Here is a 72,089-nt window from a genome sequence, read left to right on the forward strand (position 1 = left end):
AAATATATAAAATTATCTCTCCGGTGTTCGTATCTAAAATAAACATTAATTTTTCTAAATAATAATTAAAAATAATACCAAACGTGAAAAATGTTGTCAAAAACGCTAAACACGTATTAACTTAATTTTTTCTCAAATCGTAGAAACATTGAGAGAATTAGATATTTCGAAAACACATTCGTTTTGTTTTTGGAATTTTGTAAAAAAAACTGTAATTTCACTTTTATCTCGTTCATATAATAAAAATAAGAAATAGTTTTTTTTAAATCTTTTCTTTTCTAAATCCATCAAAAACATTTTCCCTCCAACAATACTCAGATCCATATATTTTGCACTGTGTCAATCCATTGCCACATATGGAATACTAGCTTGGGAAGTGCTACAAGAATGACAATTGACCCAATTCAAAAAATTCAAAAGGCGATAGTTAAAATAATCCTAAAAGTACCTTTCGACACAGAATCAAGCGAAATTTACAAAACATTAGAAGTCTTGTCAATAAGACAACTTTATGCCAAATCTGCATTACTACACCTCCTCCAACACAAACTCCATATTCCAATTCAACCAAAAACCTCGAGAAACCAGATCCTTAACAAATAAAACACTAAACATACCGATAACACACACCACACACGGACAAAGACACTTTCAATACTGCGCTACTAAACTGTTTAATTGTATGCCCAGTACTATGAAGCAACTACTAACTGCAAATACATCCGCAAACGTTTACAAAAAACATATCACAGCCTGGATCAAAAATCGAGATATTTTATTTTTTCAAAACATAATAACTCCAAACTAAACATAACTAAACCATAAAAAGTATATAATAAATAAACAGGTTTTTCGAGATTTTACCAACTATACTCACACTTACAATACAAATATATGCACTTACATGTATGTTAATATATATATTAATATATTTTTTTTACAAATTTATTATGAATATTCAATTTACATAAACCATTAAAATTTTATAAATATTCAACTATCAAAAACAACAAAAAAAACATACAAATTAAAATTAAAACTTATAAAAAATAAAAACTTTCTTCTACAACACATAAATACTTGTCACACCTATACATAACCACGTAAACACCTCAGCACAGGTTCTCCTAGTGAGGTGTTCACGAAACATACAATATTACTCACATACAGTTTTACCTTTTCAAACCTACCTTACACACAACATATCATAGTTATAAGTTTGAAATATATCATGTACAAATATAAATAATTATGTGAACACTGTAAATATTGTATAGAAATAAAAAAAATTAAACTGATCATTTATTTTGGCTGTTTTCAAGATTTTACTAATGGCATCCAGCATAAATATTTGAGGCAAACTAAAAAAAATTATTAATTCTTTCTCTAACGTCAAAAAATTGCGTATTTCCACATGATAGAAAAAAGATAAAAATACTTTTATAAAATATAGACGCCAGGACATATATGACCTTGTGGAGACAAGAATTATTCAAAGAACAAACATAAAATATTTGTTATTAATACAGCAGTAATTGATTATGTACAGGTGCTTCAGGTAGCAGCTCGTAGCAGCTTAAATTGTCAATTAAAAATTTAAGATAAACTATGTATTTTTATAACCTTCAAAGCTGGGTTTTTATTTACCACTGAAATAGGGTTTTTCATTTTTGGAATATCACAACACTGCGCTCAGCTGTCAGATATTTTCGCGATTTGTTCACTAATTTTCTGTTTCTTACGTTTGTTGTGTGTCGTGAATTAGCTTCTGAATTAAAACTAATGAAATTATGTAGTTTTAATTCAAACGATGTAATACTTGTATAGTTATTAGGTGTTCAAATAATGCCGTCAGTTCAAATTGTATTAATTTTGTGATTAATATATTCAATTATCGTTTTGCCGCAGAATTTTTTCAATATAGGTTTGTACCATTTTCATTTTGCTGCATTATCATGAGATTTGTATGAAATGTTGTTGTTGTTGTTTTTTTTAATGAAATGGATGAATGTTTAAAACGTGTTGTTGATTTTAACCGTTTTAAACTGGAGTTTTATGTTATTGATTGACCAAAATAGAACCTAGATTGTTATCTAAGATGCAATACGCATTTGGTAATTTTTCGGGATCGCTGGCCACTTTTTAAAAAATAAATCCTTTTGTTTTACCTTAATTACAATATAAGGAAATTGATTGCATTTGAAACATTTTTAATTTTAGCATTTTAATTTTTAATTGCTTAAAATGAAAATTAGCTTTCGTTGTATGGGATGACAGCCAAAATAATTTCAAAATAATTAGGTAGGTACTATTTTGGCTAAACTCAAAGGTATTTAGGCATGTTTTATAAATAAAGACATATTTTTAAAGAAATGTTAGGTTAGGTTAGGTCAGTATAGGTAAGGTTAGGTTAGGATAGGTTAGGATATGTTTGGATAGGTTAGGCTAGGATAGGTTAGGCTAGGATAGGTTAGGCTAGGATAGGTTAGGCTAGGATAGGTTAGGCTAGGATAGGTTAGGCTAGGATAGGTTAGGTTAAGATATATTTTTTCTTTTTTTTTTAAGAAAGACAAACATTCCTGGGTTACGAATAACCTGACAATATTAGAAAATCTCCTACTACCACCACAGTAAGCTGAAAATATTGCTTGTGTTGTGATGGAGGACTTAGCCAGCCGAGGAATTGAACACACTACGCCTGGGTGAGACCCAAACGCGATGTCAACTCGGCCACCGACCGGTCAAAATATTTGGATAGGTAAGGTTAGGTTAGGATAGGTTAGGATATGATTGGATAGGTTAGGCTAGGATAGGTTAGGTTAAGATAGGTTAGGTTAGGTTAAGATAGCTTAGGAGAGGATAGGTTAGATCAGGTAAGGAGAGGTTAGGTTTCTTTACACACAAAAATATTTAAAAAAACTTGAATACCCTGATTATATTGATTTGTTTTTGGGGTATTATGCCATGTTGCGCTACCTCCTTCTTTAACCAACGTTTCGGACAGCATTGCAGTATCCATCATCGGGGCAGATGTGTAATCAGATTACACATCTGCCCCGATGATGCCCATAATACCCCAAAAACAAATCACTATAACTTTGTGATTGCGTTTTTATTTTCGTTACTAGGCATTCGTCGTTAGAATGTTAAAAAAGAAGGCAAATACCAAATGTTGCTTCTCTAGTTCCCCGGGCAGTGGTACCAACAACCACCTTCCAAATTGAAATTGATTTAATCCCATGTGATTCCAGGACATAATGGCGGTGCAGAGCAGACTACTGTATGCCTTTAGAGGCTGGCTGGCGTTCCTTGCATTTATGGATCTTGGCACCGCGGGCAGGTCCTACATCGAGAGGCGCTCCTTCCTAGAAGATCATTCTCACGGTAAGAAAAGCTTTGATTCTCATTATTTTTCTTCTTCTTTATTAATTTCTTACACAATAACAAATTAGGGTTTAACCTCTCAGACAAAGACATTTATATACTATGTGTTCCTTTGAGAACTGTCAAAATGTGATAATTTTTGTGTTATTTACGAGTTTTGCTAAAAGCTTCATAACTCACGTTTTGGGAAACGTAGCCTCATTCTAAAAAATGTTTTGGAAAGATTATGAAATCCACTATCGCATTGTGTTGTTATACGTAAATATTTGCGTTTCTAAATATACATTTTATGAAAACGTCAAAAATATGTAAAAATCGCTTACCATTATTTCAAAGCCGTGAAAAATGTACTTTTTTCTGAGTATCATAAAGAAATAACACTTTATATATTGAAGAAATATAATTAAAAACTATTAGTCACCTCAAAATATTAACCGTCCAAACTAAAATATTTTTAATAAATTATTTAGAAACGCAATAAATTATAAACGAACAAGATGACAGATTCAATCGGCTTAGATAATGCACCTCTACGTTCCATAGATATTCTTGAATACAGACGCGTAGCGTTATTCATTATCGATACTCTTTTTTAAATCATGGCAATCCGTATACTAGTGATGGAAATAAATCGATTTTTGTAAAATCTCGCGCGCTTACGTGAAAAGACGTTCCAATGTCTTGACCGCTATTATCATATTTACGTCTTTTGACGTTCTAATGTTCTGAGTGGTTAATACATATAAGAAATTAGGTTATATAAATTTTTTACAAAAGATTGTTTTCAAGTATTTATACTTGAAAGAAATTTCAAGAAATGTGGAATTTCCAAAAAAATTCCAGGCAGTGGTGAAAGATCTCGTCAATGTGGAGAGACTCTTTCAAGAATCAGAAGAATTTCCCTTCTGAATCTCTCCTCACTGACGCCAAATATATCAATCTCGGAGGAGATTTGGTTCAGGAGCAATATACTCCTAGAACCATTGGCAGGTTAGTTCCGCAATCCTGTCTGATTACGTCTAAAAGGGATCCAAATGATAATCTAGTCTCTTCAACGGAAGTAATCTTCCGAACAGGCGTTCCATTGATATGCTAGGTGTAACTGTAAGTGACCAGCTCAGGTACGGGGGCTCCATCGAAGCCAGAGTAAAGTTGGCCTCTCAGAAGCTGGGCGTACTGTACAGGGCCCGCAGATACTTTAATAGTACACAACTGTCATCTCTGGTCCGGAGCCCCTAAATACCTGAAAAAAACCCTTGACTCTGTGCAAAAACGGGCGGTTCGTTTGATAGATTCCCCAATCTTAACAAACGGACTGCAATCTTTAGAGCACAGGCGTCAGGTAGGTATGCTGAGTTCTCAATATAGCCTCGCAGCAGTCTGAATAAGTGGGTAGCGGCATACCCCTCCCTTCTGAGCTGCAGGGAGTGAAGTCCCAGCATGCCCAGAAGAAAGTTCGTCGGGTAGAGCCATGGATAGTGGCCGTACTCCCTCATGTAGAGAAATCTTACTCTCCAACATGAGGGAGCACCCCACCTCATGAGGATTCCCGATAAGCGAACCACTCTCCAGCCTACTGCGGACCAGGGAGAAGTATAAAATCTTCAGAGCACGGGTATCCCGAAAAACTCTGACGGTTCGGAGAACAAACCCTAACATTTTTAAGGCCGACTGGCACACCCCTTCGATATGAGAACGAAATGTCAACTTATTCTCATCAGAGATGTGTTTTATTTCAAATAAATCCATTTCAAATGGAAATGCAAAATGCAAAATGGGTATTTTCCATTTTGCATTTTAAATGCTTTTCTAAAAACCATTTTGAATTTTGCATTTTAAATGCTTTTCTCAATGCATTTTCCATTTTGAATGCTTTTTTGCAACATTGTTCCTACTATCTCCACTCATCTTTTTTTCATATGCCCCAAATATCAGTCGGTCCTCAACCTCGCTATGAGAGATAATTTATATTTGTCAAGTTGCTCCCTGGTAGAAGCCCTGGCAATTGAGTGATACCATTACAAAAAATACTGATTGAAATACTGAACATGGAGCCATGACGCTGTAATATTAAATGTTGACCGTTATGGACCGACTGATATTTGGGGCTTATGAAAAAAATATGAGTGGAGATAGTAGGAAGAATGTTGCAAAAAGCATTTAAAATGGAAAATGCATTGAGAAAAGCATAATGCAAAATGCAAAATGGTTTTTAGAAAAGCATTTAAAATGCAAAATAGAAAATACCCATTTTGCATTTTGCATTTCCATTTGAAATGGATTTATTTGAAATAAAGCACATCTCTGCAATCTAGTGAGTGATTTATTTATGTACCATCGTTTCTGATCTGTTTGAAAAACAATTCTAAATGTCGTAACGATTTAAAATTTCATTTTCGATTTCACGCCTAAACGACATAATCGTTTTTATACGTGATGTCACTTCGGGCGATATTAGTGACAGCCGTCTTACCAGCCACTGGCGGTTTCTATGTCATAATAACGTTGTAGCCAGTTGGAACCGTGTCGGAATATGAGGTTTTAGATCTTTTTTGAAATCAATAATTATGAGAGAAAATTTTTTATATGACGATCAAAAAATCTTCCACACATTTTTACCAATATTCATAGTTTGTGAAAGTAGTCCATTGGCCAAGGGCATTGGCGCCAATGTTGGCCCAACGCATTGGGCCAACGTGTACTAGGGGCAATAAATTTGGTAGGACAATACGTTAAGTTAGTTGTTACAAAGTGATTTGTAACGTGAAATCAATTAAAAACCGCAATACAATGATTCAAATTTGCGTTGCGTACATAGGACAAGTGTGCACGTCGGCCTAGGGACATAGTATTGTATAAATTACGTGCATGGGCCCAGTGTGTCCTCAACTTAAATCGTGCAACCTATAATATTATGTACATAATGTTTCCAGATGACTTCACGGTGTCCAGGATGCTGGGAATGTACTCGCTCCTTAAGGCGCTAGCCCTTATCCACTGTACACTATACATTCACTATCCTCCGTGAGTACTTCTATATATACATTGGGTGTCCAAATTATTAGCTAAACGTGTAAAAAATTACATCATCATCAGTTTGAAGCTGTATAACATTTTTAAATAGAGGAAATTTATATTTTTATTGGTTTTTTTATGTTAAATTAGATATTTTTTATGTTAAATTAGGTATTTTTTATGTTAAATTAGGTATTTTTAATGTTAATTTAGGTATTTTTTATGTTAAATTAGGTATTTTTTTTATTTAAATTAGGTATTTTTAATGTTAATTTAGGTATTTTTTTATGTTAAATTAGGTATTTCTTATACAATCTTCTCTAAATAGTATAAAACAAAGTAGCTTTTCCCGTCTGTCTGTTTGTGCGCTTAGTTCTTCTGAACTACGCAATGGATTTTCATAGGGTTTTCACTATCATTTAGAGAATTTCTTCCAGAAGGTTTATATATAAATAACATGTATTCACAGACATATGAATATATAGACTAGAAATTAAAGGTGAGGGGTAAAATCAACTGTTGAAGAACGAAGGGGGTAAAGCTGACTGTGATTCGTCAATAAATCAATCTGACAGTATATAGGCATCTCGCATTATAATATCACCATTTAGTTCTTAAAAGTAAAATCTGCTTTTGAATGAATAGACATTTTTACATGGGAGCGCAAATTACTCGCCACGTTATGAACAAATTTGCGAAGTCCAAATTCGGCAAAAAAAATTTCTTCTATTTTCAGAGTGGAATATTTTGTTTACGTATTTAGTTAAGACACTTTTATAAGTGTTCATAATTTACTTCCCAGTAACAACGATGCGCACACTTGAGAATCGCTACATTCAACCAATGTTGGCTCGATGTGATAGTATATGTTTCTACAACTGATTCATATTATACGACGTGAATAAGCTTAAAATGATGCTTATATATGGAATGTAATACGACAATTGGGTTTATTCTCTTTTTCACATCTATTTTTACAAGTTTTCATAGTACAAGTCAACATTTTGCCGTGTTATTTCATAAAATGCCTCGACCATAGCTCGACGCTAGTTCGAACAAGAATGATGACGTCACATTCTCAAGATTCACGGTAAGCCATACGCGAGCCCAGCCAGCTCCAATGGAACCGGTATGGGGAATAATACGCTTTGAATCACTTAGGGCAGGTCTACTAATATTCATATGTCTATGCATGTATTTTATATTTATAGAAAGTAGAGCAACGCTGGGAACACGTCAGCTAGTAAAATATAAAAATTCAGCTTGCGTATGTTTGTGCTCGCAAAACTCGAAAAGTAGTCGAACGTTATTGCCGAAAATTTCAAAGTTTGTTCTTATTAGTGGCAGGAGTGCTTAGAGAGTGGTTTGAATGGTGGAATAAGTCATCAAAACAGTATCATTGTGGTATAAAGTAGTGAGTGGTGGAAAAAGCCTGAGTAAGATATTAGCAATAGCAAAGCATTGTGGGATCCACTAGTCAAGGCGATGCACTACGTAGTAATGCAAAATCATGTGTTTTTGGTTTGAAAATTTGGTCGCCTAGAAATGTTTCAGATGCTTTAACCCATTGGCATCCGAATTGTTTGGCTAAAAAATTGTCCTTCACATCCGAATTAATTTTGTACCAAAAGTTTTAAGTGCAGTGGTGTACTAAATCTTACATAACTTTTAAACTAAACATGCAAACGAAACAATCTTTTTTAATTTACTTGTGCATTGAATCAAGGTATGTAAAAAATATATGCATTGTTTAGAAAAAAATAACAATATGATTAAAAGAGGATATGAAAATTTTTTTTTTTCAAAAACCAATTTTTTTTTCTTCATTTTTTATAATTGGATTAAGAAAAGTTGTACATTAATCATACTTATTACCATAATATATATTTTTTACCATTTGGGCTCTTGTTAGCCGCCCACCATGCGTTTTACAAACAAGCTGGTCAATTCCCGAACCACACGCCATTTTGAAATAATTCAATGAAGCAAAATATAACTATAACAAAATTTCAATCGTAAATATCAGGAAAAAAATGTACCAACGGAGTCCTGCCAATTACTACGAAATAAATGCTTAATTATCTACAGAGCGATTGGCATTTAAAATTTTAAACACAGATGTCAATAATGTATCCCTTTTTCGTTTTTAAGCCGACAGACATCAGACCCGCCGGGACGGCGTCGTTTGATTTTAAGACACAACGCCGTACACACGCCGGGACGGCGTCGTTTGAGGCCAATGGGTTAATTAAATACCGCGAGTATAATACATCTTGGCCTTTGAAATAATCGAGTATTTTTTACATAAGTCTTTTTATAAGCCCAGAAAAAAAAAAATTTATAAGGCCTATGAAAACTGCTTTAAAGTTCAAAATTTACTAATTACGAACCCATTTTCGGCTATGGTTTTATTGTATAGTGTGGCAAATTAAGTTATTTATAAAACGATCGGAAAACATTTAAATATTTATGCGTGAACATCCACAAAAAATAAAAGGCACTTTTTGGCCATGTTTTTTTCTTGCATCAATCAAAACAGCTGGATGGTGTTAAGCGGGAATTTAAGCCTTATCGCCATCTACGTAAGGAGTGTTATTGATTCAAAATTCGGCGGCTCGATTCAAAATATTACACGATGTAATGCATCGCCTTAAAATTTTTTATTTATTTTTAATAATATTTTTAACATAATGTATGTGAAAAGTTTTTTGTATTCGTCACAGTTATACACGGTGTCCGGAAACTCGTAGTACAAGCGGGAAACTGGAGAATCTACACCACATGGGGAACCCAAAAAAACATAAAGTTTTTTGATTTGAGCATTTTCAAAAAAAAAAAAAAAAACCAAAAAAAAATATTTTTCGGCTATTTTAGGGTTAAAGTTTTTTCTGGTGTTTAGGGTTGAATAACAGATGTTTTAACCCTTCAGAGCAGAAATATTTTATGATTACACCGGGTTAAATGAAGGGTGATTTCAAAATAATGCTTCAAATCCGAGTTTCTTCATTTGTTTTACTTTCAAATAGTTTTAATTAGTTGGGTACTTTGATCTTCAGTAATAATTTATAAGAATTTGATTAAAAAAAAAAAAAAATCAACTTCAAACTCGATTTACTCGATAACGAAAGCTCAAATAAAAAAAAAAATACTACAAAATCGACTCCAAATGTGATGTAGATTCACCAGTTTCCCGCTTGTACTACGAGTTTCCGGACACCCTGTATATAGTGAAAGTAAAATTATGTTAATAAGGCAGTTGTAGATAATACAGGCTATCTATAAAAGATCACAACAAATGCGCAACACTAGATTGGGTTTTTCTTTAACCTCTCAGACAAAGACTTTTATTTACTGTGTGTTCCTTTGAGAACTGTCAAAACGTGATAATTTTTGTGTTATTTACGAGTTTTGCTAAAGGCTTCATAACTCACGTTTTGGGAAACGTAGCCTCATTCTAAAAAATGTTTTGGAAAGATTATGAAATCCACTATCGCATTGTGTTGTAATACGTAAATATTTGCGTTTCTAAATATACATTTTATGAAAACGTCAAAAATATGTAAAAATCGCTGACCATTATTTCAAAGCCGTGAAAAATGTACTTTTTTCTGTGTATCATAAAGAAATAACACTTTATATATTGAAGAAATATAATTAAAAACTATTAGTCACCTCAAAATATTAACCGTCCAAACTAAAATATTTTTAATAAATTATTTAGAAACGCAATAAATTATGAACGAACAAGATGACAGATCCAATCGGCTTAGATAATGCACCTCCACGTTCCATAGATATTCTTGAATACAGACAGGAAATAAATCGATTTTTGTAAAATCTTGCGCGCTTACGTGAAAAGACGTTTTAGTGTGTCTTGACCGCTATTATCATATTTACGTCTTTTGACGTTCTAATGTTCTGAGTGGTTAATGTATCAGCCGGTGAATACCAGAACATCCTTTGGACAAAGGAGTTTTACTTATAAAGCTCCGTTGCTCGGTGAAAATATAAAAAAAAACTATAGGTTCGTTGAATCTATTCAAGAAGATGGTAAAAAATTCCATACTAGCTGAGAGTGGTGATTTTGGATTGCCCGTGTAGTGGCTTCTGTTAATAATCACCGTAGAAACCCCATATTCGATATAATCCATTTATGTATGTATTATGTACTTTACTTATTTGATTAAATATAATTGTAAATTTCTCATCTCGACGCCGTAATTCCCTAGTGAGATGAGTTGTGAAGGATTATATTGTAATGTATCATTTTATGAATGAACTAGCTAACAAATAATAGTAATAATAATATTTGGTTTCGTGTTAAATCACCTCAAGGGCGCTGTACAAATATATTTCTTAAATAGTTAATACTAGAACTACTGACTTAAAACTAGTGACTTACGTCTAAGACTTATATCTAGAGACTTACGGCTAAGGCCTATAACTACTATCTTAATGACAGTATATATTTACATATGTAGAAACTTATCATCATCACTTTTGGCTCTACAACCCCTGGTGGGTCTTGCTTGGCCTCCTCAAGAGTCTTCCTCCACTCATCTCGGTCCCGCGCCAGCTCTCTCCAGTTTCGAAGCTCCAAGGCAGACAAATCTTTGAGGACGTTGTCGCTCCATCTTAACCTTGGCCTTCCCAGGCTCCTTCTCCCTATCGGTCTTGAGCTCGGCAGGGACTTTGGTTCTTGATGCTCGGTCATTCTCTCCACATGACCTAGCCACCGAAGTCTTCCCAGTGACATGAACTTTGTGACGTTTAGCTCCTTAAACAGAGTATAGAGCTCATTGTTATAACGTCTGCGCCAAAATCCATTTTCTAGAACCGGTCCGAAGATGCGCCTCAAAATTTTCCTTTCAAAAACGTCCAGTGCTCGCTCATTCTTCTTAGTTAGAACCCACGTCTCGGCTGCGTACGTAAGCACTGGTTTAGAATGTAGAAACTTATAACTAAAATTAACATTAACAATCTAATTTTACAAGCGCCAGAAGAAGGAGGAAGTTCTATTATATTAGGGTGTTTATAAAATTAGTTTTTATTATTAGCTGGAAAAACATCTTAAATGGATGAATGAAATTAATCGTCGATCTTAAACGCATTTTAATGATTCATCTGCCAACAATTAAACCGATTGACGTGTTATGTTCCCGCTGATATTGTCCATTGTCCATTGGTACGCTAGTCAATAGCATTTTGACTTTATCATAAGTAGTTGAACGCAATCGCTAGAGAATGTATGTGTTTGAATCATCAATAAGGAAGTTGAGTCCATTTTTTTTATTTTTTTTTATCAATGTTCGCATTCAAACTTAAATACTGGTATTTTTTTTTTTTTTTTTAAAGTTTGTTTTCATAGTTAAATTAATTCTCAAAGTTTAAATTTTATTAAGCCCGCCAAAACGAGCGGAATCCGAGCGGTAACAGGCGGGGTGTAGTGTGACGTCATTAGAACTGTGAAAACCACGTCGCTTAAGCATTATGTATGGAAAAAATTTTAATTCTTCAACAAGGAATTCCAGTAATTTTTTTACCAATGTTAACCGTCTATTATAATTGATGTTATTAAAAAAAAAAAGAAAATTGATTAAGATTTCATAGTTAAATTAATATTTTAAGTTAGAATATTTGCTTTTCACGCCCGGTACGGTATTGCCGTCGCTACTTGTTGACGTTCCCCGCGCGAATTCAGGACCACCGCGCAGAAAAGTAGAGACCAAAAGTAAAATAACGGTTTACAGCCCAGTTCACTGTGAGACTTTTCTGAGCGGCCGGCGGCCTGAAGTGTATCACATGCTATGTGACATGTATAATAATAAAAACATCTAAGTTATGCAATAAACAACATATTATTATAAAGCACTATACGAATATGTATCTTTAGAAATCCATTTCATATAATAATAATAACAAATACGTACATATATTTGACAAACCCAAATAAACCTTTGGCCTATACACCTCTCTCATCTAAACCGACCATCTCTCATGTAATAGAAAGAGATGCACCATAGGTGTTCCGTTGTACGTACAAGTCACGACACATGTGACGACAGAATTCTTTCGACCAATCGTGGAGCGTATACAGTCTATTGCTATTGAATGCTTTTTCAAGAACGTTTAACTAATTCTAAGAATAATAATATAGAAATATATTTATATATTTAGAATCGATATTTTTTGATCTACATGAACATATTTTTTATAAGTCAAAATATTTTTCACTCAACTTCCTTATTACGATATAAAAAAAGAAAAAAATGTAATATTTGGATATAATGACGGATTTACCCGGCGTTGCTGGATGTTATCCTTAGGAAATAGACATATACAATCGCCGACATTTCTGTAGTTATATAAGCGACATCTATATAATATAGGTATATAAAAACATGCACATATTCGAATGCAACGTTGTATAAAAATTTCAAAGGAATTGATGAAGAACTTTAGGACATTTGAGATTTTGAACAAACAAACATTATTATTTAACCACTCGGAACATTAGAATGTCAAAAGACGTAAATATGATAATAGCGGTCAAGACATTAGAGCGTCTTTTCACGTAAACGCGCGAGATTTTACAACAATCGATTTATTTCCATCACTAGTATACGGATTGCCATGATTTAAAAAACAGAGTATCGATAATGAATAACGCTACGCGTCAGTATTCAAGAATATCTATAGAATGTAGAGGTGCATTATCTAAGTCGATTGAATCTGTCATCTTGTTCGTTCATAATTTATTTCGTTTCTAAATAATTTATTAAAAATATTTTAGTTTGGACGGTTAATATTTTGAGGTGACTAAAAGTTTTTAATTATATTTCTTCAATATATAAAGTGTTATTTCTTTATGATACTCAGAAAAAAGTACATTTTTCACAGCTTTGAAATAATGGTCAGCGATTTTTACATATTTTTGACGTTTTCAGAAAATGTATATTTAGACACGCAAATATTTACGTGTAACAAAACAATACGATAGTGAATTTCATAATCTTTCCAAAACATTTTTTAGAATGAGGCCACGTTTCCCAAAACGTGAGTTATGAAGCTTTTAACAAAACTCGTGAATAACACAAAAATTTTCGCGTTTTGACAGTTCGCAAAGGAACACAAAGTAAATAAAAGTCCTTTTCTGAGAGGTTAAATAGATAGATGACATGCAATTGTTTTATATTTGCAGTGTGGTTTCTTTGGGCTACTGTGCCTTGACAATGACCATCTTCATGTACTGCAGCGAGGCGCTTTACTTCCATTCCTGCACCCTCAACTTCTATGTCATCTTCCCCTGCATCCTCAATGGTGAGATGTCTCTTTCTTCTTTCTAACCAAACAAAACATTAACTTTATTTTACTAACCTTTGCGTACCTGAAGGTAAATAACTTTTACGATTCAAGGGGGTCACTAGGGTCCCCCATATCGCATAGCGATCGAATCTCTTAATATTCCGTTTGCCTTTTCCAGTAACACTCAGATATTAAATTTTTATTGTTCCGATGTTATGTCCAGGTTAAATTTTCCCAACAGGAAAGACTAAACCCTTCCACACACTTTTCCACAAATGATCATCTAGTCATTATGTAAGTGCATTATATAAGCATAATAAATACAAAACAATACGTCAACTCACCAGAGATCAAATGGGAAAATAATTCACCAGACTCCAGATATTTTCATATCAGAGGGTTCGGCTCGAAATATTTATATGTTTAGAATTAACGGCAATAAAATAATAAACAATATTAAAATAAATAAAAATAAAACACCTGTTACGCAGTGATCTCATTAATATATGCACTTCTAAAATATTTAATCAATACAGATGTGTATTTCGATATAGGTATATTAAAAACATTAGTGGTTTGTAATCTATTTGTAACAGAATTGTAGCCTGAAACCGTAGTATGATTATTACAATAATACATACTGTGTATAGGGAACTGTGATTTAATGGTAGGAACATAAAAATCATTGTTCTGTCACTTAACTTCAACAATTTCGATTATCAAAAAATCATTATCTATTGACTATTGATTGAATTCTATGTCTAAAATCAATACACCTCAAAAATTGGCATTGGACTCTTTCAATGATATTAAAATGATTATTATAAACAAGTGAACAAATTGTAGAGTTATGTTCTAGAATACTTCTGTAAAATTTAATTATTGAAGACAATATTAGCGATTTCTAAACGAGGTTTTACTCAAGTTATTCCAAAAAATAAATATTCATCCTAGACTTGCAGAAAAGTCAATAGATGTCGCACATCAAATAAAAATAAGATATGTTTATCTAAAGACAATGTCTAGATTGCATTTAGATCGGGTTGAATCTTGCGATCGTACATAAAGATAGTTGCCAGTAAAAATGTGCGGTGAGAAAAATGAAGACAATGTGGGAAGTTCTTATTCGAAGTATGATACAGTTAAATATGACCGAAGGAGATAGGGTCCCATTAGCTCAGTTGGTAGAGCAGTGCCCCGGCAAGTCAAGGGTCCTGGGTTCGAGTCCTAGATGTGACCGTATGTTTCTCTGATTTTTTCATTTCAGATTTTCATTTAGGAATCGCTAATATTGTCTTCAATAATTGACTAATTATATATTTTTGGATGTTTAATTCTATAGAACCTCATAACTTTCTAGCATTTGTTAATATTTAGCTCAAGTTTTTTTTACCAGAACCCCATTTGAGGAAGTTATTAGGGATCTCTTGCAAAATAAGGCAATCGTCCACATCATTAATGAGCTTAAACAGCTTCATATCGTCAGCAAAGAGTAAAACTTCAATACTGTAGAAAATTAAAAACAGAATTCATCAAATGAATAAACGAATCTTAAAAGTTACTTTTCAAGTACTGTGAAAATTCTGTTATGGTTTCAGTTTTGTGAACTAATTCGCCAATAATGATGTAATAACAGAAATTGAATAGAACCATCGCAGAATTTTAAAATTTGAAGAATTGTTCAAATTCTGTGAAACATTCCTTCCTAAGTAATGCTAAACGGTATAAGAGATTGTGCTAAGTCGAGCGTAACTCAAATATATTTAGCAATTAAATACAGTAGCCTTTTCCAGTAAAATGTACATTTTACGACCACACTCGCGGCTTCTTTGTAACGAGAATTTTTTCTTCAAAATTATGAAGATCTGGGGTGGGGGTATTGTAGAGTAGGTTTTGTAAAAAATAACTTCGATATCTCACAAAACTCTCTCATGGGGGATGTATATACCCCCCTCCGGTGCGGGAGGGTTAAACAGCCAGTCTTTGAAAGACTTCTTTTTATTGATATTAATTTTCTTCAATAAAAATAAGCTGGAATCTGCCGAATTGGCAAGTTGTGTGTGTACTTATTGGAACAGTTATTTAACAATTACGTTTTATCTTATATCTTATTGCTTTTTTCTGATCATCTTGCAGCGCTAACACTGGGCGGTCTCGTCTACCTTCCCGGAGCCATCAATCTTTGGGCCCAGCCTCAACCAATCGGCTCCTCACACGTCATCAGCTCCGATGCTGGAGACGAGAACACGGTGCTGTTCCGACAGATGGTCAAGACTCGGCGGCCCAGGAACAAGCAGTAAAGTCAACATGGACTCTTTCTCGTTGCGAGATTAACTTACCCAAGTTTTTCCCGTGGCGAGATACACTCGACCAAGTTTTTTCTCATTGTGAGGTGAATTTAACCAAGTTTTACTCATTATGAGAAGCACTTAACCAAGTTTTTCTCATTGCAAGATGCACTTGACAAAGTTTTTCTCATGGCGAGATACACTTAATCAAGTTTTTTGCATTGCAAGATACACTTAACCAAGTTTTACTCATTATGAGAAGCACATAACCAAGTTTTTCTCATTGCGAGATGCACTTGACAAAGTTTTTCTCACGGCGAGATACACTTAATCAAGTTTTTTGCATTGCAAGATACACTTGACCAAGTTTTACTCATTATGAGAAGCACTTAACCAAGTTTTTCTCATTGCGAGATGCACTTGACAAAGTTTTTCTCATGGCGAGATACACTTAATCAAGTTTTTCTCATTGCGAGATACACTTAACCAAGTTTTACTCATTATGAGAAGCATTTAACCAAGTTTTTCTCAAACGAGATACACTTGGCCAAGTTCTTTCTCATTGTGAGATGAACTCAACCAAGTTTTTTATCATTATAAAATACAAGGCCGAGGAATAAGCAATATTAACAAACATCCAACTGTCAAAGTGCGGTTTGTTTTTACAAAGACGTTTAAAGTGATGACTATTTCTCATTAGGAGATAACCTCAACCAAGTTTTTTCTCGTTAGGAGATACATTTACATGGTTGAGAAACACACAGTAAAACCTACTAAAAGTACTGTTAGTTTTTACACTAAAAAAATGTTAATTAGGGCCACTTTTTCAATATGATATTCACTTAGAACTCTTTCTCATAAATTTTTCTCACTGCGAGATACACATATGGTTCTTTCTCATTACGAGATACACTTAACCGATAGATTTATAACGAACTAACATTGTGGTTTTGTTTTTACGAGGAATTGACATAAATAAGTGATGATTTTTTCTTTCTTATTTGAAATACACAAATTTTTTTCTCACTGTGAGATACACATAGCCAAATCGGTGCCATGTTTTATTTTTAACATACTAAAAGTGCAGTTGGTTTATTAAAATATTTTATGTATTGTTAGTTAAGGCCCCTTTTTCACTAATCCCTCAGGCCTCTGGCATATTCTATCAAATTGTCAGATTATTTCCGCTTTTCAATAAAATCCAAATAAATGGAATATTTCTAAACGTATCGGAAAACTAAAAACTGTTTTTAAAAGGTGATGAAATATGCTTTCAAACTGTATATAATTTTTTAATGCAATCAATAAAAAAATATTAGATGGCTAACTAAAATTACTGATAACGAAAAAACAAAGTCATTTATTTAGAAAAATGTATTACAAACGTTACTATCACCTCATTTTCTTTTCGTTTCGTATGAAAATAATTATTAAAAAATTCCCAATGTTTCATAATTTTTTTTCAAATTACAAAAAAAATTTTGTGGTTAACTATTAGATTTGAATATAAAGCGTGGTTTTTTCTCTTTTTATTACCGTTGTAAGAGAGACACAATGATATCAATGAGACCGTATTATCCTGAGGGAATTTTTTTCTTTTTGTTTTTATAGTGTTAACTATCTTTACTACCCGGTTTCACCTGTAATTTTGGTTCTAGTACACATTAATTTTATATTCTCTTTTTATATTTAACTAAAAAACACGAAAATAATTAATGATAGAAAAAAAAAATTCTCTGTAGATTTCAACATTCTTTTTTAGAAATCTCTTCTTGTTTAATTTTTAGAAAAAAATGGATATTTCAAATCTCCGAAACTCGCTCGTGATGAAAATCACTTGATGTGAGCTAAAAACATTAAAGAATAGATAAAACATTCTAGAAATGCTTTCCTTGTAGATTTGAATGGAAAAAGACATCGCCACTGACTTAGTACCTTTTGGTTCTAGCCCGTTTAGCCTGCGCCCATATTGCATTTCTTGCGTTTTATTTATTCTATGACAGAAATTCCAGACAGCAAAAACTGTGCAAATTTCTTGACTCCATTTGAGAGACAAACTAACAAATTTTTGCTTTATAGTTTAAATATAACAAAAATACAAAACTGAATATCAAAGTGACATTTCTAAATTTAAAAAAAATTCAAAAATTGGTTGTGAATTAAACTATTATTTTTTTTATATTTACATTATTTGATGTCAATGTAAGATTTAAATTTCTGCAAAACAACCTAACCTAACCTAACCTTTTTCTAACGGCAGCTTTTGTAAATATAAAATCGTCTTGAGACGATTTTTCAACTAAAAATGCCATATAAAATTTTGAAAAAAAATTATTGACACCATTGCTCAAGAATAAACCTAATACAAATTAACAATACTTATATACAGCTTTAAAAATATTATAATAATTAAATTTCTTTACTAGGTAGATACTTTTAATTTTTATTGTTAAGGCGATGCAATACGTCGTGTAATATTTTAAATTGAGCCGCTATCAATAACAATCCTTACGTAGATGGCGATAAGGTTTAAATTCCCGCTTAACACCATCCGCCTGTTTTGATTTATGCAAGAAAAAAACATGGCCAATGCCTTTTATTTTATTTTGTGGATGTTCAGGCATAAATATGTAATTTTTTTTCAATCATTTTATAAATAACTTAATTTTCCACATTATACAATAAAATCATAACCGAAAATGGGTTCGTAAGTAGGAGATTTTGAACTTTATAGCAGTTTTCATAGGCCTTTACATTATTTTTTTCTGGGCTTATAAAAAGACTTATCTAAAAAATACTCGATTATTTCAAAGGCCAAGATGTATTCTACTCGCAGTATTTAATTAAAGCATCTGAAACATTTCTAGGCGACCAAATTTTCAAACCAAAAACACATGATTTTGCATTACTACGTATGGCATCGCCTTAAACAAATTGTAATATTTTATTCTAAGGACCAATAAATATTGTCAAATTCTTCTAAAAAAATTTAGTTTAGTTAAAATGTAGTAATTTTTTCAAAACTCAGTAGTGTTTAGATTTTTAATTGCTTTGCGTCCATTGACATTACAAACTTACAGACACGTTGCAGAGATCTCAAAGTGGCAAGCAAAAGATACGGCAATTGCAGTACTTTTGATTTAGTACTAAACTGTCGAGGGTCGCGTGAGTTTGTATGCTATCTCTAAAAAAATTGCATAAATGGATACCAAAATGCCCTTGTGTGTGTGTGTTTTTTTTTATGTTAACCGCACAAGTGCTATGAGTCCCAACTGCTCCCAACCGTTTCCCAATTGGGGTATTATAGCTAAGATTATCTGTGTCAGTTTCACTTGATTAACTTTTTTGTTTTCTTATAAAATTATTTACAAAATAAATTAAAAACAGTTTTGTGCTTGAAATCGAACGTTTCTAGACTCCGTTTGTCAAGCGATTTTAATGCCTATTACCTGCAATATAAGGTACCTATACCAAGAATATACACATTTTTGGATTGTAGCTTCCTCTTATAGGCCATTAGAGAAAGTGAGATAGCGTATGTAACGACACATAAGAAGGACAACCTACTGTCAGTAGGTGTTTTCATACAATGTTCCGTATTATTCGTCCTAGTGTAAGCGAGTATTGTCATCTCAACCACACCCGTAATGTCGAATGTAGCATTCGACGCAACTTTTAAGTACATAAACGCAGCCCGTTCTTATATCTACTTCGTTTATACTAACATCATTTTTGAATGTCTATCTTTGTCATATATGAATGAAAGCTTGTATTAAAAATTTACTGGAAACGTAACGATATTTTGTGAGACAATAACGTGTCTGTTAATTTGTAATGTTTGTTTGAGTCTAACACTTAATTATATAGCGCATAAATCAGGGTAGGCAGAGAGAATAGAACGCCAAACGTATCTGTCATTACACGCTCCTTGCTCCATCCACGTCTAGTGTTAATAATAATTAGATTTTCTTGTAAAATTTTGTACGATGGTTAACCATTTTTTTGATTGTGCCATACCAGATTTCTGTTGGGTTGACTCCAACTATTTCTACCATCATTTTGTTGTGTAACCTTATCAACATAGGCTATAATATTAATAATGCGTCCAACTCCAGTAAAATATTGGCAGTATTAACAACGCTAGACGATAGAGAACCGGTGTTTTGCTCTTTCTAATTTGTATTTTGATCAATATTGACTTAAAATGTATATAAAAATGTCCCACGAAGTAAGTTCTATTTGAGCAGTTTTTGAATGTAATAATTACAAACAAAAACCCGTTGTCTTTCAGGACGCTTAAAAATATTGACAGGTTCTTGGTGAATTCCTCTTTATACAGGGTTTTCCAATAAGAGGTGTTATTTTGAATAGCCCGCTATTTCGGTATAAGTTACTTTTGAAGCTGTCATTTTTTGACATTCGACAAGCAGAAACTACGCCATTAACTCTTTGCACGCGGCCGTATCAACTGTTGTTACGGCAAAAAGTCTATACTCACAAGCGGCTGTATCAACAGTTGATACGGAAACTTTGACGGCCGATATTCCAGAGCTCTTTCGTCATAAATGTATTTCTTGCTCACTTGGACATTCATAGAACTATCACGATGCTGATATCTACAAGAATTTCTCAAAAATCAAATTATATTTCATAAAAAAAGATCGATAATCAAGTGCGCCTCTTCGCGCCTTTTAGTCATTTAGTTTACATTTTTGTCAACGGATGGCGTTAGTACTAGTATGTCATTCACAACTTTTCATAACTAAAAATGATAAGTGCTAATGGTGTCCCACTTGTGTCTATCACCTAAGTACACACACGCCGAGTGAATGGCGGGAACACATTCAAAAGATACGGTACGTCTATGTATGAAATTTTATGTTTTTGTTTTTATAAACATCTAAGAGTGTTGACACCCGAGGATTTGTTTTCAGATAGTGGAGAATAATCTGTTCCGTCTATATAGCCCAATAAATCATGCCAGAATGCTATAATTTGACATTTAATTGCGTGCATAGGTATTTCAAAATATATACCGCGTACGGGTATAGATAAAACGGAGCAAATTAACGCGTTCAAAAGGTTAATAAAAATGGAACGATACACGCTTCAACAACGCATTGAAATTATTAAAATTCACTTAATTGAATCAAATGCAAATCATCTTGAGTGATGAGGCCCATTTCCACCTCGGTGGCTTCGTCAACAAGCAAAATTGTCGCATCTGGGGCTCGGAAAACCCAAGAGTTATTGTTGAAAAGCCTCTCTATCCTCAACGTGTGACTGTTTGGTGCGGTTTATGGTCCGGCGGAGTCATTGGACCTTAATTTTTCGAAAATGAGGCTGGAGCAACAGTTATGGTGAATGGATCGCTATCGAGAGATGATTAATGATTTTTGAAGGATGGTATTGATCTGGACAACGTTTACTTTCAACAAGACGGCGCTACGTGCCACACAAGCAACGAAACCATTGATCTTTTACGATTGAATATCAAAATAACACCTCTTATTGGAAAACCCTGTATATAAAAATGTAGTGTGTGTATGTTTGTAGTCGAAGTAAGTAGTCGACCGATATCACTGAAAATTGTTCTTATTAGTGCCAGGAGTGTTTAGAGAGTGGTTTTTAATGGTAGAATAAGTCGAGGATGCCCGAGGAATACTAAATGTAATATCTCTGCTAAACAGCGCCATCTGTTGGACGTAAAAGCAACACGCGCTGTTGTTTCTCTATCTGCACAGACAGACTGAGCTACAGCAACGCGTGGTGGGGTGCAGCTAGTATTTTATATTTGTTTTTCTTACACATAAATTGTTCTTTCTCGGATATAAACAGGATCGTCAAAAACCTGTTTCTCGTTAATTATTTATATCTAGGAAATATTAATTTTGTAATACATATAATCCTTTTTAAAAATAATTTGCTATGCGATTTTGACCTTACTGCTTTGAAAAATGTATGCCTTTTTTATAATGTTCTTGATCGATCTATAATCCTGATATCAATTTATATTTGAAGGAAAAATGTGATTTATTTTTTAAAATCTGTTGGTATTCATTTTCAATGTGAAATTTAAAAAAAAGAGGCTCCCATACTAAGAGTTAGCGATGAAACGCTTTTTGTTTTCGCCAAACATTTAAATTTATCTCGTGGCCCAAGGGTCGTGACGCCACTTGTTTGTGTGCTTACGAGCGGAGAGGGGTATCAGATACGAGCCTCGAAATTTACTATTTTGCTCGACTAATCGGCCATAATTCTGCAAACCAAAGGTTATTCATGCGTCGTCGTGTAGTTCTTGAGGTGCTCTAAAAAGTAAGCTGAGAGGAAAAACAATTTATGCCCAGTGATAGAGATTCTACCCATCTCATTTTTTGTTTCTTTTTGTGGCCTCTGTTAGGGGCCAAAATAATGACAGTGGGTTTTTAAAATATGTAATGTATTTGGTAGAGAAGTCATATATCCGTACTGATAATGTATTATATTCTGTATTTTGTAGTTTTTAAGATTTTCCTAAATAAATGCACCGTTGATTTTGAAATTTTTGTTTGATTTAACAACTCTCGAACGTTCCGCAAATATGGATAACATGTAATCTTTGGGTATGCTGTGTGTAGGTTATTTTGGTGTATAGATGTTGGGTGCGTGTTTGGCGTGTTTTTCCGGCTGTGCACTGCTGCCGAAAGGATCAGTGATACTAGTTCCTCAGAGCGCCTTACATTGAAATACCGGTAAAACAAGGAAAGCATTGTCACATGTTCTGATGACTGCAATCTATCGGTAAGATAGGGGATTCTATAATTAAATCATTAATTCAATAAAAATACCATGTTATTTTTAAAGATTAAAGTTTTTTTTTATTTATTATGAAAGATATATTGTTGCCTGGTTTCCAAATCATCCATGGTGGTAGTCGCTCTCAATAAACTGAAATAGTTAAATATTTATTATTATTTAAAGGGGAAAAGTTACTCACTGATGGTTGCAAAGTTACACCTTATTTCTGTAAGGTCGTATTTTACCGGTACAATGTTACCTCTTGATGTTGTAAAGTTACATTTATTGGTGCAAAGTCACCCACAATTGGACAAAGTTACCCCTTAACGGTTCATGTTTAAATTTATAACATTAGTAATTGGCAAACTACAAAACCTAAACAAAACGCCAATCCCAAGTCACTTGAAACAGCTTTTGTCAGGTCAGGACCAGATCTACAAACTATAGACAAAACGCCAATCATAAGTGACTTGAGACAGCTTTTGTCAAGTCAGGACCAGATTTACAAACTGTAGACAAAACGCCAATCCCAAGTGACTTGTAACAGCTTTTGTCAGGTCAGGACCAGATCTACAAACTCTACACAAAACGCCAATCCCAAGTGACTTGAAACAGCTTTTGTCAGGTCAGGACCAGATCTACAAACTATAGACAAAACGCCAATCATAAGTGACTTGAGACAGCTTTTGTCAAGTCAGGACCAGATTTACAAACTGTAGACAAAACGCCAATCCCAAGTGACCTTTAACAGCTTTTGTCAGGTCAGGACCAGATCTACAAACTCTACACAAAACGCCAATCCCAAGTGACTTGAAACAGCTTTTGTCAGGTCAGGACCAGATCTACAAACTATAGACAAAACGCCAATCATAAGTGACTTGAGACAGCTTTTGTCAAGTCAGGACCAGATTTACAAACTGTAGACAAAACGCCAATCCCAAGTGACTTGTAACAGCTTTTGTCAGGTCAGGACCAGATCTACAAACTCTACACAAAACGCCAATCCCAAGTGACTTGAAACAGCTTTTGTCAGGTCAGGACCAGATATACAAACTATAGCCAATCCCAAGTGACTTGAAACAGCTTTTGTCAGGTCAGGACCAGATCTACAAACTTTAGACAAAACGCCAATCATAAGTTGAAACAGCTTTTGTTAGGTCAGGACCAGATCTACAAACTCTAGACAAAACACCAATCCTAAGTGACTTGAGACAGCTTACGTCAGGTCAGGACCAGATCGGAAATACCAAACATTTCCCAACCAAGAGATATTTTTCGTTCAGTCTGGGATTCTAACAGAATGTCGTGATAAATACACACTTTAAATTTATTTTGAACCACTTTGGTGTTACCATTGATAGAAATTTAAATAATTGCAGTACCCTATTTTTAATGTTTCATTGTGATTTCTTACTACTTACCACTATGGAGTTCTCGGCACACACAAACTGTTCCATTGCAAGTGCCTCCGCTGTCAAAGGATGGACTCCCATTGCGACATTGTTCGCCGCACGTGTCATTTTCTATTTTGCATTCTATATTGAAAACAGAAAACAGGTTTTGAATTAAATTTCTAACCCCAAGATCTTTTTTCAGAACCGGGATCCCGGTACCAGCCCCGGGAAATTCATTCTTCACATTATTATTAAGAAATGAGAGTTGTAACACAAACATTTTATATGTATTATACATAGTTGTTGCTGAGGAATACTTGGAGAGTTTGTGTATTTAGAAAGTATGTTCTAGAGAGATGGGAAGGCTGACAGAGATATTGAAACAAGGGCAAATGCAGGGAACTCCATTCATGGAGGACTGAACGCAGTTGGCGCTAACTAAACATTGTCCAAACGTGGAACTGGCATTGAAAGGATGAAAGTAGACTGAATGCTGTAAAAATCAGATCCCTGAGGTGAATGTGTGGTAAACCATGTATGATCGTGTGAGAAATGTGGAGATACGTAATGAGTGAGAAAGGGACGCTTATAGATATATAGATTATAGATAATTATTATAGATTATAGATAATTAGCTTATAGATTATAGATAATTATAGAACGAATTTTCTCTAATGGAATCATTTCGTGCGGGCTTATTGCTGGCGCAGTTATAGTATTTTTAAATGGTTTTCCTAAAATCTGAGGAACTGTTACAACCGTTTCATAACTTAAACCTCTAGTGTTCAATACATACATAATAGGGTGCATATAAATCATCCCTACTCCCATTGGAAACTATTCAAAAAATATTAATAAAAATCATCTTAAAAAAGCCTTATTACTACCCAACTATAAATGTTTTTCAAGATTTCCCGGTTCCCGCACTTACAAAAATTTATGACAAAATTGCACTTCTACAAATACATAAAGATTTCTTTAGTAAAAATAATTCACCACAATTGAATATTAGCAAAAGAATAATATCTGTTGGAGAACTAACCGTGCCACTAGCACGAACCACAACAGCACAACATCACTATATATTCAAGGATGTAACATTATTTAATAAATTACCCCTTGATATACGATCGGAAGAAAACTACGAAAAATATAAAAAAATAATTAAATTAAAATACTCTTGTACCACCTCATAACTTTACTTATTGTTTAGAAATATGTTTTTGCCTTTTCAATTCTTTGAATTATTTATTAACTAACCTATAGATTAGTCACCGAACCTCGGTAGTGTGCAGTCGTGTTTACCAGTGCTCTGTGTTTGACGGCTTACTTTGACGGCGGCGCGGCGTACAGATAAGATTTATTTATTGTTACCTTTTCGTATTCATTATTTTTGTTTGTGTTATTGGTTTGCGACGAAGTTGCGTGTATTATTTCTATCATTTATTATTTCTAAAATAATAATTATTGTTTAATTTTTTTTTTAATTTGTTGAAATGGAGGAAGATGAAAATCGACCTCCGGACCCTGAGCCCATTTCTAATATTGTAGACGACTACGATACTGATGATACCCAGACTTCTGTAACCCTTCCTTCACGAAAACGACGTCCTCCGCTTTGCCTTAATGTACCTCCTAAAATTAAATCTCTTTCACAATCAAACGAAGCCCCAATCTCTCATGGAAGTTATAATGATACAATTCCTCCAGAAGCAAAAGCCATTGAGCTTATGTATTCTATTTCATCTTCAGCTCCATTTATTGTCAATGTCCAAAGGACTGAACAGGGGAAAATAATTCATCCCCTGGATTTGGGTAAATTTATTTTTAGCTCAAAACTCAATAACCTCGGTATTATAAATGGATCAATAAAACCGGAAGGTCGATACAAACTATCCATAGAATTTAAATCAGCCACATTAGCTAATGATTTTGTTAAAAAAATAGGTTCTCTTTCAAATAATAAATTTAAATCTTTCATACATACATTCAATTTAACCAGAATGGGCAGAGTAAGAGGTATCCCAACCGATCTATCAGAGACAGAAATAGTAGATGCTCTTAATGACTCTCAATTAACTCCAAAAGTTTTAAAAGCACGTCGTTTGAATTTCAAGGATACTTCCACCGGCACCATTATATGGAAACCTTCCCAATCCGTTGTTATTACTTTCGAAGGTCAAACATTACCATCCCGTGTATTTATTTATTATAACGCTCTTCCCGTTGAAATATACAGATTCCCGACTATCCAATGTTTCAACTGTTGCCGTTTTGGCCATTCAAAACCTATTTGTCGTTCCCCTCCTCGTTGTTTCCATTGCGGAGAGGATCATCCCTTTGAACAGTGTCAAAATACAACGAATAACCCTATTTGTATTAATTGTAAGGGCAACCATACTGCTGTTAGTGTGGCCTGTCCAGAGTTATCTAGACAGAGAAATATCAAACAGTCAATGGCTGCAGACAATATTTCCTACTTTCAGGCCTCTAAATTATTCGCTCCTACAAAAAAATCTTTTGCAGAGATAACGTCTAACGCTTCTCTCTTTCATTTTTCTTCCCCTAAATCCCCTCTATCATCTTCCCACAAAGAAACAATTTTCAAACCGATAAAATCTAATCCAAAATTTATTCCTTCTTTCGATAAAAAACTACATAATGAACTTTTACTTAACCCGAATGGGAATAATAAATCCCAGGCTCCCAATGGGACTGCCTTAAAAAACTGTTCCACTTCCGATATCTTCCCTAAAGTCACGATTGAAAATTCTTCTTTTATTCAAACTTTAATTACCCTATTAATTACGATCCTTTCAAATAACAATAAAGTACCGTCCAACGCTGCCGATTATATGAAATCTTTACTCTCTAGCCTTCCCGATGTATCCGCAAATGAGCAAAATACTTCAATGGAATAGTAGAAGTCTATTCGCCAACAAAATTGATCTTGTACAGTTACTTGATGAACATAATATTTCAGTTGCTGCCATCTCCGAAACGTGGTTAAAACCCTCATACCAATTTAATATTCCTGGATATCATTGTCTAAGACATGATAGACTGGATGGCAAAGGTGGCACTGCTCTTATTATACATAATCCTATAATAATAATTCTATCCCTTTTAAACAAATTATTTTCCACACTCTCTCCAATAATTTTCAGATAGTAGCTGCTGTTATATCTGATATTACATTACTATCAATATATATCCCTCCCTCTACAATTTTTGTTGAAAACGAATGGTCAACATTTATATCCCAGATTCGTCCCCCGTATATGATACTTGGGGACTTCAATGCTCATTCTCCTTCTTGGGGCAGTGAGTTAACAAACCGTTCTGGCCATAATCTATTAGATTTTATGGATACCTATAATTTATGTATACTAAATAATGGATCTCCAACTCGTTTCACTGCCCCTCAACATCGGAAAAGTGCAGTCGATTTATCTCTTTGCTCATCTTCGGTGATTCCCATATGTTCTTGGAACATCCTTAAAGATCCCCTTTCCAGTGACCATTTTCCTATAATAGTTACCTTCCACCATATATCTTCCACGCATTCCTTTTCGATAAACAATAGTTTTAAATTTAAAACGAAAGACGCGAATTGGAGAAATTTTTCTTCAGAATTAGACTCCATTGTTCAAGCATCTAAGTCTTCCCTTGTCAACACTAGTTTACAATGTGAATTATTTCCTAACATGATAATAAAAGCTGCAGAAAAAACACTTAAAAAACGTAATGTTAACATTAAGATAAAACATTCCACCCCATGGTGGGATGAAGAATGCACTAGTGTCGTTAAATCCAGAAGAGAAGCAATTTCCATTTTCCGTAAATGTATGTCTTTCGAAAATTACCTTTCTGTGAAACGCGCCCAGGCAGAAGCGAAACGCGTTTTGAAAAACAAAAAGCGGTCTGGATGGCGAAAATTCTGTGAACGCTTGTCTCCTGAATCTCCCCAGTCATCCGTATGGTCCAATTTAAAAAAATTCGGTTCGTCATATACTCCGCAGCGTTCTAAACATATTCCAGAAGAAATTATTATAGGTTTTGCTGATAAGATAGCTCCTCCGTCAGTTGCCAGATGTGAGGAAATGCCTTCCTTTATTTCGTATCCATCTCACTCTAGCTGGCTGGACTCTCCTTTCTCAATAAGTGAATTAAATCGAGTAATCAATTCCCTTCCAGACTCTTCGCCTGGCCCTGATGGAATCTTATATAGTTTCATTAAAGCATTCTCAGACATGTCGGTTGAATATTTTTTATCCCTAATTAATTACATGTTCGAAACGGGATTTATTCCGGAAGTCTGGAAAGTTCAAAAAATCCTTCCGATTTTAAAGCCTGGCAAAAATCCATCTGAAATCTCATCCTATCGTCCTATTGCTCTTTCGTCATGTTTAATGAAAGTAGCAGAACACTTGATAAAGAACAGATTGGAATGGTTTGTTGAAAATCACAGAATTATCTCTCCTAATCAATATGGCTTCCGGAAAAAGAAATCAACCATAGATAATTTAAGTGTGTTAACAACAGACATCCGTATATCTCAGTCCCTTAATTCTTGCACTCTGGCCACATTTCTTGATCTTTCGTCAGCTTACGACGATGTATTAATTAACATTTTGAAAGAAAAATTAATTAAAATAAAAATTCCATTAAAACTAGTTCAATTTATTATTAATTTACTAACAGACAGATCCATTATTATCCACTTTTCCTCAAAAACTATAAATCGCAAACTATGGAAGGGGTTACCTCAGGGGTCCGTAATCAGTCCTTTATTATTTAATATATATATAAGTGATTTAGACAGTGTAATTCCTTCATCTATCAAGCGACTTTATTTTGCTGATGATTTCCTTATATATTTATCACACAAAAATCTATCGCGCGCTGCGAAGGAATTGAATTTGGCTTTACATAATATTAAAGTTTGGTTGTTGACAAATGGGATGAATTTAGCTACGTCTAAAACCAAAGTAGTGGCTTTTACGCGCAAAAGAAAAATACCCCCCTTTTCTGTCTGCTTTGATAATGTCCCTCTTCAAATCGTTAAGCAAATTAAATTTCTTGGACTACTTTTGGATCATAAACTTTCCTGGCTCCCGCATATTCAGAACATTTCGGCTAAGTGTGAAAAGGGGCTAAATATTATGCGAGCTGTTTCCAGAGTGTGGTGGGGATCTCATCCTGCTACTCTTAAATTAATGTATGGTGCTCTAGTGCGAAGCCATTTGGATTATGGAACATTTCTTTTTGATCCTCTTCCTAAATATTTGGACAAAAAACTTGAAAGAATTCAGTCCAAAGCGCTCAGAATAATTATTGGAGCGATGAAATCTTCTCCAATTAATTCTCTCCAGGTAGAATGTGTTGATCCCCCCTTAATTTTAAGGAGACAATTCCTAGCTGATAAATATATTTTTAAATCTTTTTCTATATCGCGTCACCCTTTAGAACAAAGCCTTGATTATTTGTTCAATTACTTAAATAACGAAAAAAGATCGACAGATAAAAATCGACTTTCTCTCCTTCTAAAAAGTTTTTCTTCATTCAAATCTCTGTCTTCTTCCCTCCAAAATCTACAAAAAGATCCTATCCTTCCTATTTTCACCATCCCATTTGATTCTATCAATTATATCCCCAACGTTATAACTTCAGACTTCCGAACTGATATTTTAACCTCATCTAATCAAAATGTTGAGGAAAAATTTAAAAACATTACATCTTCTAAGTTTCCAGAATTTTCTCTCATTTACACAGATGGTTCTAAGTCTGATAACAAAGATTGTGGAGCTGCGGTACACATTCCCGAATTTGATTTAGATTTGTCTTATAAATTGCCTAAAGAAATTTCCATATTTACTGCAGAATGCTTCGCAATTGAACAAGCTTTGAGCCAAATCCAGCTTTTCAATATTCGACGAGCCTTACTGTGCTCTGACTCACTAAGCGCAGTGTTGAAAATTTCCTCAAATATCCATAAACCAGAAGACTATATTATTTATAATATCAGAAACACCCTTAAATCTTTAAATGAATTAAATTTCGAGACAATATTGGTTTGGGTCCCTGGCCATTTAGGAATTGAGGGTAACGAGAAAGCCGATTGTCTAGCTTAACTTGGAACAATTTCTGGCTCTAATCCTTTAGATTTTAGAATTCCTATCTCTGACGTCATCCCAATTCTTAAATCCAACATGATCCGCTCCTGGGAAGAAAATTGGACTAATACGAAAACCCGAACTGGTACTTTTTATGCTGGAATACAAAATCATATTCCAAGTAAACCTTGGTTCCACGGCAAAAAAAAATCCAAAAGATTTATATCCTGTATCTCGAGAATGAGAATTGGTCATTGCTCCATTGCATCCCATTTGTTTAAAATCCGGGTCCTAGATAGTCCACTCTGCCAGTGCGGCATGGAAAATGAGACTCTTGATCACGTTTTCTTTAATTGTAAAAATCATTCATCCTTCAAAGGCATTTATCGTTTACTTATAAAAATCACCCACCAATCTCCCCTTAGTATTCCTTATTTACTTTCTCTCAACAATTCTCGCATTTTCTCAGTTCTATACAAGTTCATAGACTTGAATGACTTCAATATTTGAGATTTCCTATTCCCGTATAGATTTCCCATAAAATTATAACCATCTCCCTTAACTTTAACGGCACATAGCACTCTCTTTAGGGTGAATTGCCTAATACAAAAAAAAAAAACTAACCTATATTTTTATTACTTTTATTGTTATTTTTTTTTTAGTTTAATTTAAACAAATGTAAAAATATTTTGTTGTCCTCTCCTAAACACAAGCAGCTGCTTTATTAGGAGAGTGATTGATATATTGTTATAATATTGTAACCTTGTTCATACGTTTCAATAAAAATTAAAAAATAAATAAAAATAAAAAATACAAAGCTTTTATAGTTTTTTTTTTCTATCAATTCTCTCATCATATATGCTTTTGTGAGATATATTATAGTTTTTTTTGCCAGAAAATTCTATTGAAATCGTAAACTTACTATAGTTGTCTACTTTTGCGATGCAGAGACAGGTGGTGTTGTCCGGAGTGCACTCCCCATCATCATAGTGACGTGTCCTATCATCACATTTTTTTTTGCAGTCGTCTTTTTTGCAGGGTTTTGCAGTCGTGGCTAAAAATTTGATTAAAATTAATCTTTCCATATCGATGACTGAATCCAACATTACTGGTGTCGCGGAACTGTGACTCCACTGTATAAGTTGGTGTTAGAAGGTGTTGTTGAGATAAGCCCTCTGCAACACGCTCGAAGGACCAGTCCTAAAACTATGTCAACTGTAATTATATAGGTTTTAACTTTAAGAAATGCGCCATAATGTGCTATACTAGAGCAAACATTGTGATTTACTTCAACTATAGGATGACCCAATGTTCTCTTAAACATATTTCTGAACCGAAAGATCTGGGAATAACCTTTGACCCACACTTAACATTTTACGTTCATATTTAAACGATACGCAGCAGGGCTTTGAGAATGCTTGGATTTGTGCTATGTAACTCCAGGCATTTTTGAAGTGCAAAATGCGTTGAAAAGTATCTTTTTCACGTTTGTACTGCAAACGTGAAAACGCCTTGACAGCATACCTGCTCTAACGGATATCGCTCTTCTTTGCCTTTATATCCTCAATGTCTTTCAGGACGTTTGTGATAATATGTCCCGGGTATTTGACGCTACGACTAAAATCCATTTTCCTTCCATCTATCCACACTGAAGGTGTTGGCATGTTTTCGTTTAAATAAAAAATATGTACAAATGATATTGTCTCTACGTCTCGAATCTACTAAGTGAAGTAATTTATTTCAACTTACTACTCGGTGTGGGTCCAGATGGTGGTGGTACAGTTGGTGGTGGTTCAGTTGGTGGTGGTCCAGATGTAGAGGGTCCAGTTGGTGGTACTCCAGATGGTGATGATCCCGTTGGTGGTGGTCCAGTTGGTGGTGGTCCAGATGGTGGTGCTGCAGTTGGTGGTGGTCCAGATGGTGGTGCTGCAGTTGGTGGTGGTTCAGTTGGTGGTGGTCCAGATGTAGAGGGTCCAGATGGTGGTGGTCCAGTTGGTGGTGGTCCAGATGGTGAGGGTCCACCACCTAAAATAAATAGAAGTTTTATAATTTAGTTCCGGCGTACACGGGCAACTAGAGTTGCATCGCAACAGTTGCGTGCATCAAAATCAATTACTGCAAAGGTTCCTAACCTTATCTACCTTTCAAGTTTTTTTTAATGCCGCCCCCAACACAGATTAAAAAAAAATGTGACAGCAGAGGAAAAAACTAAGAAGTAACATGTGTGCAAGGGGAAGGTCCCCACACTTTTGCAATATCACGACCAACCGTATAGTAGCGTGGTAGTTTGCAAGGGGAAGATCCCCACACTTTTGCAATATCACGACCAACCGTATAGTAGCGTGGTAGTTTGCAAGGGGAAGGTCCCCACACTTTTGCAATATCACGACCAACCGTATAGTAGCGTGGTAGTTTGCAAGAGGAAGGTCACCACACTTTTGCAATATCACGACCAACCGGTTGGAGGGGTGGTACTTAAAATCAAGTTTTTTGTAATGGTAATTTTTTTAAACCTGGGCGTTGCGGGTTGATTCCTCTATTAGATTAGTGCTTCATCGGTGCACAAGCTACATTTTCCTCTTATAATGATTGAAGTGGGTGGATATTCAATATTCTGACATTATTTGTAACCCGGAATGCTGTTTAACATATTCAAATTCAATATTGCGCAACATTCACCGCATTTAAATACAAAATATAGTGTGCAACATTCAACTGATTCAACTTCAATAGCTTGCGAAATTCAACTGATTTAAATTCAATAGTGCGCAACATTCAACTGATTCAAATTCAATAGTGCCCAACATTCACCTAATTCAAATTCAATAGTGCCAAACATTCACCTGATTCAAATTCAATAGTGCCCAACATTCACCTGATTCAAATTCAATAGTGCCCAACATTCACCTGATTCAAATTCAATAGTGCGCAACATTTTGATGAACAAATTATCGAAATTCAATAGTGCGCAATATTCCGATGAACAACTGATTCGAATTCAATAGTGCGCAACATTCTGATGAACAATTGATATGTGCGTCGTAAAAATCATATGCTCTGATATGAGTATCGTAAAAAGGCCCTTTTAACTTACCACTGATTTCAAAAGTTATAGCAGTTATGGTGAGGAATACCCATATAGTGAGAAAGTTGGAGAAACGTGCCATTTTGAAGCTGTCTTAGACACAAAGTTCATTTGTGAACTCTTGCTTCTCATAACGTGAATATTTAAAATATTTCTTGTATGGTATGGTCAGAAAATCTTTATATTTGTTGACTTGTGAAGTTTTGTGTTTTATTTAATTACCGGCTACAATTACTAGAAACTATTCTTCCTAATCTTATTCCCTTTCCCTACTCTCTCCAGCCTTACAACATACACCATTTTTGGGTTATACCATAAACATACACAACCATAGGAACAAACCAAGGGCGCGGAGTGGGGAGATGGCTTGACCAAACGGCCAAGATACTAGAAGACCAAACTGAACTATTATTTTTGTAATCAAAAGGTATTGCAATATTTAGTACAGAAATGTGCTATTTTATTGAATTTTGACTTAAATTTAAAATACAGGCCATTAAGGAATTCAAATTATTAAAAACGCCGTTTCCCTGCAGGGGTAGGCAGAGAGGAAAAACAGTTCGGTACTGTCACATACTCCTTGCCTCATTCATATTCATACATACTATTCTATTAAATTTGGTCTGAAGCGACCCTGACATCTTTTACCATTCATATTCGCGTCATATACCCTCTATACAAGTTATCCTGTTATATAGCAACAAGTGGAGTTCCACAGGGTTCACACCTTGGTCCAATCTTATTTATCTTGTTTATAAATGATCTTACAAAAATTTCTCATGATGTATCTATCTTACTTTTTGCTGATGACCTTCAAATTTATAGAACTATTTAAAATATTTACCATTGCAACATTCTTCAAGACAATATCAATAAATTATTAATTTGGTTTAATGAAAATAGACTTTACTTAAATATCTCAAAACGTCAAATAGTTAGATTTTCTCGAATAAAATATCCAGTGATTTTTGATGAAAACATTGATATCAATGCCCTTGACACATTAACACAAATCAAAGACAATCAAATCTTTAATTTTTTAACCACATAACATAAATCTCTAATTAGGGCTTAAAAATGTTGGGATTTATAACTAGGCTAACCAGAAATTTTAACAATATAAAGTGTATTAAATTGTTATATTTTACCAATTAAGAAGTCAACTTGGGTACAATACTCCTGTCTGGAACCCACATCATAATATACATGTACAAGCTGTTGAAATAATACAAAACAAATTCTTGCGTTTTATAAATTTTAAAATGGGTATTCCAGCTATTATGTTGAACTACAACACTCTGTTAAATTATATGAATATGCCCGAATTGTCAGACAGGAGAATTTTCACTGATTTGATATTTCTACATAAAATTCTAAATGATTTAGTTGATAGTCTGGTATTGCTAAAATTGAACCAGCACTCCATTGTGGATTGATAGGTTCGCTTCTTTGGACAATTTTTGTTTGTGCCAACCGTGTTCACTCCTCCATTAATGGAATTTCCTGTCTAAATATTGCTTGCCTTTATCTCCTATCAGTTGGGACTCCTACAGTGCGGTCTCATTTTGCAAAAAGTTTTACCTCATTCTGTAAAATTGGTAGCAATTCGTTAGTTAGTTTTTTAACCACCTTGTTTTGGTAATGAGAAATTAAAATTTCCTTCTCATGTCATAATTATATATGTCGTTCAAACAAAACGTGATGGAGAAATTAAAATTGTTGTCATGATTGCAATACCGGAGGTAAAGTGCACTTACTTCGGGAGGTGAGTGAACACGATGGTAGAAGTAATAAAGGTAAATTACCTTTTTAAAAAAATTGTTATTATTTTCTCATGCAATCATATTTTTCCATCTAAGAATATTATTTTCTACATACAAACAATTCACTTTTTGTCTGAAAACTACTATTAACCGTTGAAATTTTTAAAAAGGTTATTGATCTTTTTTACTTGTACTATCATATAGGATCACCTCAATTTGCGCACGTTGCACCCGGACCCTGTATTTCTATAAAATTTAAAAGAAGTTTTGTATTTATTTATTTATTGAAGAAAAAAGTTATTTTGTTTATATTTTCTGTGAAATGGTACAAGAGTCCCTTTGTCTCTGTTGAGCCATTGTAAAAACAAAAACAAAATCAGCGCCGTTTTAAATTTTAAACATTTTCAGTCCAAGCTAATCGGAATATTGATCCTATCCGTGGTTTGTAAAGGTTGGATTGCTTGATCTGCTAAAGTCAAAATATTCCAAAAGACGGTCGTAGCCAACGGTGCCTATTAAATTATCTCATATTTAGGGATGCTGTGTTGAGGGGAAAACAACTTTTTTCATAAGAACGGCGATGAACAAATCATCGAAATATTATAAGATGTTATCAAGCGTACTAATACGTCTTGTGGTGTGTTTTGTAGTGGTATTTTTGCTGTATGACTTGTTGGTATTCTTGTTGGCGTTGTTTTTGGAGTGGTTTGAGATGATGTCCTGTTGGTTGTATGACTTGTTGTAGGAGTCAGTGTCGGAGTTGTTTCAACTGTCATTGTTGGAGTTGTTTCAGGTGTTGATGTTGGAGTTGTTTCAACTGTCATTGTTGGAGTTCTTTTAGGTGTTGATGTTGGAGTTGTTTCAACTGTCAATGTTGGAGTTCTTTTAGGTGTTGATGTTAGAGTTGTTTCAACTGTCATTGTTGGAGTTCTTTTAGGTGTTGATGTTGGAGTTGTTTCAACTGTCATTGTTGGAGTTCTTTTAGGTGTTGATGTTGGAGTTGTTTCAACTGTCATTGTTGGAGTTCTTTTAGGTGTTGATGTTGGAGTTGTTTCAACTGTCATTGTTGGAGTTCTTTTAGGTGTTGATGTTGGAGTTGTTACAACTGTCAATGTTGGAGTTCTTTTAGGTGTTGATGTTGGAGTTGTTACAACTGTCAATGTTGGAGTTCTTTTAGGTGTTGATGTTGGAGTTGTTTCAACTGTCATTGTTGGAGTTCTTTTAGGTGTTGATGTTGGAGTTGTTTCAACTGTCATTGTTGGAGTTCTTTTAGGTGTTGATGTTGGAGTTGTTTCAACTGTCATTGTTGGAGTTCTTTTAGGTGTTGATGTTGGAGTTGTTTCAAGTGTCATTGTTGGAGTTGTTTCAGGTGTTTATGTTGGAGTTGTTTCAAGTGTCATTGTTGGAGTTGTTTCAGGTGTTGATGTTGGAGTTGTTTCAAGTGTCATTGTTGGAGTTGTTTCAGGTGTTGATGTTGGAGTTGTTTCAAGTGTCATTGTTGGAGTTGTTTCAGGTCTTGATGTTGGAGTTGTTTTAACTGTCATTGTTGGAGTTGTTTCAGGTGTTGATATTGGAGTTGTTTCAACTGTCATTGTTGGAGTTGTTTCAGGTGTTGATGTTGGAGTTGTTTCAAGTGTCATTGTTGGAGTTGTTTCAGGTGTTGATGTTGGAGTTGTTTCAAGTGTCATTGTTGGAGTTGTTTCAGGTGTTGATGTTGGAGTTGTTTCAAGTGTCATTGTTGGAGTTGTTTCAGGTGTTGATGTTGGAGTTGTTTCAAGTGTCATTGTTGGAGTTGTTTCAGGTGTTGATGTTGGAGTTGTTTCAACTGTCAATGTTGGAGTTCTTTTAGGTGTTGATGTTGGAGTTGTTTCAACTGTCATTGTTGGAGTTCTTTTAGGTGTTGATGTTAGAGTTGTTTCAACTGTCATTGTTGGAGTTCTTTTAGGTGTTGATGTTGGAGTTGTTTCAACTGTCAATGTTGGAGTTCTTTTAGGTGTTGATGTTGGAGTTGTTTCAACTGTCATTGTTGGAGTTCTTTTGGGTGTTGATGTTAGAGCTGTTTCAACTGTCATTGTTGGAGTTCTTTTAGGTGTTGATGTTGGAATTGTTTCAACTGTCATTGTTGGAGTTCTTTTAGGTGTTGATGTTGGAGTTGTTTCAACTGTCATTGTTGGAGTTCTTTTAGGTGTTGATGTTGGAGTTGTTTCAAGTGTCATTGTTGGAGTTGTTTCAGGTGTTGATGTTGGAGTTGTTTCAAGTGTCATTGTTGGAGTTATTTCAGGTGTTGATGTTGTAGTTGTTTCAACTGTCATTGTTGGAGTTGTTTCAGGTGTTGATGTTGGAGTTGTTTCAAGTGTCATTGTTGGAGTTGTTTCAGGTATTGATGTTGGAGTTGTTTCAAGTGTCATTGTTGGAGTTGTTTCAGGTGTTGATGTTGGAGTTGTTTCAAGTGTCATTGTTGGAGTTGTTTCAGGTGTTGATGTTGGAGTTGTTTCAAGTGTCATTGTTGGAGTTGTTTCAGGTGTTGATGTTGGAGTTGTTTCAAGTGTCATTGTTGGAGTTGTTTCAGGTGTTGATGTTGGAGTTGTTTCAAGTGTCATTGTTGGAGTTGTTTCAGGTGTTGATGTTGGAGTTGTTTCAAGTGTCATTGTTGGAGTTGTTTCAGGTCTTGATGTTGGAGTTGTTTTAACTGTCATTGTTGGAGTTGTTTCAGGTGTTGATGTTGGAGTTGTTTCAACTGTCATTGTTGGAGTTATTTCAGGTGTTGATGTTGGAGTTGTTTCAAGTGTCATTGTTGGAGTTGTTTCAGGTGTTGATGTTGGAGTTGTTTCAAGTGTCATTGTTGGAGTTGTTTCAGGTGTTGATGTTGGAGTTGTTTCAACTGTCATTGTTGGAGTTCTTTTAGGTGTTGATGTTGGAGTTGTTTCAAGTGTCATTGTTGGAGTTGTTTCAGGTGTTGATGTTGGAGTTGTTTCAAGTGTCATTGTTGGAGTTGTTTCAGGTGTTGATGTTGTAGTTGTTTCAACTGTCATTGTTGGAGTTGTTTCAGGTGTTGATGTTGGAGTTGTTTCAAGTGTCATTGTTGGAGTTGTTTCAGGTATTGATGTTGGAGTTGTTTCAAGTGTCATTGTTGGAGTTGTTTCAGGTGTTGATGTTGGAGTTGTTTCAAGTGTCATTGTTGGAGTTGTTTCAGGTGTTGATGTTGGAGTTGTTTCAAGTGTCATTGTTGGAGTTGTTTCAGGTGTTGATGTTGGAGTTGTTTCAAGTGTCATTGTTGGAGTTGTTTCAGGTGTTGATGTTGGAGTTGTTTCAAGTGTCATTGTTGGAGTTGTTTCAGGTGTTGATGTTGGAGTTGTTTCAAGTGTCATTGTTGGAGTTGTTTCAGGTCTTGATGTTGGAGTTGTTTTAACTGTCATTGTTGGAGTTGTTTCAGGTGTTGATGTTGGAGTTGTTTCAACTGTCATTGTTGGAGTTGTTTCAGGTGTTGATGTTGGAGTTGTTTCAAGTGTCATTGTTGGAGTTGTTTCAGATGTTGATGTTGGAGTTGTTTCAAGTGTCATTGTTGGAGTTCTTTTAGGTGTTGATGTTGGAGTTGTTTCAACTGTCAATGTTGGAGTTCTTTTAGGTGTTGATGTTAGAGTTGTTTCAACTGTCATTGTTGGAGTTCTTTTAGGTGTTGATGTTGGAGTTGTTTCAACTGTCATTGTTGGAGTTCTTTTAGGTGTTGATGTTGGAGTTGTTTCAACTGTCATTGTTGGAGTTCTTTTAGGTGTTGATGTTAGAGTTGTTTCAACTGTCATTGTTGGAGTTCTTTTAGGTGTTGATGTTGGAGTTGTTTCAACTGTCATTGTTGGAGTTCTTTTAGGTGTTGATGTTGGAGTTGTTTCAACTGTCATTGTTGGAGTTCTTTTAGGTGTTGATGTTGGAGTTGTTTCAACTGTCATTGTTGGAGTTCTTTTAGGTGTTGATGTTGGAGTTGTTACAACTGTCAATGTTGGAGTTCTTTTAGGTGTTGATGTTGGAGTTGTTACAACTGTCAATGTTGGAGTTCTTTTAGGTGTTGATGTTGGAGTTGTTTCAACTGTCATTGTTGGAGTTCTTTTAGGTGTTGATGTTGGAGTTGTTTCAACTGTCATTGTTGGAGTTCTTTTAGGTGTTGATGTTGGAGTTGTTTCAACTGTCATTGTTGGAGTTCTTTTAGGTGTTGATGTTGGAGTTGTTTCAAGTGTCATTGTTGGAGTTGTTTCAGGTGTTTATGTTGGAGTTGTTTCAAGTGTCATTGTTGGAGTTGTTTCAGGTGTTGATGTTGGAGTTGTTTCAAGTGTCATTGTTGGAGTTGTTTCAGGTGTTGATGTTGGAGTTGTTTCAAGTGTCATTGTTGGAGTTGTTTCAGGTCTTGATGTTGGAGTTGTTTTAACTGTCATTGTTGGAGTTGTTTCAGGTGTTGATATTGGAGTTGTTTCAACTGTCATTGTTGGAGTTGTTTCAGGTGTTGATGTTGGAGTTGTTTCAAGTGTCATTGTTGGAGTTGTTTCAGGTGTTGATGTTGGAGTTGTTTCAAGTGTCATTGTTGGAGTTGTTTCAGGTGTTGATGTTGGAGTTGTTTCAAGTGTCATTGTTGGAGTTGTTTCAGGTGTTGATGTTGGAGTTGTTTCAAGTGTCATTGTTGGAGTTGTTTCAGGTGTTGATGTTGGAGTTGTTTCAACTGTCAATGTTGGAGTTCTTTTAGGTGTTGATGTTGGAGTTGTTTCAACTGTCATTGTTGGAGTTCTTTTAGGTGTTGATGTTAGAGTTGTTTCAACTGTCATTGTTGGAGTTCTTTTAGGTGTTGATGTTGGAGTTGTTTCAACTGTCAATGTTGGAGTTCTTTTAGGTGTTGATGTTGGAGTTGTTTCAACTGTCATTGTTGGAGTTCTTTTGGGTGTTGATGTTAGAGCTGTTTCAACTGTCATTGTTGGAGTTCTTTTAGGTGTTGATGTTGGAATTGTTTCAACTGTCATTGTTGGAGTTCTTTTAGGTGTTGATGTTGGAGTTGTTTCAACTGTCATTGTTGGAGTTCTTTTAGGTGTTGATGTTGGAGTTGTTTCAAGTGTCATTGTTGGAGTTGTTTCAGGTGTTGATGTTGGAGTTGTTTCAAGTGTCATTGTTGGAGTTATTTCAGGTGTTGATGTTGTAGTTGTTTCAACTGTCATTGTTGGAGTTGTTTCAGGTGTTGATGTTGGAGTTGTTTCAAGTGTCATTGTTGGAGTTGTTTCAGGTATTGATGTTGGAGTTGTTTCAAGTGTCATTGTTGGAGTTGTTTCAGGTGTTGATGTTGGAGTTGTTTCAAGTGTCATTGTTGGAGTTGTTTCAGGTGTTGATGTTGGAGTTGTTTCAAGTGTCATTGTTGGAGTTGTTTCAGGTGTTGATGTTGGAGTTGTTTCAAGTGTCATTGTTGGAGTTGTTTCAGGTGTTGATGTTGGAGTTGTTTCAAGTGTCATTGTTGGAGTTGTTTCAGGTGTTGATGTTGGAGTTGTTTCAAGTGTCATTGTTGGAGTTGTTTCAGGTCTTGATGTTGGAGTTGTTTTAACTGTCATTGTTGGAGTTGTTTCAGGTGTTGATGTTGGAGTTGTTTCAACTGTCATTGTTGGAGTTATTTCAGGTGTTGATGTTGGAGTTGTTTCAAGTGTCATTGTTGGAGTTGTTTCAGGTGTTGATGTTGGAGTTGTTTCAAGTGTCATTGTTGGAGTTGTTTCAGGTGTTGATGTTGGAGTTGTTTCAACTGTCATTGTTGGAGTTCTTTTAGGTGTTGATGTTGGAGTTGTTTCAAGTGTCATTGTTGGAGTTGTTTCAGGTGTTGATGTTGGAGTTGTTTCAAGTGTCATTGTTGGAGTTGTTTCAGGTGTTGATGTTGTAGTTGTTTCAACTGTCATTGTTGGAGTTGTTTCAGGTGTTGATGTTGGAGTTGTTTCAAGTGTCATTGTTGGAGTTGTTTCAGGTATTGATGTTGGAGTTGTTTCAAGTGTCATTGTTGGAGTTGTTTCAGGTGTTGATGTTGGAGTTGTTTCAAGTGTCATTGTTGGAGTTGTTTCAGGTGTTGATGTTGGAGTTGTTTCAAGTGTCATTGTTGGAGTTGTTTCAGGTGTTGATGTTGGAGTTGTTTCAAGTGTCATTGTTGGAGTTGTTCAGGTGTTGATGTTGGAGTTGTTTCAAGTGTCATTGTTGGAGTTGTTTCAGGTGTTGATGTTGGAGTTGTTTCAAGTGTCATTGTTGGAGTTGTTTCAGGTCTTGATGTTGGAGTTGTTTTAACTGTCATTGTTGGAGTTGTTTCAGGTGTTGATGTTGGAGTTGTTTCAACTGTCATTGTTGGAGTTGTTTCAGGTGTTGATGTTGGAGTTGTTTCAAGTGTCATTGTTGGAGTTGTTTCAGATGTTGATGTTGGAGTTGTTTCAAGTGTCATTGTTGGAGTTCTTTTAGGTGTTGATGTTGGAGTTGTTTCAACTGTCAATGTTGGAGTTCTTTTAGGTGTTGATGTTAGAGTTGTTTCAACTGTCATTGTTGGAGTTCTTTTAGGTGTTGATGTTGGAGTTGTTTCAACTGTCATTGTTGGAGTTCTTTTAGGTGTTGATGTTGGAGTTGTTTCAACTGTCATTGTTGGAGTTCTTTTAGGTGTTGATGTTAGAGTTGTTTCAACTGTCATTGTTGGAGTTCTTTTAGGTGTTGATGTTGGAGTTGTTTCAACTGTCATTGTTGGAGTTCTTTTAGGTGTTGATGTTGGAGTTGTTTCAACTGTCATTGTTGGAGTTCTTTTAGGTGTTGATGTTGGAGTTGTTTCAACTGTCATTGTTGGAGTTCTTTTAGGTGTTGATGTTGGAGTTGTTACAACTGTCAATGTTGGAGTTCTTTTAGGTGTTGATGTTGGAGTTGTTACAACTGTCAATGTTGGAGTTCTTTTAGGTGTTGATGTTGGAGTTGTTTCAACTGTCATTGTTGGAGTTCTTTTAGGTGTTGATGTTGGAGTTGTTTCAACTGTCATTGTTGGAGTTCTTTTAGGTGTTGATGTTGGAGTTGTTTCAACTGTCATTGTTGGAGTTCTTTTAGGTGTTGATGTTGGAGTTGTTTCAAGTGTCATTGTTGGAGTTGTTTCAGGTGTTGATGTTGGAGTTGTTTCAAGTGTCATTGTTGGAGTTGTTTCAGGTCTTGATGTTGGAGTTGTTTTAACTGTCATTGTTGGAGTTGTTTCAGGTGTTGATATTGGAGTTGTTTCAACTGTCATTGTTGGAGTTGTTTCAGGTGTTGATGTTGGAGTTGTTTCAAGTGTCATTGTTGGAGTTGTTTCAGGTGTTGATGTTGGAGTTGTTTCAAGTGTCATTGTTGGAGTTGTTTCAGGTGTTGATGTTGGAGTTGTTTCAAGTGTCATTGTTGGAGTTGTTTCAGGTGTTGATGTTGGAGTTGTTTCAAGTGTCATTGTTGGAGTTGTTTCAGGTGTTGATGTTGGAGTTGTTTCAACTGTCATTGTTGGAGTTCTTTTAGGTGTTGATGTTGGAGTTGTTTCAACTGTCAATGTTGGAGTTCTTTTAGGTGTTGATGTTGGAGTTGTTTCAACTGTCATTGTTGGAGTTCTTTTAGGTGTTGATGTTAGAGTTGTTTCAACTGTCATTGTTGGAGTTCTTTTAGGTGTTGATGTTGGAGTTGTTTCAACTGTCAATGTTGGAGTTCTTTTAGGTGTTGATGTTGGAGTTGTTTCAACTGTCATTGTTGGAGTTCTTTTGGGTGTTGATGTTAGAGTTGTTTCAACTGTCATTGTTGGAGTTCTTTTAGGTGTTGATGTTGGAATTGTTTCAACTGTCATTGTTGGAGTTCTTTTAGGTGTTGATGTTGGAGTTGTTTCAACTGTCATTGTTGGAGTTCTTTTAGGTGTTGATGTTGGAGTTGTTTCAAGTGTCATTGTTGGAGTTGTTTCAGGTGTTGATGTTGGAGTTGTTTCAAGTGTCATTGTTGGAGTTGTTTCAGGTGTTGATGTTGTAGTTGTTTCAACTGTCATTGTTGGAGTTGTTTCAGGTGTTGATGTTGGAGTTGTTTCAAGTGTCATTGTTGGAGTTGTTTCAGGTATTGATGTTGGAGTTGTTTCAAGTGTCATTGTTGGAGTTGTTTCAGGTGTTGATGTTGGAGTTGTTTCAAGTGTCATTGTTGGAGTTGTTTCAGGTGTTGATGTTGGAGTTGTTTCAAGTGTCATTGTTGGAGTTGTTTCAGGTGTTGATGTTGGGGTTGTTTCAAGTGTCATTGTTGGAGTTGTTTCAGGTGTTGATGTTGGAGTTGTTTCAAGTGTCATTGTTGGAGTTGTTTCAGGTCTTGATGTTGGAGTTGTTTTAACTGTCATTGTTGGAGTTGTTTCAGGTGTTGATGTTGGAGTTGTTTCAACTGTCATTGTTGGAGTTGTTTCAGGTGTTGATGTTGGAGTTGTTTCAAGTGTCATTGTTGGAGTTGTTTCAGGTGTTGATGTTGGAGTTGTTTCAAGTGTCATTGTTGGAGTTGTTTCAGGTGTTGATGTTGGAGTTGTTTCAACTGTCATTGTTGGAGTTCTTTTAGGTGTTGATGTTGGAGTTGTTTCAACTGTCAATGTTGGAGTTCTTTTAGGTGTTGATGTTGGAGTTGTTTCAACTGTCATTGTTGGAGTTCTTTTATGTGTTGATGTTAGAGTTGTTTCAACTGTCATTGTTGGAGTTCTTTTAGGTGTTGATGTTGGAGTTGTTTCAACTGTCATTGTTGGAGTTCTTTTAGGTGTTGATGTTGGAGTTGTTTCAACTGTCATTGTTGGAGTTTTTTTATGTGTTGATGTTGGAGTTGTTTCAAGTGTCATTGTTGGAGTTGTTTCAGGTGTTGATGTTGGAGTTGTTTCAAGTGTCATTGTTGGAGTTGTTTCAGGTGTTGATGTTGTAGTTGTTTCAACTGTCATTGTTGGAGTTGTTTCAGGTGTTGATGTTGGAGTTGTTTCAAGTGTCATTGTTGGAGTTGTTTCAGGTATTGATGTTGGAGTTGTTTCAAGTGTCATTGTTGGAGTTGTTTCAGGTGTTGATATTGGAGTTGTTTCAACTGTCATTGTTGGAGTTGTTTCAGGTGTTGATGTTGGAGTTGTTTCAAGTGTCATTGTTGGAGTTGTTTCAGGTGTTGATGTTGGAGTTGTTTCAAGTGTCATTGTTGGAGTTGTTTCAGGTGTTGATGTTGGAGTTGTTTCAACTGTCATTGTTGGAGTTCTTTTAGGTGTTGATGTTGGAGTTGTTTCAAGTGTCATTGTTGGAGTTGTTTCAGGTGTTGATGTTGGAGTTGTTTCAAGTGTCATTGTTGGAGATGTTTCAGGTGTTGATGTTGGAGTTGTTTCAAGTGACATTGTTGGAGTTGTTTCAGGTGTTGATGTTGGAGTTGTTTCAAGTGTCATTGTTGGAGTTGTTTCAGGTGTTGATGTTGGAGTTGTTTCAGGTGTTGATGTTGGATTTGTTTCAAGTATCGTTGTTGGAGTGCTTGAATATAAAAGCCCTGAAGCTTGAGACGAACTTAAACTGGTTGGCTGTCATTTATTCATTCAATTAAAGTGGTGTGTTACCAGAGATGTGCTTTATTTCAAATAAATCCATTTCAAATGGAAATACAAAATGCAAAATGGGTATTTTCCATTTTGCATTTTGAATGCTTTTCTCAATGCATTTTCCATTTTAAATGCTTTTTTGCAACATTCTTCCTACTATCTTCACTCATCTTTTTTTCATAAGCCCCAAATATCAGTCGGTCCTCAACCTCGCTATGAGAGATAATTTACATTTATCAAGTTGCTCCCTGGTAGGAGCTCTGACAATTGAGCGATACCATACAAAAAATACTGAACATGGGGCCATGACGCTGTAATATTAAATGTTAGATAGCAGTTTCTATGTTTTTACGTTGGCAACATTAGTCCCGCGCAAATTTTTTGTAGTTTCATAATCTGTAGTCGTGGGTTTTTGAATTTACCATCATGTAATATGTTTATTCTACATTGATGTCCATTATTAAATGATAAAATTGTTTAAAAATTCTATAATTATTTTAATTGTTTGACTTGAGAAACCATTTTGCATTTTCAATGCATTTTGAAAATATTTTTTTTGCATTTTGCATTTGAAATTCTTTTCTAAAAACCATTTTGAATTTTCAAATGGAAAAGTTTTGACCCATTCCCATTTTGCATTTCAAATGGTTTTGGGTACCCATTTTGCACATCTCTGTATATTACAAAGTGTCTTTTTTCATTTACATCTCAAGTGTCAAAAATAATATAGATATTTTTTTTTTATAGTGAATACCTCACAAGAGTCCCAACTGCTCCCGTCTGGAGCCAGTGAGACTATGGCATCCCCAATTGGGGGATGTTGTGAGGCTGAAGGTAAGTGGGGAAGGGAAAGAGGAAGGTGGGGAAGTACCTGGCTATTCAGATCTAGTCACTAAACACGGCTAAAGCCATTTGGAGCAACGTTTCAATTCTGAATGGTGGTCTTACACCAGGGCGATACTGGTAGTATCTTCCACTCTGGAACGTGCCGCAAATATACTATATATTATTTTAATTAATTAATTGTGAAATAACACAAATTAATCAAATAAAATTTATTTGCGCACGCCGGGTTCGAACCCGCGACCTTCGGAATGGCAGTCCAATGCGTTACCACTGGACTATGCCGGCCGTCGGATATATACACATATATATATTAGCACATATATATATGTGCTAAGTCCTCCATCACAACACAAGCAACATTTTCGGCTTTCTGTGGTGGTAGTAGGAGATTTTTAAACATTGTTGGGTTATTCGTAACCTGGGAATGTTTGTCTTTCTTTTAAAAAAAAAATATATATACATATATATATCTCAGCACGTTCCAGGGTGGAAGATTCTCTCAGTGTCGCCCTGCTGTAAGACCTCCATTCAGAATTACTTTAAATGGCTTAAGTCGTATTTGTTGACCAGATCTGAAAAGCCAGAAACTTCCGCACCCTCCTCTCCCCACCACCTTCCTCTCCCCACCACCTTCACCTTCCCAACATATTATAATTGGGCAAGTCACAATCTCACTGTCTCCAGATGGTTGGGAGCAGTTTGGACTCTCTGCTTATCTTGTATTCACATAAAAGCCACCAGATTCTCCGCCTTGCATGTGAGTTAACTTAATGGTGCAAAGTTAGCAATCAATGGTTATCCCTAAAATGGAGTAGAGTTCACTAATGATGGTACAAAGTTTTCGTTAATGTGATAATGTTAATATAAAGGTGAAAAATTAAACCTGTACTGGTGCAAATTATTTAAAAGTTAATTCTTTCTCAAGGTCGGGGAATTGAAAGGTTTTTTTAAAAATAAAAATCGTTTTTTACAAGGCTACCGTACTTAGGTCCGGCCAGAGTTAATGATGAAACGCTTTGTTGTCGCCAAATATTTAAATATATCTCATGGCCCAAGGGTTGTGGCGCCAAGTGGCGTGTATATTCTTAAAACAGATCCGTTGCTACGTCATCGAGTGAGGAGGGTGGTCAGATAAAAGCCTTGAAATTCACTCTGCGCAATCAAAGAATCAGTCATAACTCTGCAACGGAAAGGGTTAGATGAGTTTTTCGTGCGTCGTCGTGTAGATCTTGAGGCGTTTTAAAAAGTGTGCTGAGTATAAATACATTTAAGGAAAAATGTGCTTTTCATTTTCTCCATCTCCCAGTGATGGACGAAGGACGTTTTCTCGCAAAAAATAACGGTAATGCAGGGATACTGCCTACAGTATTCGCCTCAATTATTTTAATTTGTGGAAACCAAACTTGCAAGGATTATCCTTTCGGTTATTATAAACATACGCTGCTTCAAATCCACGAAGATCTGTATAAGAAGTCACACCATGCCATGGTTCGTGTTGAGAGCAATGGGCAAAATACAATGGGTCGCTTATTCACTCCACTAATGCACACCAGTTTTGCACAACACTATTACACGTACACTGGAGTAGTGAGGTTTAATCAACTAACGACAGAGATAAGGTTAGAACCGGACTATAATAAATATAAAAATAAAATAAACTTCACTACCTTAAATAATTTAGCGAATTAGACTGACGATGACATCTCACTATATTACTTTATAAATTATTATAGGTATAAAAAAAAACAAAAATCTCTTCACTTTATATGTTTTTATGAATTTTTTTTCTTCTATTTACATATGTTTGTTTATTTATTTATTTATTAACGGACATTGTCCAAATTACAAAATAATAACACGAATACTGTAAAATGAAAAATATAGGAGTAGACAAAGGTACATGAAATCAAAGACATAAGGCAGATATAATATAAGAAAATGACAAGTCGAATCAAGTCAAGAATACGCCGTGGGTCAGGACCACAGGACACTTATAATATTCCGTCACTTGTTTAGCGACTGGCAAAAATCATTCAGACTTATCCCAAAAAAGTTAAGGTTTTGACTTGAGTTGACCAGTCTACACATTTTGTACAATGGTGAATAATATTCAAAATTTGTCGAATGATGGTTGAGGAAGAGCAGTTAATTATTTCTGAGTCTGTGCGAGGGGATATTGAAGAGAATGAGTTGCAGTAGAGTAGGTGAATCAATAATACCATTTATAATTTTGAAGAAGCAAATGAGGTCATTTCTTTCCCGACGGACTTCCAAAGGAGAGAGGTTTAGAGTTAGTTCAATTTCATCATATGAGTATTTGCCTTTTTCTAATCCTAGCCTCCTAGCAATCCCTCTTAAGAACCGATGTTGAACAGATTCAATGCGTCGAATGTTGACAGCATAAAAATGGGACCAGACAAGCATATTCAAGATGGGGGCGAACCAAGGAGCAGTAAAGAGTTCTAAGGGTATTTACGTTTTTGAAGTCCGAAGTGATTCTAGTGATGAAACCAAGTAGTTTGAGGGATTTATTAACGATTGCAGTTATGTGATCCCGAAAAGAAAGCTTGCTATGAGAGATTTGCTTAATAGATGTAACAATTGTTAAGCAAATATTATTAAGTTTGTATTCGAAGACAATCGGTTTTTTGATCTATAGAAGGACATAATTTTGCATTTATCGACATTTAGTTTCAAACAATTAATTTTACACCAATCATTGAAAGAGTCGATATTCGATTGGAAAATAAGGCAGTTGAGAGAAAATACTAATAATGTCATTTATAAACAAGTTAAAAAGAAGCGGTGTTAGATGTGGTCCTTGAAGTACGCCGGACGTTACTTCAATAATAGTAGACACAAAGTTGTTGTTAAGTTTTTATTTTTATTTTTTCCCTTAAACACGAGTTTTTGATTCTTGTAAAGGAAAATATTTTAACTTTTATTTGAAATATGTTCTTACTATGTAAATTTAAATAAATAAATAAAAAAAAATAATGATGATAATAAAATATTTAAAAAATTACCGTGTTTCTTTATTAATTATTTATGTCATAAATGCATGTAGTAATTAAAAATGCAGTAATTAAAAATAATATAATCATGATTGAAAGCTATAAAATTGGAACATAAATCGTTATTCTTTCTGGGAAAAGATAATGAATTTTGCTCACCTGTTTATCGGAGCCTAGGAGTTGGACGGTTATTTTTTAATATTTTTGAAAAAGGCTCCCATTCTCCAGAGTTAACGTTGAAACGCTTTGTTGTCACTAAAGGTTTAAATAAATTTCATGGCCCAAGGGTTGTGGCGCCATGTTTTGTAATCTGTAACCCAGCCCAATTTTTCACTCGAGAACTTTAATATATTTCTGCTTAGCTTGATTTTTAGAACACCTCAAGATCTACATGACGATGCACGAATTACTCATGTAAACCTTTCCGCTGCGGATTCATGATTGATTAGTTTGAATTTTGAGGTTCTTATTTGATCCTATCCCCGCTGGATGACGTTAGCGAAGATTTGATTTTTTTTAGAATATACACAATGTGCTATAATAAGCCTTGTTTTGTGACGTGATATGTTTACAAATACACATTGTAATTATTTACACAACAAACAATGGAACATGAATAATTTGTATCATCAATGTACATACATCACGAAACTTAACAATAAACAACAATGTCAAATTTCAATGACTTCATGTCTTTAAATTGTCACGCAAAGTCGAGTAATAAAATCAAATGTTGCATAATGGAAAACGTGTTAACACTTTGCAGGCCTCAAGTTTTGAGGCGTGCTAAGCTTAGAGCATGCGCACGGATGAAGTTCGTGATATAAAATTATCGCCCATCCGGCCGGGCTTTATGGCACGTATTTACATAGCCATTATATGTATTGAGAATATTTTTTATTGGTTATAACGATTTTTAATTATTGTATTTCAAAACAACATATTTTTAATTAAAAACAGCAAATCTTACAAGTCTACCGACAACAGTACATTAATAATAATATTTTAATGATTTGTATAGCGCCGTTTTCGTGCAAAATCACCTCATGGGCGCTGTACTAATATATAATACAGTTCTACAATACTTAATTGGTAGGTCTCTTGAGATTAACACTTTCAAATTAACATTAACTAATTGTGTATTAGCGAAAGTTAGATACAGGATTTAGAAAATAATTGGAAAATTCGATATAATTGGACTTTCTCTCAGGAATGGTATATTTAATTTAAGGGTATGACAGCTAAAAAAGGTAAGTTTTTAGTTTAGACCAGAATTCTGTTGGACTTGTTATGGATCTTGTTCCTGAGGAAGTTTATTCCAAGCCTTCGGCCCAGATGCTCCGAAAGTGTGAGCACCAAACTTAGTCGTGTTTTATATGGAATTTTTTAAGAATTCTGGCAATTAGAGCGTAAATGTAAAAGGCAATCAGAACTGTTAACAAATCTCTTTCTCTTTTTTCGTCCCCTCTTGCTATTTGCATATGTAAACATCTCAGGTCTTGTTGCATGCAAACGATTTTATGTATGTATGTGTGTGCTTTATCAATACTACTTGATTCCAAACACAACAACTCCCAAAAGGACACATGATTTAAAAAGGAAACATTATACAAAAAGATCACGGGCTACGTTCGGGCTACGCCGATCAGCTGAAAACATCACAAATGGAGTTCGTGCTTTGCCGGATGAGGATAGACCATGCGAAATTGTATAAAAATACATTTCATTGATAACTCAGGACAGCGACAAATCATTACAATTTTGATATGTGATATAAGTGATGAAAAAACAAGCATATAGCATATAACGAAATGAACGTTGTTTCTTTTCTTCGTTTTTATTTATTTCTTTATTAACGCCCTTTTTGGGGCTTTTACATGTGAATATTAAGAAATTTTCATTATTTATTGTACATAACTGAATCGAATCATTAAGATAATTTTATCTTTGTTTAAAGATAAATTGAAGATGTCCATTTGGTATAATTGTTTACCTCTATTAGTATTCTCGGCAAGGAGGAATACATATGGTAGTTAGTCCCAGAATTTCTGCACTGAAATAAATCTAATAAATCTAATAAATCTAAATAAATCTAATCTAATCTTTTCTAGTATTACGTTGTGGAATCCAAAAGCTTATCAATTTTAGCAATACCGGACTATCAACTAAATCATTTAGAATTTTATATAGAAATATCAAATCAGTGAAAATTCTCCTGTCTGACAATTCGGGCAAATTCATATAATTTAACAGTGTTGTAGTTCAACATAATAGCTGGAATACCCATTTTAAAATTTATAAAAAGCAAGAATTTGTTTTGTATTATTTCAACAGCTTGTACATGTATATTATTCAATTCTAGCAATACCGGACTATCAACTAAATCATTTAGAATTTTGTATAGAAATACCAAGTTAGTGAAAATTCTTCCGTCTGACAATTTCAGCATATTCATGTAATTTAACAGAGTGTTGTTGTTCAACATAATTGCTGGAATACCCATTTTAAAATGATGTACATGTATATTATAATGTGGGTTCCAGACAGGATAATTTTACTCAAGTTGACTTCTTACATATGCAAAATATAACAATTTAATACACTTTATATTATTAAAATTTCTGGTTAGCCTAGTTATAAATCCCAAAATCTTTAAGCCCTTATTAGATATTTCTGTTATGTGGTTAGCAAATGAAAATTTTAATGACTTTATATCATCGTGTTTCAAAAGTGTGTTGATTTTTCACTATCTTGAGTTGTCCGGAAACCGACAAATGCATGCCGAACAGAGTCCGGGCTCGGCTTGGAAAGTGTTAAGACAAATGCATGCCAAACAGGGTCCGGGCTCGGCCTGGAAAGTGTTAAGACAAATGTTTTTTTTTTGTGTAAAGTTCATATTTTCCTGTACAAGTGTCCACTCACAGATTATATTTCTCTGCAAAAAAAATAAATTATTATCTTCACTTACATTTCAGTTTTTAAAATGGAGAGACCTTCGATAGTCTGTTCGCTGTTTATATTGGTAGGATTTCTGGTTGCAGCTCATGCCATAAGTAAGAGTTTTTATTTTTTTTTAAATTAAACTGACAAAATTTTGCTACCGAGTATGAAATGAATTATTTGCACGGAGTGCTCCTTTTAAATGCATATATTTGAATTTTCATTTTGTTTTCACGATTGAATGAACAAATTAATGAATCTTTTAATATGAAATTAATCCACTTCCTGACATCGGATCGGACAATGAATTCTATAAATTCAATAATGATAAAGGGTTTTCCAATAAAAGGTGTTATTTTGATATATAATCGTAAAAGATCAATGGTTTTTGTTGCTTGTGTGGCACAGATCAATACCATCTAATTCCGGCCATAAAAAAATATTGATCATCTCTCGATAGCGCAATCCATTCACCGTAACTGTTGCTCCAGCCTTATTTTCGAAAAAGTAAGGTCGAATGACTCCGCCGGACCATAAACCGCACGAAACAGTCACACGTTGAGGATAGAGAGGCTTTTCAATAATAACTCTTGGGTTTTCCGAGCCCCAGATGCGACAATTTTGCTTGTTGGCGAAGCCACCGAGGTGGAAATGGGCCTCACCACTCAAAATGATTTGCATTTGATTCACTCAAGTGAATTTTAATGATTTCAATGCATTGTTAAAGCGTGTATTGTTCCATTTTTATTAATGGCGTAGTTTTTACTTGTCAAATGTCAAAAAATGACAGCTTCAAAAGTAACATCTACCGAAATAGCGGGCTATTCAAAATAACACCTCTTATTGGAAAATCCTGTATTATATTCCCACTAAAAAGCCCCCAGTTTTCAGATAATAATAAACAACGTAGAATTCCATTTATAACCCCGAGAAACGCGGGGCGATATATAACTAAGTATGAGAGATAAATTTATATTTTATTTTTCAGCACAAGAACCTCAGATAACATCTCCAAAACCAGCACCGCCGTTAGTATCCATATTTGATGTCAAATGTAAGACCCTGGTTTATTCATATATTTTATTTATTTATTTATTGCAATTAAAATATATTTTCTTCGTATGGTCTAATTCAAATATAGGTTCATTTTAATTTACACTTCCTATAGGTACTTATTAGCAAGTGGCGGCTCGTAACTTTTGGGTGTTCTAGAGTGCTAATATTACAACAAATAGTATTATTGATGGTGTTGTAGCTGATAAATTTTTTTATTTTTTTTCGAAAATTCGTAATTTTGTATATTTGACGTCGTGGGTTTACGTCAAAGAGTCTCAGACTCTTGAAGCCTTTAAGGAGAATATTCGCCAGGAATGGGAGAACCTGTCTCCCGAAATTCTGGCAAGAGTGATGGAAAATGCCATAAAACGGACCCGTGTGGTCATCAACACTGGCGGCGGCCACTTGGCCGATATCGTTTTCTCGACTTGATGGAATTTATTCTAATGTACGAAGTACGAAGCCGTACCGAAGTTTATCATAAAAAGAAAAAATACAGCAAAAGAACATCGGGTGATTACTTTTGCCTCACCTTGTAGAGGGTTTTCAAATAAGAGGCGTTATTTTGAATACCTCGCTATTTCGGTAGATGTTACTTTTGAAGCTGTCATTTTTTGACATTTGACAAGCAGAAACTACGCCATTAATAAAAATGGAACGATACACGCTTCAACAACGCATTGAAATTATTAAAATTCACTTGAGTGAATCAAATGCAAATCATCTTGAGTGATGAGGCCCATTTCCACCTCGGTGGCTTCGTCAACAAGCAAAATTGTCGCATCTGGGGCTCGGAAAACCCAAGATTTATTATTGAAAAGCCTCTCTTTCCTCAACGTGTGACTGTTTGGTGCGGTTTATTGTCCGGCGGAGTCAATGGACCTTACTTTTTCGAAAATTAGGCTGGAGCAACAGTTACGGTGAATGGATCACTATCGAGAGATGATTAATGATTTTTTTATGGCCGGAATTGGATGGTATTGATTTGGACAACGTTTACTTTCAACAAAAAGGCGCTACGTGGCACACAAGCAACGAAACCATTGATCTTTTACGATTGAATATCAAAATAACACCTCTTATTGGAGAACCCTATATAAGGATACGAGTAATGACAGCGCTGTTCATTCATTGATGTTAAAGATGTCGATATCCGAATTGATTCTGTTCAGCAGCAAGATTGCTCTCCCCACAGGCATGACCATTTGCAATTAGTTAGTCCTGCAGGCTGGGGAAGATGGAACAGTCTATGTTGTTGGAGACGGAGATATCCATCGGGAACATAGAGATTAATGCTACCCATGATAGCCGAGATCTCAAAGCATTCACTAATCAGTCTGAAGAAATGTGTAGCATTGCGCACATCCCTCCTGACCCGTAGATGGTTCATTCCGAGCATACACAAAATAAAGTTGGTAGGATAGAGCAACTAATAGTAGCCATAATCCCCTAACGTAGAGAAATCTCAGGCATTATGTATACAATTAAAATGTTGACGTTCCTTGTCAAAACCAGAAGACGCCTAAGTAGGTGATCACTGTAGTCAATAAAATTCGGATCATTTTTATTTTTGTGTAGTGCCGTTTTTTATGAAAAACAATCTCAAAGACGATGTGTTAGGACTGTTTGGTATTATTAGCGCCTTGATAATTCAGCGCCTGGCGGCTACGTTCTTACGGTCTAATTAAAAAAAACTTAACAACCGTTAATCGGTGTTCTTGTTACACATTGTACAAAGACTGTACAGTTTTTACTTAGAATTATTACTAATTTATTTATTTATTTATTTATTTGAGGAACATAAACAGTCTTAGTAATACAATATACATAAGAGGATAACAAAAAACAGACCAATTATTAACGTTCACAGATAGATATTCAGAAACATAAAACTAACCTGTAAACTAGAATATTTAATAAAAATAGAAAAAAAAACAAAATAAAGCAGCAAATAAGAAAAATAACTAATGATTGCAACATTGTATTGCATAATATTGCAACATTGCATTTTTTAGACTTTTGCGCTACTTTTACTCATGCGCGTCAGTCTCCGGCGAATGTTGAGACCAATTCACTATTTTATTAGTATAATTCAATAAATTTACCACTAGCTTTAACTATAATATCCATGTACGAGTATTATATATATAAACCTGCCGGAAGAATTTCTCTAAATGATAATAAAAACTACGTTTCATAGTTTAGAAGAACTAAGCGCACAAACAGACAGACGCGGATAATGACATTGTTTTAGATATTTAGAGATACCAATGTATTGTAAAAATTACGAATTTACTAAAAGTTTATCAGGAAACTGTCTGTAATCCCATTTTTAGTTAATTATGATCTGGGATATTCTCGAACGTTCCAGACTATTCCTGAATGTTCCGGTATCGATGTTCTGGAATGGTTGTGGAATGCTCTCGAGTACTCTCAAATGTTCTGGAAATTTCAAGAGGGCGAAACTTCCAGCCTTTATAACTTCAGAAGCACGCCCTTCAGGAAAAAACGGGAATCTTCTTCGTGGATGGGGGATAGAGGGTTACCACACCATATAAATCCCTCGATCGTACCGGGACTCGTTTCTGACTTTTAGCGACACGCACTTTGTACCTTTTCAATATATATTGATTATTGTCAGATTTGATCCACCAATAATATCATATTGTGAATAATATAGTTTCATCTTATCAGAAAAATCGAGTTTATATGGACTTATTACTTTCTAAATTTACGTTTACAGCGTGAATTTAATAAAACTTCCATTAATGTAATGTTGTTTAATAACATACGTAAATGCCTTATGCATCTGTAACCTGTAAACAACCAACTTTATTTTTGTAGGAAAGGCTTTGTCAGTGCTAAATTTCCCACTAGATGGCGTCGAACGTATTATATCTACATTTGTTGGTGAAATAAAATATAATAAGCAGTAATTATTGATTTAGGTACTAGTACATATTGTATTATTTGGCGGGTTGGAAATATCATAGATTCAGAGCACCTGACCGGACATCAGAAAGTTCGGGTTCAATTCCCGTTGGCGGCTAGTTTTATTATTAATATTAAAAAATATTAATAATAAAACTAACCTCCTTCCAACAGAAGTCGTGCAGAGAATAATTATTAAAATCATATTAAATAAACCTTAGGACTACCCAACTGACCGCTTATTCGAAGAATTTCAAGTAGCTCCTTTTAAAGATCTATACATTAAAAATTCATTAATTTATATCATAAAAGAAAAAGAAAAGTACCAATTTCGAACTGAAAACCGCACTCGACTTAAATACATTTTTCCATGTCCAAAATTGAACACATCCTTTGCACAAAATTACTATACATATCAAGGAAGAACCTATTTTAATCAACTCCCTGAGGAAATCAGAATCATAAACGACAAAAGCTAAGCTTTTAGCATTTTGAAGAAACATTTTAAAGATAAATTATCAAAAAAATGAATAATAAATATTCTTCTCAAGAAGCAACTTCTTCTCCAAATATAGTATACATATTAATAAAAAAATAATAATAATTGTCTTTATCCCAGAAACTAATAACATCATGTTTTTATTTATATATTATAGCTACTAGTAGTGCATTTTACTTACAATATTTTTTCCTACTTCTCTTGATTCTATATGTTTATCTACAATAACATAATGTACACTCCTCTTCTCTACTTCTCTGGAAGAGTTGTATTAAATATTCTCACTGTAAATTGTAAGCCTTTTTACTTACATGTACTTTTTCCAAAATAAAAATAAATTATTTTATTTTATTTCCAGGTGACATAATGTACTTCTGGCGCTACGGCGTTTGGCCCCAATATTTAGGTCCCAACCAGATCCGATTGAGAGAGAACTTCTCGAAGAATTTCATCTACAAGAACGGCACCCTTTTACCTGATGAGGAACTGTGGAATCTCTATAAAATATACCAGCCAGAGATTCTGGATCCAGATTCAAATATTTTTCATTGTGAGTTAGTTAATAAGTCAGTGGCTAAGTTGGCATCGCGTCTGGTTCTCACCCTGGTGTTATGAGCTCTATAATTCTTCTGCTGGCTATGTCTTCCCTTCACAAACAACATATACCGATTACTTTGGTGGTGCCAGAAGATTTTTCAATATTGTCAGTTTATTCGTAGACAATAACAATAATAGTTGATTCGCAAATAATTAAAGGTAAGTGTGATGAGTAAGATTAAGAAAGGAACTCTTGGATGATTTGGAAATATAGAGCAAATGAACGAAGATAGAAGTGTAAGAAGAATATTAGTAGAAGTGGTCGGGGACTTGTTCTTGTAGATACTTGAGTCGAGCCATGTCAAGAGTCAGAATAATAGAAGTATATTCATGAGACGATGTATGAATGTGAATGAAGCAAGGAATGTGTGCCAAGATCGACTTGTTTGGAAGTCCGTCCTCTCTGCCTACCCCTGCAAACAACTTACAACTTACATATTTTTAATTCAACTTACTTAATATAATTTTTTGCGGAAGTCACAGGAACAATTTTGTACATGTGGATGGATCTGTCCGGCAGACATGCATGCAGAAATTTCCGTACGTGAATACTAGGCTTAAGTACCTTATGGTTCCAGCTCATTCAGTAGCTGCTCTGTCTGTCTCACACTTGCGCGACATCGTATATCGCCATCCCATTTCAGAGAGAGGTCGTTTGTGCCGTCATCGTTCTCACATCTTCTGTCTTTTTCGTTTTCATACAAGACGTGTGAGAAGAAAAATGACATGACCTTTCTCTGGGACTTCTAAATGAAATTCATGCGGAGAATCTTCAGACTTTCAGAAACATCTTTTCCTGGGTTCTTGATTGTTCTATGTGTTAGCTTAGTTACGTTTTACTTTTCACACTTCTATTCTACGTTCTGTCTGTTTATGAAATTCCTTAATTTGTATTTAATTTTGTGATTCCAGACGAGTTCTGCTGGTACTTGAAATACAACGCGTGGAAGACGAACCCGAAGAACTACGAGGAACAGATCGGGAGGGGCGCTCTGCTGAACCGATATATCTACCGTTATGGGCAGAGGATCACGCAGAAAGAGGTGCAACGCTTGTGTCCCAACTACTGGAGGATGAATTGCGCGATCTGCGCGGTTAATACTGGTAATTACCTCTTTAGTTGCTCCCTCAACACTAAGTATCATAGTATCTTGTGGCAGAGTGGTGAAATCCGGCTCGAAGGACCAAATTTTACGATATAGGTAGTAGTCTCTTTATTCCATCTTTTTGTTAGTAGTGTGTTCCAACTACAAGAGGATGAAGTGTGCGAAATGCAGGGTCTTTACTGGTAACTTCCTGTACCCATATATTTCTTTAGTTGCTCCCTCAACGCTAAGTATCATAGTATGCCATTGAAGTGTAATCCGTGTGAAATCCGGCTCAAAGGACCAAATTGTATGATTTAGGTAGTGGTCTCTTCATTCCATATTTTTGTTAGTAGTGTGTTCCAACTACAAGAAGATGAAATGTGCAAAATGCAGGGTCATTACTGGTAACTTCCTCTACCTATCTACCTCTTTAGTTGCTCCCTCAACGCTAAGTATCATAGTATACCATTGCAGTGTAATCCGTTTGAAATCCTGCTCGAAGGACAAAATTTTTGAATGTTGGTAGTAGTGCACAGCCGGAGAAAGATTGACTCCACGAAATAATAAGTCAGAATGTATGAAAAACGATTTTATTAAATTGTTTTGGAACTCACACTTAAGTTTGGTGCCTTGGCCTGAAAAAAAATGTGTTCAACCAATTACTGCCACTATTGTCAGTTTTGCCGATGACACAGTCCTACTATTCCAATCGAGAGTATGGACTACCGTATACGCCAAAGCGGAGGAAGGAATTCAAAAGATAAAACAGTTGCTCGACTCTAATTCACTAACTCTGAATGTACCTAAAACAAAATACTTACTGTTTAGTCTCACCAATATCCCAATGTCACACCTAACTCTAAAAATACACGTTTGCAAAAATTCTCCCCTTGGCCGGAATTGTAACTTCCCATGCCTAGAACAAGCAATCAATATCAAATATCTAGGACTAACCATTGATACACACCTAAATTGGAAACAACATATCTATAACATTACAAACAAAATTCGTAAATATATTTACTTTTTCAAACAAACACGTAATTTCCTTGACCTTAAACTTTTAAAATCAGTATATTTCTCACTATGCCAATCACACATAGAATAAGGAATTTTAGCTTGGGGTAATACTTTTTCTAATGCCCTCGACCCCATTATTAAAGCACAAAAATTAATCATAAAAATAATTCTCAAACTTCCTCTTTCTACCAACACTGATACTATTTTCAATACTATCAACGTTATGGACATAAAACAGCTCTTTGCAAGATCCATCTTGATTAATTTACACCAAAATAGCAAAACACTATACAAACCAACTCAAACGATACACAATACCCGAGCCAAAAATAAAAAACTTCTCCAAACTCCTTTTGCTAGAACCACCTTTGGGCAAAGACATTTTAAATACACAGCTTGTAATCTATACAATACACTTCCAGCCACGATTAGACAAACAGAGTCAATAACCAAATTCAAACATGAAATAAAGACATGGATAACAAATATTGGGCGTCCCTTATCTGTAAACCGAATTACACGTAAACAATAACAACAATTCAAATACAAAATAAAATATTAGAATCAATAATTTTATAAAAACCCCTTTGCAACTACGTCCTCCAACTAAATGCATTTATATTGCATATATATTTACCATATTGTCGTACCTGTACCTACTCTTTCTATTATCTATCTATTGACTCCATAGTTTAAAATGTATACAACTTTGTAACTTGTATTTTGATTTAGTCATGCATGTAAATATTCTTTTGCAAGTATCTGAATACGTCTGTCTCGACACAGATGTACCATAGTGAGACAGATGCCGATAAATACACGTAAAAAACTTTATATTGATAGATAAAAAAATATAAAAAAATACGGGTAAAATTTTTCCAAACATTTTTCGTTTTATAATCCAAAACCAATCCCCTTCCTCGAGGATTCTTCTCTATCCTAATCTTTCAGAAGTCACTTTTCGCCAACACCTCTGAAGTTAAACATTTTGGAGTAACATTTGATATGAATCTTAAGCGATCTTCCCATAGTTATTATAGTTACTAAATGCGACAATAAAATAAATATCATCACATCATTAACCGGAGTTTTGTGGGGTACTCACACTACTTTATACTATGCCTGCCCTGTTTTTAGTACTTCATCAAAAAATGTACACAGTAAATAAGACAAAATTCAATTTAAATCTTTGCGAATAATAACTCAATTCCCTTCAAGTTCTGATGTTTTGAAGTTCTGATCTACTTCTTTATTTAAGGCGTCAACTATTTGCTAACAAATTTGTTCTGAAATGTTTAAATTCTAAATGTAATCAGGTTATCCCCGGAGTCTCGATGTTTAAAATTTTCAGTCTCTCTCAGATCTTCAAATTATCCAAAATTAAGATATGCTCACGTGACCCCATCTTCAACAATTGTAGAAGGGATCAGCATCTTTAAGGCCCCGTAGTAAGCGTTCAAAGATGGTTTGAAAGGGAGATATGTTAATACGAATGTTAGAGAGAGCGCGCTTATATTAAAATACGATAATAATTGAGCGAAAACGGTGAAAATATTTAATAAAAGATGACTCGGTGGAAATATAGCAAAAATCTCTCGATAAATACTTAAGTTGAGTTAGATACACTTTGAATTTTTTCATGCCTATAACAAAACAGAACAAAAGTGTTTTTGACAATTTTCGGAGCTTACTTTGCGATTTTTTTTCTATTGAGGGAATTTCATGCAATTAACGTTTTGGAATAACCAATGTATAGATATTATCTTAAAAAATAATAAATATACTATTTTTGGAACTTAAAAACTTAAAGAGTTAACGAGAAACTTGTTATGAATCGGTAAAAATTGGTTATGCCAGGGATTAAAAGCTATTCCAATCTCCCGGCCCGTACTGTCAATAATATGTTCAGTGACATTATTTCATCTAAATGGCCCAATTCCTCTATTTTATTTACAGATGACTCCAAATCTCCAGATCTCCTTACTGTGGTACAGATATTAATATAAATATATTTCAATGGAAAAATATTTTTGATTGTGGAAAAAAAAATTTGGAATTTAAAAAAACGTTATTTTTCTTTTTCATGTAGAATCACCTACCGAAGTTAGCGCAATAGGTTTTCAAGTCTAATCAAATAAAATAATATGAAAATTTTCAAGACATAAAATCCAAGTCATTTAAAAAAATAATTTGTCGATTTAAATATTAAAATTGCCTACTATTTTCAAATTGATACAAAAATCGTTTTCATCAACTCCTTAAACACGATGTTTCCAGATTGATGTAGAAATTCCCATTGAGAAGGTTATCAAACTGATACATACTAACTTTTACGTTTGAAAAGCTCTCAAATAAATATAACATCAATATTTACTGTTCAAATCCGGCTCGAAGGACCAAATTGTACAAGTTTCCACCTTTACGTCACTTGATTTCATGATTCTTGATGTTTTGGATCACTCGGCCACTAATCTACTAAACGTTACCTGTTTTTTTTCCAGACGAGAACTGTTTCTTCGCTCGCAACGGCATTTGGAAGTCTTCCCCGCCCAAGCTGAAAGATCAGCGTAGGTTCTTCTATAACGGCAAGGTGCGCATTTCTGCTTCAGAGATTGTCAAGAAATGTGCTGAATATTTCAATCTAGCGACTACTAATCTCGTTTACTATCCAAACTGCTCGGGAACTGAAGTGACACCTCACACATAGACTGTGCTCTAGGATACTTTATCTAACCTAACCTCAACTAATTTTTCCACTTAACCTCAACCAAAAAAAATTTATCGTTTCTTGCCACTCATAATCTCACCTATACTATCGTAGCTGAGATGGAAGTCAATAAACTTAATCTAGCTTCTCATTTAATCATAACTCCCAATTCTCCAATCCTAATCTCAACCAGAAGAGATTGATTATTCCGTATTACTCTTAATTTTAGCTATCCTAACATAGCTGAATGGGAATTCAATCAACTTAACCTAACCTTACCTAGTTACCTCGGATAGTAATCCGGACTGCTTCGGGACGAGTGTGTTGTCTACGAATTCTACTAACCTCACATTTTCCGAAACGAAAATCAATCGAACTCAGTTCGAAAATATTTGACAACGATCCTGACTCAATCTTGAGATAATTTACCAAATTCTTCCAAACACTTTACCTGAAAGATCCGACGTACAATATTTTTTTTCAATGAAACGTGTTTGTGTTTTATTTTGAATACGTGATTATTTCAATCATAATTTATATAAACAAAGATGCCTGGAAATAAGACATTTTGTAATAAAGTATTAGAAGTAACTTAAAGAAGCCTCTAAACCATAGGTTCCCAAAGTGGGCCTCCCGGCCCCCCAGGAGACCCCGGAGGGAACTGAGGGGGTAATTCTGGCCCTGGGGTAGTAGGGGAGCCCTGGAAAGAAAACAGGGGACCATAAGTTGCTAAAATTAAAAAAAATCAATTAATAAACGATGTATGTACATACGTATCTAATTTGTTATGTACTCACTGAACCCTGTAACGAAAAGTACCCACAGAACTCACGAGTTAATAAAATCAAATTTCCTCCAGCTCCAGGCGTGTTCTTAACTATCTGGTGTAATACAGAATATCTTTGTATTTTTCACATTTACTTGTTAACCTTCCCATTCCCAAAGGGGTATTAAAATACCCCAGCTCATATTTGAATAAAATGCAATACGTATAATAAAATGCAATACGTAATAATAGCTCGCTTCAAGAGGCGTAATCCTGACCATCTGATCTGACTTAGAATGTATTTGAATTATTCACATTCCATTGCCAATATCACCTTCTTTATTTAATTAATATCGCAATGTTGTTGGTTTAGAGCAATGGTTCCCAAACTTATTTGACCCATGGCCCCCCCTGCAGACACAAAATTACACAAGGCCACCCTGGAAATTTACCTTTTTAAAATTAATAATCCTAATAAGAGAGACAAACCTGATGTATGTCAATTACGAACCTGATGTAAAATCTTTAAAAAATATATTGAACTACGAGTGTATTTTTAGTAACTGTAGTCAGATAATTTCTGCCCACAACGATTCCCCACAAATTTTCCACGTAATATATCGAATATTTTTGGAGGGGGGGGGGGGGGGGGGTTAGAGAATTTCTGTGAAAGGTAATTCCCCACATGTATGGTTCCCCGCAGTAATTTTTAAAATCCATGGAGGAAGGGGGTAGCTAGGTAATTCCTTGTCGAAAAATTCCCCACATTTTTTTCGTGTCCACTGGTGAGTGAACCATCCACTCATTTTTTTCAAATTTAATTAAGATTTGAACCTGCGACCTCCGGCTTGCTAGTCGAAAGCCTTATCCCTCGACCACGAAGACCTCCAAGAGGCTCCACCAAATGAAACAAAAAGAATATAAAAAAATAATGTATCATTGAAAAAGAAGAAAAATCTAATAAATCTAAACGGAACATGAAACAGAATAAGACACATAAAATAAAAAGATAACGGTCACAACTGGGAATCGAACCAAGGATCTCTTATTCTACCGGGACAGGCATCTTAACCACTCGACCATTGGGACCTATTTATTAAACGTCATATTTCCAATTCAGAAATAACAATATACCTTCTTACTTTAGTTGAGACCGTTATATTTTTTTGTGTCCTGTTCTGTTTCATGATCCGTTTAGATTTATTAGTATTTTCTTCTTTTTCAATGATTTATTACATTGATGCGTATAATCTTAGAAATAAATTAAAGAAAAAATTGTTCCTAAAAATTTAGGTAATTAAAACTTAAGACTCAGTGATAATCAACTTGAAAACATTATTAAAACGATATAAAGTAAATTAGAAACTAAATACAATAATATAAAAAAATACTACACGCACTCCGCCTCATAACAGGAAATCCTAGTGAGGAGGACTATAAAAGCTGTGACAGAATTCGTACATATTTTTTATGGTTCCATGCTAACTCAACACAGTGACAATTCAACACACTTTTAAAAAGTGATATAAAGTCATTAGAAACGATGAAACTTTTTTTAACCTAACCTTATCTAACCTACTTAACCCAGATAATAAAGTTTTTGTTTCATCACTTTCCATGACTTTATATAATTTTTTAAAGATGTGATGAATTATCACTGTGATGATTTATCCGGTCACCATTTTTTATTACTTTTCTGTAAACACTAATATTTATTTTAAAGACTGCAATGTATCTGACAGAGGAATCTATTGGAATATATCTATAAAACGGACTACCCGTTTCTCCAAAGAGTCTTTCTTCAGTGTTTCTAGGGGCTTCAGATCAGAGGTGACTGTCAAATTAGATATCAGAGCACTTTAAATATGCACAAGATCGGCAGCTGTGAAGATGTGATGTCTGCGGGCCATATACGTGTACAATACGCCCAGGCCAATGGCCTAGACAATGTTACGAACAAATCTATTAAAAATCCCATATCATAAGCATCAAAGTCACCCCAAGTGGTTTGCTACGTTTGGTGACTAAGCAGAGGTGCCCGAGTTCATGGGATGAGAAAGTTTAGGTCTTGGAAGCAAACGCGTCAGCCCACCTGCTATTTGGCGGGCCGGATCTGGAGAAAGTGGTTGAGAGAGATCTTTTTACCTCTTTAGACTCTGTTTACTCATCTCTTTGCACCGCAGTGGGAGAGATCAATTTTAACATCCACACATCGTCACACCTGGACATAATGACCCCGAAATTCCTATCCACCCCTCATATCTTTTTCCTTCCCAGATCTTCCACTTTTCCCTTTCCCTAAAAATACCATCCACACAGCGTACCCAAAGATGAAATATATCTTGAGGGATTTTTTTCCTCAGAGCCTCCTGTGTGGATCTAACGTGAAAAAATCATAATCACCCCCCCATTACAACCATATATTTAACACATGCATCAGAAATAGCATTTTTGAGAATAAATTTAAACTGCCTTTCAATACATAAATCAGGAGTACATATTCTTACCTCGATGCAAACAACATAACTCTAACAATTCTTAATTTCTAGACTTTAAAAAATCCTTTGACAGCGTTAACCATAGAACTTTTTAAATAAACTTTCCAACATTGGAATTAAAGATAAATGTCACATGCTACTAAACTTACTAATTTATAAAACTATAAACTAAATTGTCAACAATGCACTAAAATTGGAGAAGGCTTAAACAATTTAGATCTTGTTAAACATGGTGTCCCACAAGGTACTACTTTAGGGCCTCTACTCTTTCTAGTATGTATAAATGACCTATGTAATATTGTTATACCTGGTAAAATCGTTTGATGATGAAACTGCAATAACGGTTCAAAGAAGAACATTGGAGACCAAACCAATAAAGCTATTGTATTGCTATTGTCAAAGAATGTCACATTAAGTACCTACTTAGGTCTAAATATAGATTGCCAACTGAAATGGACCAACCATATGGAAAACAATCAGTAAATAAATTAAGATACTTAATGTACATGTTTAAACAAATGAGTATCATAGTAAATATTAAAAAAAAGAGATTTGTCTACGATACACTAGTTTATTCATTCATTTCCTATAGAATAATTGGTTAGGGTAAAACCTATAACAATCACATAAAGCCCCTTAAAATTGCCCAAAAATCGTTTATCAAGATTATGTATAGTCAAATAAAAACTTACCCCTCCAAATAATGCTTCCAAGAAAGTGGCATTTTGGACCTCAGGCGAACCCGTAGCATACAATGTCTAAAATTTATTTACACGCGTCCTTAAAATTTCCAAAAAAATGATAAATGGACTAGCGAAAAAAATGGCACTTGAATATTTGCAGTACCCCTTTGAAAAATCCAGATTAGTCCAAAGGCATACTAATTTTACTGCCTCTAAAATGTACAACACACTAATTATTAAATTAAATTAAAATACACTGAAATAAATACATTTTTCTTATAAATCAATAGTCGTCCATATTTATATTTACATCGGTTGTGCAATGCCACATATTCAATATTCATGCCTTTGTTTTTGTTTTTGATTGCTGATTCTTTTTATATCTCTAAATATTATATAATAAAGTTGCTATCCGCGTCTGTCTGTCTGTGGGCTTAGTTCTTTTAAACTACGCAACAGATTTTGATAGGGTTTTCACTATTATTTAAAAAAAAATTCCGAAACGTTTATATACATAATACATTCCTATTATATTTATAGAAAGTAGAGAAAAGTCGATGTTTTATAATCAAGTAGTAAAAATGTGTTTTCGGGAACTACATTGTTAACGCTGGTTTAACCTTATGAGATACAACAAAATAATGTATCACGGAATTGTATAAATTAAAATGGCCTACAGAAAAATCTACGATGGTATATGTCTATGTTCTAAGGATAACCCCCAGCAACGCTGGGTACACGTCAGCTAGTACTTTTATAAAACTTATTATTTAGCGCACATGATAATAGGTCATTTTTTTTTAACATTATTTCTGGCTTTCCTTCAAGGGTGTTCTTGGCCATCATTTAAAATTATTGAGAAATGAAATGTGAATTTAAATATTAATTTTATTTAAATGGGCAAATTTCAAAATTATAATGAAAATTGGAGTCGAGTTCAGACTTAGAAGAGATGAGATGTTGAATGGAGGGGAGGCAATTTTAGATAAGGCTTGATAGAAGAGAGGATATTTGTTTAGAGAGGGACAACCAAAAAATAGGTGATCTAAAGTTCCCACTTCTAGACCACAGAATGTACAATCTGAGGAGTCAACGACGTGAATTTTAAAAAGATGGGAAGGAACGGAACAATGTCCGATCCTCATTCGAATGAGTGAAGAAATTTCTTTTTGGGAAAAATGAGGGAATTGCTGAAACCACGGTTTTGATGGAATAGTCCTTTGTATTGAGGCATAGCAGGCTCCCTTGGATTGACTAGCAATGTGCCAATACTCAGACCAAACATTGCGGGATCTATCTTTGATGATGGAAAAAATGTCAGATAAGGGAATGTGGTTTACGAGGGTAACAACAGGGTTGGACGCTCCTTGTTTTGCCAAGGCATCCGCAATATCATTACCCATGATACCAACATGTCCAGGAATCCAAATCAGAGTTACAGTTTTACCAGAGCTTTGAATGGAGGCTATCATCTCTCAAATAAGGCATACAAAGTGATCATCAGGATGACGAAGAGGACTGGATTTAAGTTTTTGGAGGGAACTGAGAGAGTCAGAGAGAACGAGGGAATGTTCGAAATTATTTTTGATTATATATTTGAGAGATTCTATTATTGCAATGCACTCGGCTGAAAATATTGAAAATTGATTTGAAATTGAATGAAATATTCTGTCATTAGAATTATTGTGGTAAACGTTAATACCTATACCACAGTTAGGAGAGTCGGGAGATTTGGATCCATCAGTAAATAAGAGAGAAAAGTTGGGCCATTTAGATGAAATAATGTCATTGAACATATTATTGACAGTTCGGGCCGGGAGATTGGAATGACTTTTAAGGATTCCGATCCCTTCTATTATTGGTGGGGATAGGGTGACATGACTATATTTTAATTTGTTTTACAACAAAAACATAGTCGGAGACAGAAACGCTCTCTGTAGGACGCCAGAATTTAATAAATATTTGCAAGAGTTGAAACCATAATAATTTAAATCGACCTATCACTATAAAAAATGACAATCTACATGCACGGGGATGCGGAAAGTTTACAAAATGACAGTTTGTTTGCAATTATTTTTCGATGCCAAACCTTTTCAAATGCTGCCGTTTGGATCACACCGTAACATTTCAGGCATAACCCCCAAACAAACATCATACACGCGAGAAGATCGCCGCACGAGTCTGTTAAAAAATGTTCTTCTTGTGTTAAGTTTGGAGTTCGTTGTTGATCATGTTATCGTTCCATAACCTTATATAGAACTGATGTGATTGCTATGAGGCTGTATTCATTCGGATTGGAGCGATGGAGCTTGGTTTTAAAATTGGATTCATAACCGATCCCTGTGGGACGCCAGCATGTATTGATATTGAGCAACTCTGTGAATTCTTACCAATACACGTGTCACAACTTGAACGCATGAACACTTTCGTAAACATATTTTAAAACTTAATACTTCACGACACCTTTAAAAATAACAGTTTATATCACACGAGAAAACAAAAATCACGACTGTAATTAACTTCTTATCACCCTAAAATTCACCGCTAATTAATTTCTTATCACCTTCAAAACACGATTTTATTCCATATATAAATCATGAAAAAATCATCATTGTCACATTTAAAAAAGTGGTGGTTTGACACTGTCAATTTGAGTGAATATAATATTTAAAAAAAATTGAAGTCCTAAATAATATGTTCAATATGGCAAGGATTACCAATACATGTTTGGTATTCCTCGCTTTAACAATTGCCACCGGTAAGTTAATTTGTTCGTTATGTATACCAGTTTAAAAATATATATTGTTCTTTAAAGTTGTATCCCGTTAAGCAGTTTGCTAACAGGATGTACATGTTCAATTACAATGTAAATATGTATACATAATGTATACTAATTATAAATGTACATAATATTGTTGCTACTTATAAGATATTCAGATTATTATTATTAGCACACATAATCTAAAATAACACTAAATCTACGTGCTAATAAATAACCACTATCGATTGATAGTGATGATTAGTATAAAGTATTTCTACTTATGAGCCATGTTTTCAGCATATATCTGAATCTATTTGGGAATTTACATTTTTTGTGTTATTTGGCAACATGTTGAACATTTTGGGTACCTTATATTCTAGGGTTTGATGTCCGTATTTATTGCTATATTTTGTAACAAGCATGCCTTCATTCTTTGTGAACCCAGTGATGTGTTCATACTGTTCATGCTGCAATTTTTTTTTTATTTGGAGTCAGATATATGCTGAATCAATAGGTTGTCCCTTAGTAAGGCCTGCACAATCAAGATATTTATGTTTCGATTCAACAATGAAATGTTACGTCTCTGTGAAAACCTATATTAATTTAACCATAGAATTTTGTACTGACTGTAGGTAATTTATGTTAATTTTACAATAATGTCCATGTAGTTATTCCATAATCTTAGAGTTGATTCTGCGAGTGGTAGGTGAATGATTTTTAAAATATTCACAGCAACGAAATACTTCAGTTTATATAATCAGTCTTTTTCAAATATAGTTTATTTGAATGTCTCATTTAAAATAGCAATCAACAGACACTCCCAAATAAACGTAGTCATTTACCATTTCAATTTTATCGCATTTGCAGGGCTGCAAAATGTTTTGATTTATTATTATATATTATCCATGTGGAGATCTTATGTGCATCAATTTTTTTATTTTGGTATTTATGATTAGGCCTGCGTCATGTGACCATTTTATTAGGGACGTAAAGTAATGTTGCATACATTTAATAGCAACAAATAATGGTTCATCAAATATGACAACAGCCGTTTCTTTTTGATTTTTTTGTTTTTTTTTTTTGCTTTGTGCATTACAGATTGATGTAATCCGATTACAATACACATGAAATATACAAAGATTTAAATGAAACATTTTACATTAACCGATATTTTAGAGTTCTTGCCTAAAATGACTTTTTAAATCTTCAAGGCCAATGTTGAAAATGTCAAGAGACCTAGAATTATCATTTAGCAGCACCATACCTCTTGTTATGCTGTGCTGGGCCATAACGTCCGTTCTTCCGTGTGGAATACAGAGCAAATCGTGGCGTCTACCCTATACAACATATAAAAAAATATTTGACATGTTAAAAAGTTTTTAATTAATGATACAAATATAATATAACCCAACGACATGGTGAAATTTCACGAAATTTCGGAATGCTCCCGACGTATCTAAAATGTGCCATAAATTACTAATTTTTGAAGTTGTTGTTAAAAGAAATACCATTTTAGACACTAGATGAAATTATCTTTGAAATTTTTGTAATTGAAATAAACATTGAAAGTTATAAAAAATGTTTTTTTAATATCAAACATGAAAATTTTAACAAAAAAACTTACCGAAACATTTTGACGCGGAACGTCCATAATTTTGTGAGAATTCAATATGTATTTAACACATTCCTTTTGTGTGGACACTTAATAAGAAAACTGTCACTTCTTTTCTTATGCTATTTTTAAAATAAAAATAATATTTTAACTTTCAATTAAAAAATACTGCCGTTTCGTAATCATGCACTTTGACATTTTTTTATTTATTTTATCCATGTAATTCGGTATAAATATTTGATACAAACTGAAAAGAATGATATTTTTTGTGTTTCTAATAACTAAAATATCACATATCTAGAAAGAGTCACGGAAATGAGAGATCTCGGAATTATTTTGGATGAAAAACTAAGTTTCGCCAATCATATCCACCAAATTGTAAACAAAGGCATGAAAACACTAGGCTTCGTATTAAGAACAACTAAAAACTTTAACTCCATACAAGCCATTAAACTGTTATACATATCTCTAGTTAGAAGCATAATTGAATACAGTTTGGTCTCTCTCTTACAAAATTCACATAAATAACATTGAGCGAATACAAAAAAAAATTCTACGTTCTATATTTTAAATTAAATATCCCACTAGAAGATTTACAATATCATTTCTTATTAAATAATCTAAAAATTCACAAATTGGAAGACAGGCGTAAAATAAACGACTTAACTTTTTTATTCAAAAAACTATAAATTCGACTGTTGCGAACTTCTGCAACTCATAAACTTACTTGAATACACTATTTCACTGCAACACACATAAGCGCAATTACATTGCGAACTCCCCAATACAACGGTTTCACACTATGGGAAACCAATACTTAGGTGATGTCGATATATTAAATATTAACTTTGCGAATTTTGTGAATTACGTAAAAGACTTATTTCGACACTATTCCTAAATTTTTTTATTTTATTTTTTTAAAATTTTATTTTATATTATAGAAACAAACAGTACATGATTTACAGAGATGAAACAATATACAGGAATAAGATACTTCATGTTGTGTACCTATGATATGCTTCCTTGTAATGTCTGCTAAGTGGTATGTTTATTCCTTAATTACCAGGTGACTTGTGTAGTTTATAGGATGTGTGTGACGTGTGTAGTGTATGTGTGAGTGTTTGTGTGTGTGTGTGTGTCTGTATTTATGCGCATTGAATTCTTTAAATTATTGACATGATGCCACGTTTGAATTTGGGCAGTGAATCCGAAAAAATGTCAATGTTAGAGTTAAGACAAATATTATTTAGAGTATGAAGAGCTCGGTTAATTGTCGAATTAGATGCTGCATTTGTTTTATAATTTAGCGCGTGGAATAGCACTGTATGTTGTGTACGTCTCAAAGGTATGTTAAAGTTAATAAGGGATAAAAGTTCAGTACAGTCAATGTCATTGTTTAAAATTCTGTGTATAAATATTGAGTCAGCCACTGCTCGTCTTCGCTGCAATGTTTCAAATGTACACTCAAAATTATTGTTGAATCTGTGGGTAATATATTTTATAAATTTGTTTTGGGTTCGTTCTATACTATTTATGTAAAGTTTATATTGCGGATTCCAAATAGGTGATGCATATCTATATATAAATGGAAGTTATATTTTTGTAAACCAGTCAAATCGCTGTATTTTTTAATTTATGTTCTTGTTATTTTTAATTTTGTTTCTTGCATATATTATTTTTTAATGAAATATTATTTTTATTATTTCTTTCTCATGTTTTCAAACTGTCTGTCACTAAAATTGTACGCATTATAGAAAAAATGAATAAAATACTTTTATAATGTATTGACGCCCCGGTCAGAACTGTCCTTGAGAGGCTATAATGGAATATGATGTTTGTGGCCAGTTATGTCCTTCCGAAGTCTGAAGGGTTAAAGCGTGGGTTCCATATTTTTTTCACAGAATTCGAACAATTCATCAAATTTCAAATTCCTATTCAAATTCTTTTATTACTTCAGTTAAGTGAATTAACTGGCCAATAGAGGAAATATACTAGCTTTAGCTTATTCACCCTGGAGTGATTTTTTGTATATTATGCCAAGTTTGCAAAAACGTTTTGATCGATCGCTATTCATAATGTGCCATATATAGGTGGATTGATGGCTTTATTTTCATATTAGGGTGCTCCCTCTAATATTCGTATTTACACATCTCCCTTTAAAGCCATTTTCTTTTTCTTTTTGAACGCTTACTACGAAGCCTTAACGTTATAAACTTTTGCAACCTAAGGTTACATCATTGCATAAGCAATATTTCTCGCAATTTGCTATTAAAAATAATGAGAAGTAAGTTTTTCAGTTTGTGAAAATGGAAAATAATGGATTCTAACATTTATTTCTTTCAAACTAAAATCGCTTGTTCCCTTGGCGGACAATTGTTATTG

The 72,089-nt window shown here is 34.4% G+C and overlaps 1 protein-coding gene across 1 annotated transcript; it reads left to right on the forward strand.

Annotated features, from left to right (window-relative positions):
* Nucleotides 1-1,715: 1,715 nt before the first annotated feature.
* On the forward strand, nucleotides 1,716-22,526 carry LOC149415889 (uncharacterized). Its single transcript, XM_089641494.1, has 5 exons — nucleotides 1,716-1,924; nucleotides 3,252-3,384; nucleotides 6,318-6,408; nucleotides 13,601-13,719; nucleotides 15,841-22,526. The coding sequence occupies exons 2-5, from the start codon at nucleotides 3,258-3,260 to the stop codon at nucleotides 16,002-16,004; spliced, it is 501 nt and encodes a 166-aa protein (XP_089497620.1). The 5' UTR covers nucleotides 1,716-1,924; nucleotides 3,252-3,257; the 3' UTR covers nucleotides 16,005-22,526.
* Nucleotides 22,527-72,089: the final 49,563 nt, after the last annotated feature.

The sequence above is a fragment of the Hesperophylax consimilis genome, chromosome 17 (assembly GCF_061612785.1).
Source record: "Hesperophylax consimilis isolate HC1 chromosome 17, BYU_Hcon_1.0, whole genome shotgun sequence".
NCBI lineage: Eukaryota > Metazoa > Arthropoda > Insecta > Trichoptera > Limnephilidae > Hesperophylax > Hesperophylax consimilis.

What these genes read in the sequence shown, in the direction of transcription:
- LOC149415889 (XM_089641494.1), top strand. Translation starts at nt 3,258, where the DNA reads ATGGCGGTGCAGAGCAGACTACTGTATGCCTTTAGAGGCTGGCTGGCG. An exon ending in CTATACATTCACTATCCTCC is followed by an intron (nt 6,409 to 13,600) that starts GTGAGTACTTCT and finishes TTATATTTGCAG; the next exon opens with TGTGGTTTCTTTGGGCTACT. An exon ending in CTTCCCCTGCATCCTCAATG is followed by an intron (nt 13,720 to 15,840) that starts GTGAGATGTCTC and finishes ATCATCTTGCAG; the next exon opens with CGCTAACACTGGGCGGTCTC.